Here is a 72,089-nt window from a genome sequence, read left to right as displayed (position 1 = left end):
TTTTAAACCTCTGAAGTCCCTTGCACTAAGTTGCAGGAATATCATCAGCGGACATTTATAAAAAGGATAACACCTAAAACTTAGCATAGGTAACTTAAATCCTGTGAATTTTACACATTCGGATTGGAACAAATTTGCCAGTATTGCAATTTGCTACTACAATTTTTAAATAGTTGGCCATAATTCGGTTCAGTGTGTCTGCAGTAACATCTAAGTGAGTCTCCAGGGCCGGTCACACTACATTTTGACACTCTTTTGACTGCGTGTCGGTCCAATTCTGTGGCCTCACCGCTGGTCGTGTCGAGCTCGGTTCACCACGTCCAGCGAAAGGCTCTATTACTGTGCTCGGGACGTGTATGACGAGCAAACACTCTCAATTGACGTAATAGTCAATTGATACCCCTATAAAAACACCAACGGTTTCCGCCACAGACCAATGAGGCAACTTTCTTGACATCTTAACTGACAGGGCACGTCACAGGGTACTAATTATGCGCCAGAAACAAATATATACTGTGTCGCAAAAACCGAAATAGTTATGGCAATTTTTCCTTCGTAAAATTGGGTGGCGAAGTTAATAGGACGAGTCATCTATTTTGGGAAAGTATGTGTGTGGCGCGCTCAATAAAGCAAGACGAATAAAGATATTATTTTGCGGTTATTGTTTATTTTCCGTTTCTTATTTCCTCTGAAATTGCCTATCTTAAATAGCACTTGGCATATTTTTATACAATAGCGTGAAAGAGTATACCATTTAGCCATTTTCCCGTCAAGCTGTCACTAAAATGAAACGTGGATACTTATTTTGTCTGTGGCCGAGCTGAAATCCGAGCTTTATTCCAGTAATTAATTTCACATAAAAAAGATTATTAAATCGGTCCAATTTTTTTGATGCTGAATTTACTTTAGGTGGGAAGACAAATTAGAGATTAAACTGCTGCGGTACTGTTTCATTGATTGGCCCCAACGTGTACCGAGTTTGGAATGTTGTGGAAGTGTTTGTTGAATAAACATGGCATCGACGTGCAGCAAAACTATCACAACCAGGAGATCACAGCTTCAAAAAAAAAAAAAAGATTGACGCAAATTCAATGAGTTTGGTTTGAAAATAGACGGTGTATCATGGCCGCTGAGGCGGGCACTCTTCACATTTTAACACCGATCCAATACATGTCGGCAGACTATTAAATGACACATATTCGGATATTTGCGTGAAACTTGAACCAGTGCCTATCCATGGCTTCGGGACCTGAGTTCTACCACTGCAGCGATAGTAGAGATCCGAGACGAATCACAGAATAACCGTGTTTGTTTTTCATTTCCTCGCCCTCAAGTGTGAAAAATAAATCAATAAACAGTTGCAGCGAAGGATAGTGAGTGAAAGACAACTGTTATAACCTTAGCAGGCTAATCACCTTACCCGGGGTTACAGCTACAAAATACCGGAATGGGTAAACTCTATCTGCTGGTCGGAAGCAAAACCCTGTGTGGTTTATAAACAGCGCTTTCAAATCACAGAAAATCAGTGCATTGGAAAAGGGGAAGTCCAGCACCGAGCAACCAAGGTGTGCTCTCGGTTGATCCCTGCCAATTTCCCCGATAGTTTCCAAATCAACGACTGGTGTATCCGTTACCTTGTCTTGTGTGGGTATTTTATGCACTTGTTCCGTTGTCCAATGCGTGCCTCGGCAGCAGCAATGGACATGCATTACACGGCAACTGTATCTACATACGTCGCAGAGGGTCCGTGATTTATACCGCAGATGCTTTAAGAAGGCCAGTGATCGTGGAAATATATACTGATTGGAAAAAGAAGAAGAATGACCATATGCCACCGGAGCCAATAAAATTACATCGAACATCGGGGTTCACCTAAAATACAAGATGTGCACTGACTCCATCGCATCCGGTTGGTATCTTTCGAGCCGCTTCGCCGAGCACTGTTAATTGCCTTTCCATGTGTGATTAAATCGAGTCCTCTCCGGCAGTGTTGAATAAATTCATTCTTATGATGCTCATCATATGCTGATACAATGAAACCAAAGATGCACGATTCCCCAGCAAGCTTAATTGTTTTGTCATTCACCATCGGTGGTGCATCACTTCAATAATCTTGATTCCATTTCGATTAGTTTTGTTCAAGAAAATGGTTCAATTTCTCATTCCTCTACTAACTTCCAAAAGTACGCAAAAGTACAGCATATTAGCCTTGCCAGCACAATGCGTTGTGTGCCATACAGTATATGCAATGATCTTGTTCATAAATGAGTTAATAAAAACATGTTTTCAATCATAATATTAGACATAGCACAAAAAGAGGCTTGGTTGACAAGGTCAATGCTAGGTATTTTGACATGGTATTGGGAGGACAAAAATTGTATTTTACTAACATAAAAAAACTAGAAAAAAGAGGATCTCTGTTAACAATACACAAACAGTTCACAGCGCATGGGAACTTGTGAAATATTTTGAAATCATCATACATGATAGCTGTAATCAAAGTGATACCATTTTTTGGGAAATGTCGATGAATACATTATAGTCAAATGTAGCAATCAAATCTGAGAGTTTAAACTCGCGATAGCGGCTGACACACCTACGTCGTGCTTGCAAAGAGAAGAACGTCGTGTATTGGATAGCAGACTGCATTCAAAGCCGTGAGTGGAGTTTTCACCGCAGATGACAAACTAGATAGAGTTCCACTAACTCTGTGGAATGACAAAAGATGAAGCGAAATTCAAGTTTCTCTTGTCGAATAGAAGCAATGATACCACTTCAAAAAGCTCGAGGGGAAAATGTCTTAAGGTAGTATACGCGCCTCGAATTTGAAAGACTTAAACTTTTACTCAGACTTTCCGTTAAAAGAAACTTTTAACACTTCTCTTTTGAAATTAAGAAAAAAAATCAGGGGTCACTGTGCAAATAGCTCTAGACAAACAAATTACCAATATTGGCCGATACTTGGAATTAAAAATGGCCGCTAACCCTGTTGAATTTATTTTCCCCTTACAGAAACCGTTTCTATTTTCACGATTATATTAAAAGCCGGTGAAAACTTAGGTTACACCATGCGCTTCAAACTGATCCCCCACAAGTTGAAAACTAACAGTCTATCATAATTGTGAAAGTCTGAGAGTCTCTCCCCGAGACACATTCTACCTTAAATTTCTTACCTATCGTGTAACCAAGGACTAGTTTGGAAAAAAATATAATAAAAATGACGAATCGATCAGCGAATAGAGTATCTGACTTGAAGGAGCAATCGGACACCAATCTGTTAGGACGTGCATTTTTAAACTGTGGGAAAATCGGAATGTCTTACTTTTCAGATCTGATAAAGCAGGTTAATGGACAACGGTGATTTATAACTTGCCCCTCCCCCTGGACAGGGAAGCTTAATCACCTAGCACAATTTCTTTTATTGTTCAAGGAAACGACATGAAGGTCTTGATCTGAGATTTAAAGACGTATTATCGGTATCGGCGTTGACACTGTGGCACTAACGGTACGCTTGTAAAATCGTTGGCTGACAGTCCTAGTAGATCATATTTTATTTCAACTCAACAACTGCCGTGCGAAAACTTCGAAAGTCGCTGGTCACACATTCTGCAGGAAAGTGGCAAATACACAGCCTTATTCTTTGGAAATGCAAGGGCCTCTCTTTAGGTGCCCCGTCGCCATAGAAACTCATCACTTGAGTCTCTGCGCATGTCTTCGAGTGGAAATTCGAGAGGGTGTAGGTAGCATTCTCGCATCACGTTCGGGCATTTCCAGTTCTAGACACCGGGTCTAATTGATGGGTTAATGAGTACACCTTTCACGGCAGAAAAGACCGGAGGACAATAAATGGGCCGGTGCTTGAGTAACGTCGAAGACAAACACGTGGAAAGGTTCACCCGCGTATTGCTTGTCTGTTAGTCGACTCAGAATAAGCCTGACCTGGGTGCATTTCTTTTTTTTATCGTGAAAGAGTCGTCCGTTTCCATTCTGTTAAATTCGTTAGTGATTTAAAACAGATTTCAGTTGTACGAGGTAAGCATGCTGTTTACATTAGATAGAGCATCCGGTGTTCTGACAAGTCAATCAAGAGAAAGGTGAAATGAACATGATCATTTTTTTTGGAGGGAAACAAATGTGTGTTTCTTCTGTGCCAAACGGTCACACGGCGGCCTGTGCTGCGGCGGAATGTTCCCGGGCGATCTCGTTTGAGCATCAGATGAAAAGGTCATTTTTCAAAGCGTCGCTATCTCTAGACACTAGTCATTTGTAGAGGTTTCTATCAACTGATGCCAAACATTTCAAAAGTTGACGAATTCTTTGAAATGATTGAAGTGCCGGTTTTTTCTCAGCCAATGCGAATCAACCGGATTAAAATATCGTTAAACAGCGATCATACAGACCAAAGCCTTATCATAATCAGATAAACGGTTGACGTATAGCGTGTACAATTGCGTAAGTTCACGGAACCTCGGAAGCTGGCGGACAACACAAATTGCACGTAAGCACAAGCACCTCTCCGCCCTCCCCACTCCAAAATTCACAGCCAGAGATAAGGCTCACGTTTTATATTTAGAATATTCACCTGAGCCGCGGTAGTGGATCGTGTTTCACGACATGATTGACTAATGGGTCAGCATTGACTCAAAACTAAGCTGTTCGTCGGCTTGCAGGCCGAAGAGCCGTCGCGCCCGGCTAAAGACGATCTGCTCAAGCAGGGAAAGTTTTTTTTTCGAGGTTGGAATGTGAACCACCCTGCCTACCTGCCGCTAGAGAGGTTCCGTTTTTGACTGAGCGCTATCTCGTCATCTGAGTGTAGCCTCTGGATCGCTAAATAGGATTTTACACGCAGGGCATGTAACTGTGACAAAATTTGAGCGTGACACAACGATTCGACATGTGCCTGTACAGATGATTAAGTGTCGATAACTGCAAAAACGACTGATAAACTACCGATGATAAAAACAGATAAAGGAATCCTACTTTTATATACCGTTAATCGCCATCAATAGCGGTACTGGCTTGCACATTAGCTTGTTTATTTTAATTATCAATCAGAGACACGTCATCGCTCAAAAATCTTGAAATCTGAAATCTCGGAGTTCAACGGGCGAGCTCACATTGCGATAGCAATCGTGTATGTAACGATTAATTTCCACATTACGTATGGCTTCGTGCCCGATAAAGCGACGCCTCGCTGGAGAAGAAATATTAATTTCAATTCAGGAGGCATCCGTTTTGATTCAGTACTCTTAAAATACTGTCATTTGCTAGAACCTTGGTGGAAAAAACTTATATTTTTGTCTCCCTTGTGTGATTGGTAAAGACAAACAGTGAATACGATTTTGGGAGATCATTATCTCGTATATTCTCGTGCAGCTCTTTGAATTTCAATGTCTCATAGTTTTTTTCAACAATAAGTCATGTACTGTTTCTAGTGTGCGTGTTGCAGGTGATGTTAACTCTCCATGATGTTGCTAAAAATATTCGAACTAATTGTGATCCTAACCGTTTACGTCACGTTGCGGTGAATTTTACTCGAAAAGAAAATAAAAAACTGGTGTTCATCTTAATTGTCTACCTGTGACCTGTCGCGCGATCTTGGGCCACGAAGTTCAACTAGGGGCGAAAGGGAAAATTGTCAGCATCCCCATGTGATATGTCCAGCATATTATAACTCACAAAGAATTCTCTTTACACCATTTTTTGCAAAGACCAATTGTAATTAAATTACTTGAAGAAGAAAAGAGAAGTAAAACATCATGGAGCTGATATTGTTTGACAGATTAAGGTTTCAGTCATAACTTGAATAAACACAAAGGCAGATTAAATTAAACATACGCTTGCATTGGGGGAGCTGCTTGGTAATTTTAAGGGAAGAATACTTCACACTGCGTATTCAGGGTCTCGATAGGAATAGCAGATGAGTTTTACGGGTTTTTTTGCCCTATTTAAAGATTCTGTTTCCATATTTCTGCGAACCACAAAACGACCGAGTGCGAGGATTATGGGCTGAGACGACTCATCCCGCAGGAAATGAAATCACGCGAGAAACGGTCCGTCGTCATGGAGACGGAAGCAATCACTGGCGACGGGGATGAGGATGAAGATGGTCGAATTTGATTATTGGATGAGCTGCTTGATTCGAGTCGACTTGGGAGAGTTAAATTGGGGACGGCAACACAAGCACTCTACATTCGTTCCGTACGGTTGAGCTGGTAGCGAAAAAAAAGGAAAGTTGAGCGTTCAGAGAAGCAAAACGATTAAACGACGAACCATGAGACTCCAAATTACGACGGGAATGCTCAAATGGTTAGCAAGGCAGTTGGAGCATTTAGGAATCAGCCAGGATGTCTCTCGCTTGATTGGATGCAATCGTGGATTTTGTACAAGATCGCCGGGGATCTAATTGCCGGCATGCCGTTATAGGTAGTTTTGCACCCTTCGTAATACCCATTAAGCCGTGATAAATAATATCAGATTGGCATCTAAACCTTGGTTGTACTTTATTGTTTCAGGGGAGAGGGAGTAATCTAGTCGAAAAATATTAGCTTCTGTGTTAACAACTTGAACCCAACAACATATTTTTTTCACTGTTATCAATTGACCAACCTCGTTCAATACACAGAATCAAACCACAGTTAATCCGCCGACAGCAGTACAGATGATAATTTATTCTCAAAACTTCTAACCTGCCCTTGCAAATTTGGCCTTTATTGACAAGTTCCGTTTTTTTTCTCAAATCATAAAACGAATCGAAACTCAAAAGATCGGCGTTAGGTTCGGTCAACACTTAATGTCTATATTATTTCAGCTCAATGTTGAAAAAACAGTGAGCATTTTTTTCTGGTTGATTTTACTCAAGGACTGTTTGACTTATTATTTATTAATGTGCTAAATCATCGTGTGAGGTGACTCCGAGCGCTTGATGTTGACTGCAAAAATTCTGAACGCGCAAGGCTAACTAGGGAGCCTTACAGGAGATTGCACGTTTCTGATATGTAAAGTGGTCTTTCAGTGATTTTTCAGTCAGTCAGTTGCGCCTAAATGCCAACAAGTAACACAATGAACGGTCTTGTCTTGGGTCGGTAAACAGCTTTTTTGTCAAAGGAACTTATACGAGTTCTCCAGCGGCTTTGAAGTGCGTCCACTGCCTGAAGACCGACTCGACTGCCCACGAAGTGCGGCTCAGTTTTCAGTAGAGGAGAGATTGATCTCATAGAAAAACAGCTCAGGTGAAAGAAAAGGGTAATTCATTAAAAAACAGAAGCAATACGGCAATACGCTCTCTTTGCTGGCACAAAGTACTTACTCTCTCTCTCTCTCTCTCTCTCTCTCTCTCTCTCTCTCTCCTCTCCTCTCTCTCTCTCTCTCTCTCTCTCTCTCTCTCTCTCTCTCTCTCTCTCTCTCGCCCGGTTAGTAAGTCAAAGGGCAGACTGGCGTGAAGCCTCCTGTCGTCCGTTGTACTCAACGAATATCATCGTCGGGGCACATCCACTGAAAAACCATGATTGGAATGAATAAAATCGTCCACCTATTGTGAAATAGTATCCACTCTCTCAGTAAAATAGCTCACTTCAGATGTAAATGGCGGGTCTTCCCATTTAAACTCTGCCTTATACAAGTACACGCATAATAGCTCCATATTGGTATTCTGCTGTTTTACTCCGTCAGCCAACTAAAGCATCTCAAGTCTTTTAATGTCATTTTAGAGCTGGGGAGATTGGCCTGTGACGAATCGGGTACCGTGGCGAACTGATTGAACCGCGCTGGATTTTTGGGGGGTTTGTTTTAATATGCTGGCCAAGACTGGGCAATATTTCTGGTGCTAAAGTTATTGGCCGACTCGTAAAATCATCGCATGCAATTACTGTGACACAAAGCGACTCCGTCGTTATAGGTTTTAAACGTCTCTCTCCTATCGTGTAATGGTTTGCCATAAATACTCGAATAAACGAATCTGACATATCATCACGACGGTTCGAGGGACATTAAGATAGCAAACCTTAAACGGATTCAAGGCTCAGATGTTATCACTGGAATAATTTACACTTTAACCTAATAAGCAGCGATAGGTAGTTTCAAGACGAACCACCGCACCGAGCCACGCACAAAGCCCCTTTCGGCATACCGACTCTCGGAGACTGCATTAGGAGCACACGCGTGGCCGTACATCATGTGTGCGTGTGTATGTCCGTGACCGCATGTGTGTGGGAGAAACAGTCAAAATATTTTAAAGTGGCGTGACAGTTAGATAGGCTAGGCAGGGCTGAAGGGCCGACAGAAGTGAGAAAGGCCGCATTGTGTGACAAAGTGTAAAGTGGCTGTATATGACAAGCGAGTAGAGTCAAAATGTTCGACCAAATGTCAGTGAAAATATCACGCCAAGCTCTTGCACAGGTATGGTATTTACAAGCAGATATGGGAGAAAGAAAATTACACTTGTGATTCGCAAAGGAAAAAACTGTTCGGTCACACTTCAATCCAGACATGTACTGGGGAACAAAGGAAAAGACACAAAGCACGGCTATAGGGAACAAAGGATTGAAAAAATGTTGTCGCACGCGGTGAACAGTAAGTTTCGACAAAACTAAAGTTGATTCAACTATTTGCCTGCTCTTCACGGGCAGAGCAAAGTCTGCGAAAGGCAGGGTCATTATTTTTTCTGAAATACTGGAAATTAATTGAAGAGATCGGTTCATCAAATGCCAGCGTAGATCTTCTTGAGTCAATGAAATGAGGAAATCGTCGAATTTACAGCGAGCATTAAATCTTACTCACGAGATGATGACGACCCATTTTTCACGACTAATTTGAAATGGCAGGGTATTGCGTGTGCACCGCAAACCATATATCTGATCTATAAGTTGACGAGTTCTCGTTTTTTTTTTCGAAGCAAAGGGGCGACTTTATTTCTGAGATTAATTCTCGGTGCTAGCTAGTAGCGTTTCCTTTTTTCACATGCGCGCCAAAATTGGGATTCGTCTGCTCCCAATTGAGGTGAAATATACACTTTTTGGGGTCATGATATTATATCTACTGACAGATAGAAGGACAGAACTTGCAAAATTTAATGCGAGACGCCACACAAACTTAGATTTTTACTTCTTAGTATCTTATGGTCCGTCATTCATAAAAGACAAATAAAAGACAAAACAAAAATATAAACTATACTTAATGAAATAGAGGATTGTAACTATATTCCTAGTACATAATAATTTTAACACTAAAAGCCTTAAAGCGTCCACATTTTGTTGGCATGTAAGGTCAATTTCGGAGCGAACTTTTATCGTACCAAGTACTCGCGCCAAAACCTGACGACAATGAGGCTAGTGTTGTTGAGTGTTTACCTGTGCCCTGGTCAATAACGAATATCGCTGAAAACTTGATACAAAAAAATGATAGATTTTTCTTCAGTCGATGTAGCGATAATTGTTCACCGTTGCGCCACCGGCCGTATCTTGAAGTACAGTCGAAGTGACGGCGTCGTATTGACGATGAGTGTATAGGTGTGGTCGCTTTTAGAAGTCCGTAGGTTAGACAATATATTTTTCCCAGCTCCGACAGCGTGGTGCCTCAAAAATCCTACCCTACTTTTGCCCTTTTGTGTTCGCGTCACAGTATTTCATCTCGGAATAAAAAAGACATGAAATTTAAAAGAAAATGTCATGGCTGAATTTAAGTGGTATCTCTAGGCCGCAGCTATACACCCTTGGAATTTGGCATTTATTTATGTCCATGATTGTAATTAGTGCTATAAAATACAACTTTTGGACACTTCGCACGTAGCCGTGTGTCAGGTAAAGTGTGTAGTGGACAAAAATATTAGTCTTCGTGTCCTCTGTGTCAATTGCTCGTTTCAATCTAAAACAGAGACAACTTTGTCCCCAAGGTGGCCGCATACCACCGATTAACTGCCGTTGTTACGGGATTTGACTCGCTCCTGCCCCCTGTACACGTTGGTGACCCACTTACGTGGCATCAATGGTGTGAAATGTTATTAGGAAAACGCCCAGTTTCCATGACAATATCATAATCTGATAAGACAGAAATAATTCGTTCAAAGTACCACTCATATTCTGTGAGTAAAGACCTGTCGTGTCGTTCTGCGAGGTCGGGTTGGTAAGAGCGCGCGACAGACTAGGGCGAACAGACTATCTAAAAACACTGTAGCACCCAAAACGCTTCTTATCTGCCGAGGGCCGGTCTTTGCAAACACGGTGAATCGGAAAGTTAAAAAAATAAATGTGCGGAGACCGCAGAGATAATTGTCGCAGGCAAACGCTGACATGTAGCATGGATATGAACAGAATGCTTAAAGTTTTGCGGACTTTAAAATAAGCAAGATATGTTGTGGTTAGATGCAGTGTTTGATTGATCTGAGGGGCGATGTGTCCCGACTTGTGACGTGTGAACAATTGGCATGCCATACACGATTACTCAGAAGGCCGTAATGTGTGCTATTAAACTAGATCAGAGAGATAAATTGTTCTGCTCGCATTCGAGGGTTAAAAGTTGACATGAAGATTTAATATATATGTGTCCTCTAACTATTAAAACAAAAATGGGCGAGATTTCCAATTTTGCGATTTTATGTGTAGGAAGGTCAATGGACATCAAATCAGGTCCAATAATCATTATCATTCCAGGTAACTATGAAATTTACCAGGTCCAAGGAAATATCGAAAATGACAAAAGCAATGGGGTCATCTTGAACCACGAAATAGTGGTGGTATCAGTTGTCCGGAATGGGTAAGGATGGACACGGAAACTGGACTAAACGCGATGGCAGTCTTGCTTGTACATGTTATCAGGAACAATTAACTTGTTCACGTGATTGCCTGAGTCCTAATCAACATTCTATGTGCAACGAATTAAGTTTTCTTCAATATATATAACTTCATGCATGGTGATTGGCTTTTTTTGTGGAGGGGTGGGGGGAGCTATACTTCATCGGCCTATGGCTCTAGGCAACCGGAATCGTCCACACAGAGACATTTTATGGTGGGAAGCACATTAAAACGATACAAGGGTAAGGGTGAGTTCCAGGGTTTTGATTAATAAGTTAGACGGCATATGGTCACGCCATACCACCCCCACTCCCCCAAAAATAAAACAACATAAATAAAACAGATTTTGTGGGAGCAAACTGTGGGGAAAAGTTTTTCTTTTAAGGTAGAATGCGCCTCGGGGACTGATATCACATATTTATAATCTTTCTATTTATTCTAACACATGTTGAGGTTTATCTTGATGCTCATAGAGGAAATAGGATTTTCACAGTCGCATTCATGTGAAAACAGAAATTTTAAGTTAATTATTTTCCCACAAAGTTAAGACAGGGATTAGGTAATTTGTCTTTCCAGTACAAAACTTTGCACGGCGACCCCTGATTGTTGTTATTAATTTCCATAAGAATGGTTTCAAGTATACTTAAGGAAAGTACAATATGAGCAAATGTATATTTTTAAGTCTTTCAATTTCCAGGCCCGTGCTACCATGATAACACCCAGCATTTGCACTAGGCTCTCTCTCTCTCTCTCTCTCTCTCTCTCTCTCTCTCTCTCTCTCTCTCTCTCTCTCTCTCTCTCTCTCTCTCTCTCTCTCTCTCTCTCTCTCTCTCTCTCTCTCTCTCTCTCTCTCTCTCTCTCTGAGGGAGTAACCAGTTGTTAATCATGTGGGCAGGTTCTTTGGGAGAAGAAAAAGTGTTTGTGATGACCCTGCCATGCCAGCGACCCCTTGCTCTACCTTCAGATTAGTACTTTCGCCAATAACAACAGAGGCATGCGCAGTGAACAGTTTACCATGATACAAAGCAGCACTATAGTTTATTATCGAAAGTAAATAAATAAGAAATTATCAAATAAACATCACTGCTACTCGTTCATTGTTAGTGAGATCAATTTAAAGGTTTCCTTTACATTTTCTTCGTTCATTCGAAAATGGCTAGGGTTATTTTGTTTTTAACCAATGAGGAGGAAGGGGTTTAGACCAAAATGAATATCATTTTGGACATGTAAAATCTCCTGTCTTCGATCCTTGCACGCTGCATTATTTGGCTACTGTAAAACCCTCACCAAGCACCCACAACGGGATGGTCAAGCGTGCTCCGATGTGCAATGAGTGATAATGCGATTTTAGCATTTTACGATTGTCCTCGCTCGGACAGTTCCGCCATGTGCTTGGCGGCCTCACTTGAAGAGTGCTGCCCTAAAAATGACCTCCTCACATTGAGAGATACACCATACACATTAATTTTAAGCTGTCTTTCAGAGTGACATCTCATCAGTGCCGTGCACAATAACTTTGCTCGTGGAACACGGTAACTTGCGCCATGAAATGCCGAAATACCAATGCGCGGTGACCTGCGATTCCAGTGCACACATGGAAAGGTTCCCTACTAAAAGACAGAGTTTTGATTTAAAAATTCCATGGTATGTTAACTTCTGTACCTTTGTGGCCCAACCCACCACTGTTCAAAGTGGTGTCTGTTTGACTCAAGGTTACTGTTATGCGGTTTTGTGATGTATTTTAGCATCAATTCAGAGTGTAATTGTGGGATTCTGTGAAATATCTTTGTAAGAAATGTATCTATTAATAAATACGTACTTTGAATCAATGAAACGAAATTGCTAAGTTGCTAATGTATGTGTGGCTGCAATTCAAAGACAAGATTTTCTAATGGTTGTGGTTAACGTATCAACAAGAGCAATTAGAATTCACGCCATGTGGTCGACGCCCTGTATTGTTGTCAATACATCAACTTGACGGAGCTCGAAATCGAAATCTAAAGGGCCAGTATATGACATGCTAAAGTGTTATGATTTTTTCATTATTTTTATTTTGAATGTCCATTGCAAGTTCTTAGACTACTTCCAAGAGAATGTTGAAATACCTATTGTTTAGCTTATCAACATCATAGCGTCTTTCTGTTTAAAGTGTACTGTTATAGTTTACATTTGAATTCCAGTCCGGACCAGAATTCACTTGTCAACAATAACAGCACGGTTTACACATGTGCAAGCTGAGTTGACAAATTGAATACTGTGTATATCAACATGCTTTGGGGAATAAAAGAAGAAATTGTGATTGACATCAAAAACAAACTATTACAAGATTACCAAAAGTTAGCATTACTGGCCATTCAAAGTGTTAAAAAGAAAATGAAATATCACAGCTAACATTAATTAATGATATAAGCCAGAAGAAAATTTCCCTGTTTCTTCACCAAAAGCTGGACCTGTTCACTCAGGGGTCTTACACCCTGTGCAGAGATTATCATATTAAGCTTATGTATGAAAAAAAAAATTGTTTTTGGTCACAACCGCCATGTCTTTTTTGCCATTTCTGTTTTGTTAAACAAAACCCTAATCATAGCTTTCCCGAAGAGACAGCAGAACACGCAATCTGAATAGTGAACGGTATCGTTATGAGTGAAGTTCAGACTCAAAATAGCCTCTGTGTATGACGATGCCTGCCCTTCGTACCAATGAAATGCTGGTGATGCAGAGAAAGAGCTTTGCAGCCGGTGAAAAACAAACAAAAATGATTGTTGTGGTAATATTGTACCAAAGTGGTTGTAAAAAAAATGAAAATAGCATAATCGCATTAGTTTGGTCAAATGTCGAGGAAAGAAACATACGCCAAGTTTTTTTTTCTCGGCCTATCTTGTCAACCACATTTATGTTTGCCACCCCAACACGCAAGATGACGTAAGCATCGGTGAGACTTTATAATGCATTGAACAAACAATGTCATGAAACGAAATGAAATGTAAATGGTTGTACATACACGTAAATGAGGCTGAAGTTTTCACCTGGTTCGCATCGAAAATTAATTTGACAGTTTGTTCTGAGACAATCATTTCTTAGGTAAGACATCCAGACAATCTACTCTGCGAAATTTGTGAATATGAATTACGTTGCACTGTCATGCGCAGCCTAGCTTTTCATAAATAACACAGACTGACAAGGTCTTTTGATCTTGGTCTTACAAGAGAGGCGGATTTGACTCGTAACAGACACCTTGTTGAAAGCAAACTGCTGGACGATTAAAACTATGAAGGATGACACAAGCAGATCCATGAATCATTTTCTATTTCAAATCACGTGGCACGATACTTTTTATCAGGCATTTTTTTAATCCTGAATTTCTTGATGCAGACATACGTCGACAAAAGCTGTTAAGTTTTTATTTCTTCGCTGAACGAAGGAGGTTTTAATAGAGTTCGAATTCCTTAGCGAGTTAGAGGGTCTGACACAAGCGATACCACTTATTTGCTTGGAACGATTTTTTTCCTAGACATGGAGTAAGTTCGGCAAATATCACGTGGCGGGAATAGTACGTCAGGGGAACCATACCGCATGAAAAAAAAAGAATGTCATTTGGAGGCTCTAATCCTCACGGTTGAAAGAACGAAATTTGTACAGCGGAGAAATTCCTCCCATGCCGTTTCCCCGCGTCGCCTAATCAGTCCCTAGTAACATTAATCGACCAAATCATGCAAAAAAAAAAAATTGCCGACGTCTTCCATTCCTGACGCCTTTAATATAAGTCAGAGAGAACATCTTTGAAAGCGCGAACTCACAAATTTGCTGAATGCCCAGCGTGTGTCAAAGGCCTGACTAATAGGTAAGACACGTCTGAGAAACTATAATACGAGGAGAACGCTTTGTACGGTGATATTAACCAAAGGCCTTCTTTTGAAGCTAGGTGTTTTATTGCGGGGAAACGAATTCAATTTCTACATCTATAACGCACGATTTAATCTGCACAAACTCTTTACATCACTGGCGCTGGTTTTATTAGCGTTTCCCACTGTGAGACAACACAAAGGGACTCCTCGGCTTCCTTTCAATCCCTGTTACTCCAAATGCTTTATAAAAATAAATATAAGATATATTAATCACTATTCAGCCGGCCATGTAACGATGGACATTAACATCCCACGTGATGAACAAGCGAACCCATGCCGGGCCTAAAATCAAATGCAACTCAATACGACAAAAATAACGGAACGAGCCTGAAAGGAAACAAGAAGCAGTTTTCCCCTAAATTGGTTAGATAAATCGACTCAGACGATATTGCTTTTCTATATTCGACGCCGCAATTTTTACAAAGGGGAAGATTGTATCGCTGTAGAGCTGCAGCTTCGATTAAGTTTCCAGTAACCCGTGTTCAGCGCAGACGGGGTGACTTTGTGACGACATGAATGATAATTACGCGAGTTATTAACTCCTTAATTTCAAGAATGAAGGCAGCCAGGTTGACACTGTGCAACACTGCAAATAACAGAGTGTTTTATTATTGTCGTGTTGTTATTATCATCACATTGTTACTTCCAAAGAATAAGATGGAAACAGTCGAATTTCAGGAAAAAAAGTACCTCCATCTGACAAGAAAGCCTTTTAATCATGGAATAGAACCACATTGTTGACACGACCCGAACAGTAACGGAAATGTGCTTGTCGGCCAAATGCACAGAGAATGATGAATCGAGTCAGTCTAGCATGCGCACTTTGTAAAAAAAAAAGTTACATTGCTGCATATTGCTGAACTACGCTGTGTTAATTAATATGGACTTCTATTGAAACTGCGCCCGAACAGGATTTATGAGGTCATGTAGGGGGGCCGTGTCTCCCATGATCAATTTGGCACGAACAGTGATTTTTACACGCTGAATTTATGATGAACGATTTTGAAATCTGACATACTTCAATGGAGTCTGATTATCCATTATGGGTTTTTATAGTCCGCTGTTATACGGCATCAAAGTCAATCTACGCATGCCTGACTGAGCTCTGATATACACCACCAGCCAGCCCATGAATACGTCTATAATAACTTCAGCTAAACTTAATGGACAAAAGCTGTCTGAGATAGTGAAATGTACTCGTATTCCTCCCAAAAGGTATCGATTGACGCATGGAGTGCAGTCGCCTGGAAGTCGTTGCATGTAAAACTCACGAATAAAATGGTTCGATTTGGTGTGAAGTTTATTGCAAGCCCGCGGATTGGGAAAAAATAAGGTCCGTGGCCTTTGTAGAGCTATCATGGCAGTACCTCGACGATCATTGCATGATATGACAGACCCAATGCAACATGACTACATGATAAACGGGGGTTCAAAATTGAACTCACGGTTCCCGTGTATACATGGTTCGGTGCTAGGAGATATTTACACATGCAGGTTCACGGTTTACCATTCTCCTCGTGACCACGGCCCGTGTCCTCTGTTGTCAGCTGCTCGGTGGCTGCTGTACCTTCCTCCGAACTCTCGGCCTCGCTGACACAGCCGCTTGCACCGCTGCCAAAGTCGCTTTGATAGTCATACCCGTCCTCGCCGTTGCATTTAGTGACGCTCTGTTCCTTTTTACACTGTTCTTCGTCGTCCTTCTGCTCGCAAACGCCACCGTCGCCCCGGTTCTGACAGTTCTCAACGCTTTTCCGCTGCTCCGCTTGCCTCTGTCGCACAGTGTCAATGTGTCGCGGCCCGCCGATTTTGTGTTCGGCAGCCTCGGCGTTCGAAATGCCGTCTTGTTTCTTCCACTTCGTCCTTCGGTTCTGAAACCATATTTTTACCTGGAAAATATAGAGCGATGAAATTTTCTAGACTTACTTCCGAGATAACTGAAAATCAAGGCTCTGTACCGACAAACAAAAAATCAACGTGCAATTTACGCGTGCTTGACTTCCGTGCACACTGCATAAAAACCCTATAATACTTACTGTATTAACATGGATTATTGCCTGTATTTTAGCTGAAGAGTGCATATACAGATGAATACAGTCAAGAATCCATTTTTTGTATTCAGCAAGCCTGTATTCATGTTGATTCATGTGAATTCACGTGTATTACACTATAATACAGGCATCTCATTCATGTGAATTTATCTGAATTATTGGGTTTTCATGCAGTGGCAGGGTATGTTAAAACAAGCACACTTAGTCTGCTGGCCGTTGCCTCGCGACACGTGGTTGGAATCAACAAAATCCAGACGTGAAAATATATTTAAAATACACAAAAGAAAGCGGATTGGTGTAATCATATATTGACCAATCGATAAAACAATAACTCTAACATCACATCTAACCGACATTGAATCTGCCACTGAGAAATCGAGAAAGGCAAATAGTGAGAAGTCTAGCTTTCGTATATCAAGTCTTATCGATCCATGCAGGGAATATGCCTAAAGCGATGTCAGTGCTTATTTCTTTTCAACGGTTGGGTTTATTTCGGAAAGAGGAATTCTCGACTGGATAAAATTTGACTGTTCAATAAAGCATGGCAAAATGAAAGCCTAGTTATGAGGAAAGGTTCACTGTATGAACACCTATTAATCAGTTTTACTCCGACTACCCAAACTAGTAGGATCAAGTAACTATCGATCGATCCATCGCTGCATGAAAAAAGTGTCAAACTTGTTTGGCTAATCAATGCGTGTATATCTCACCTGCGTGTCCGTGACGTTCAAAAGAGTCGCCATTTCAGCCCGCTCGCTCGCCGACAGATATTTCTTTATTTCAAACTGTTTTTCTAATTCGAAGATCTGTCGGCCTGTGAAAGTCGTCCGCGCTTTCTTTTTCTTTTGGTCGCCGTCTTTGCCGTCTGTAGAGTCGTTTGTTTTGACACAGTTTTTCCTCTTTAGTCCCTTGTCAGACTTTCCGCTCCTGTCTGGAGTACAGAAAGGAATTTTGTTTTAGATGTTACGTCTTTCTCCGGGAGGGTTGTAAACACCATTTTTTCTCTCTGTGAATTACTGGGCACTCACAAAGCTTTCTAGTCGCTGCCCGTCAACCTTAACTGAACCGCGATGCTAGACGGAGTTTGCGGCCACAAAAAAAAAACAATAGTGGTCAAACGCATTCAGTATTATGAGTTGTTTTGTTTTGTTTTTCGAAAATAAAATTGCAATGACAAATTGTGAGTAATTGCGATACAAAGTAATTTAGTAGAAGCTTTGTAAGTGAAATCTGTCGGCTAAAGAATTGTGTACATAGTATATAGCGAAGGGTTAGGGTAAATCTTTGTGCAAACGTAACGGGGACCCGTTTAACACAAAGGAGATGGTAATGATTCGCCTATAATGGCCTATTATTACACTATTAACTGTTAACCCCTTATGTACCTTGCTCAGCTGTGGCAGTTAAGTCGCCTTCATCTGTGTCTTTCTCGCTGTTTACGGACTCGCTGCCCGTCGACGAATCTGTTTGGACGGCACTTTCCGCCTTCACGACTCTCTGCTGTTCGCACTTGTCCAAATTCGGCAGTTTGTCTTTGCACGGTGTCGAGTCCACGGCCAGCGCGCTGTACCGTAGCCCTGCGCCGGGAGTGACGGTAATAGCCTCGCTGCATGGTCGCGTGGTGCACAGAGGTGTCCTCCTCTCCTCTTGGTTTCGCTCCTCGGGTTTCCTCTTCGTGTGAAAGCCAAGAATATCAGCCACAAAATACGGGGTCGGGTGTTTAGGAGCCCTCTCGTAAATATGCGGATGCCATGTCCCGACGGCCACAAGCGAAGGACAGGCCTTCGGCATGCTATGTTCCATCATGACGAAGCCCCACCGTTTACTAATACTAGTGTGTCTTCACAGATCGCCAAGATTCGCCGTGCTTACAAATCGCCACCGGTCTTCTTCCACCCCCGTTCCTTGTTTCCGCGTGCGTGTGAGCGTTTCCTAGGTGAGCGATATCTTAAAAGCAGTATTCCAGGTGAGATAGAAAGGAAAACTGTCTCGGCCTGCCAGGGCGGTATGAGGTAGAGTCGCCGAATTCTAGCTGTCGTCTGGTTTGGTATTCTCACCGCCTCTATACAATACAAACCCTTTTTGGCTTGAGGGAGACGCTCAATTACGTTGAATCACTTGACGCGCACAAAAAGACCGCTCAAGAAACACTGAACAATCCAACCCGAATTATTTGACACACTAAACAAATCAATATACTGATTGGGTCCGCGATAAGGGTAATTAAAAGCGGTTGTTGACAAGGGGATAGCGGCTATCTCCTCAGTTCTAGGCCCATCATCATATCAGATTCGCCGTTGATTGGGTGGCATCGGTTAGTGTAAGGTCTCTGAAACAGCGTGCGCAGCCACTTAATGCGGCACACAATTGGTCAATTACCAATAACGAGTCTCCTTGTGATTTACCGTGCCTAATTTCTATTATCCATTGTCAATCAATTGACTTAACACACTCTACGGCCGTCCCACCCCCATTAATAGACCCCCTTACACAGTGGAGAGCGGATGATAGATGGCCGCAGACTGCCAATTATAAACTTCGACAAGACCAGGTCAAAACATGTGATGCTAGGAGTAACCTCAGCGTAACCTTTCAGCAAACGCTTCGCCGCTTTTTTTTCGCTGCGCTGGTGAGCGAGCAGAAGGGGCCTTTAATCTATAGTCAGACTTCTGCCGCAGCGTCTTATGGCGGGGCTCCAGTAACTGGAACGTTTCTCCTCTGGGCCAAATTAATGAATTTTACAGCTGTCGTTTTCGCTTTGCCTCTCTCTCCATTCAAACAATGTTTTCTTGAGAGGAGCCGATGGCTCGAGGTAGGGCTCTGCCTTTTTCCCCGTCTATTTGTAATGAAAATAAAGCGTATCATTGGGCAACGTAAGGCTCGCATAATGTGTCTCGGATAAGAAATGCTTAAAACTGGAAGGGGTCTATATGATAGGACAGCCCCCATTAAGTAAACAACAAACAATGGGTTTGGTTAGAATGGCTGAATTCTAGACCGACCGTGTTAGAAAGCCACTTAGGTGGTGTCTTAAACGATATTAGATTACGTTTAAACAAGGAGCACAGAGTCGGCCTTAAACACTTGAATTTCAGCCGGGCCACAAATAGCTTGATCACCACCCTCCGAAAACAGAGCGCCCCGGTCTAGTTCAAGCACACGTTTAACGGTAAAGTGTTAGCAGTACGGCCTGAGGTGTTAAATAGTAATTAAATGTGTACATATAGAATGTTTTGTACACAGGCAAACTCATTAGCTTGTACTTTATCACCGTCCTCTGTCACCGAATATAGATCTTTATCGGTTCTTCCGCTATCAACATAGATATGCAAACTTTGAAGCTAGACCTGAGGCAAACATTATAAAGCAATCTATTGGCAATCCACCGGTGGACTCAAATTTATCATTATGTTCGGACACGACAGCTGACGTTGAATATTGCACGGACTCACCCAGCACTAAATAATATTTCAACTCCCCAGTCAGCAAAAGGGATTATAAAGGTAGGGCTGACTTCTGTGCCTGGTGATTTTTTTTGCGTGGCTGCGGACCCTAACCTGTATAAGTATACAGCGTTTAACGCACGCGGACAACACCATTAAAGTTTAACCGATGGTTGACTTGCTTGTTGAAGTGTGCGCATCGGGCCGAGCATCGGTTATCATGACGTAATGAAACAACCAACCCGTCACGAATCCGTCCTAACTCCCTGATTGCTTCTTTCAAGAAACTTGTTCCGCACAGCGTTCGGAATACACGCATGCTACTTTCTTCCGAACCACCCCTTCGAAGTGAGTAGAGAGTTCCTCCGCCTAATGCCATGAGGTAGACTTTAGCATCTTGTAATTGATTGTTGGGTTGGATAACCAAGTTAGGCGTTAATTGATGACGGTCTGTGACTAACATTTAAGAGGTCGTTTTCGCATTATTCTTAACGTTCAGATGTTTATCAGTCTCGAGCGTCTTACTTCGCCCGGGGGTTGAATCGCAGTAAATACAGGAGAGAAAGCGGCAAAGTGATTTCTCCGACTTTTAATGATTGCCGAAAATGGAGGCCGCTGCACTCAACGAAAGTATGCAGGACTACCTGCATCTTTCAGGGGAGAAACCAAACTTCAACGCTGTGTCATTAACACCCGAAATGGTCTCTCTTAGTCAAACAGAATGCTATCCGAGGTATAGCGTATCTCATTGTTGGCCATTAATGGACCGCGGCACATAAAAACAAGCCCTTTCTGTTTTTCGTGCAAATTTCAGGTACGCTTGCGAACCAAGGCATGTTGTCAGCGCCTGTACATTTAGGTACGGCGTCAAACAATGTCTCACAAACCAATGAATCAGCCCTTAACCCGCGGCGGCATACCAAAAACCGAGAAAGCCTGAAAATAATATAACCGTTAGAGTTAGGCGTGCACTGCACAAGATGAACCGACTTGAGAAAACTGAAAAGCAGTGAAGTGGGTAAAATTTATGCCCCGCCGTCGGTTGCATCCGATTCCAATACACCCGTCAACTATTTGCTGTGTTATGCATGCTCACTGGAGATATGTTCGCTTCTGTTTCGCCGTCGAAACCATCGGCAAGAATTTGTTTAGCCCAGTCTACTGAAACTATAACGGCGAGAGAAAGCTAATCAGGTTTAAAAGCGTCTAGTCGGGGAGCAAGCAAGCGAAATTGCGCATGGTTTGAGTTCACCGAGCATACGTGCTGCGCTACCTTCCTTAAGCACGATTGTTCGCCCCGTTCAACTCCGAAATTATTGCTTAAAACGGACAAATGTCACCGGTCTTCGAATAAATTCATGAGTAATTACAAAATCACGTATTTTACACCAAAATACGTCTTTATTATCCCGAAATGAGATGAAATAGCTTCGCTAGCTGCGGGGCTGAATGGAATGGGCGCCAAAAGAGAGGCAGACGACAACTGCCGAGTGATATGAACGATTGAGGTTTGATCATGCATGATTCGATAATACCTGAAATACAGTAATTTTTCTTGCCAACTCGAATAAGCAAAAGAAATGTTATACTGAATTGAGTCTCACGGGGAATTGGAATGGATAACAGTAAAAATCGCTATTATTGCACCAGAATCGCTCGAAACGGTGTTGAAATATGCCCTTTCAGAGGAGCACGTTCTAAAAGATCCGATATGTGAAGACTAAATCACCATGCGACGTAAGTGCGTTGATGGAAATGGCCTAAGTCGAAATCGGTGGCGCATACACAATGTGCAGTAAATGTTCGCGGAATTAGAAAATTTGTTACCACCTATCATGTAAATCCACGGATGACATTCAAATGAAAGGTGGTAATGTGCTATTGGGATGAGACAGCCTGCGTTTTTTTTTCTTTTTCACCAGGCTTTTAGGGGGAAGAATCTCAGAACCCTTTTTTCTTTGAAGAGACCCCAATACTACTGTTGACATTCCTGAAAAGAATTGGATGGTGAACGATATACAGAGAAGAAAACAGTCGCCCAATTCACTGGTCGTTATCTCAGACCAATAGCGATGACTTGTCAAATTTGTGAAACGCAGAGGCCATGCATCAAATTGAGTGGTTTGACTATTAGTCGAAGAGCGCACCTCAATGGGTGTATTGCGATGTCGCAAATAGATACGCCAGACCCTCTAAGTCTGTAGAACTTTCACGCAAATTTTAGAGCACGATCGTTTCGCGTGATACTATACAAGCAGAACTGGTGAAATTCATTCTTTTTAGGCGCGCTCGAATTTTTAACATGGAATTCAAATACCTTCAGTGATCCATATCTATAAATGCTAGCCTTCAAATCGAGCTAATTACGGCCAGTGAATCCACGACGTCTCCAACTCAACAGTACTCTACCCATGATCGGGATCGTTGCCAAAAAACTGACACTTGCAAACTACAACCTATATACCATTTGACCCTATGTCTTTCTCTGCATTCCCTTCTCACCTCTTTGTTAGTACGTTTTAATAACATAATAACGAAGTACTACAGGCATTTCTGTCACTTGTCAAATATCCCTCTAGTTACAATGTCAGACGGTCTGAGCCCACATAAATCAAGAAGCTATACTAAATCGCCGGCAATTTTTCGATCCCTTCGACTTTTGTGAGTTGTTAGCGTATTTTGACTAGAGATTTCTTGTCCCCCCTTCCAGTTGTGGCCCTGTTGATAGAGAAGCGAGTGACTTGTGTGCTAAAAGTCTGCTGTTGTCGACGTTATTAGCTGACACTAATGGGTTAGTATTGCGACACTATAAATTCCGTGACGGTCAAAGCCGTAAATCAACCAACTGTATAACTGCACCGATTAATGGTTTTTGAAATACTTTCCGAGCTCACAAGTCGACATGCAGGGCAGCCTAGTCCGATGCTTTGTTTCAAGTTTCTGACCCTAGGTTTAATCGAGGCGGATGTCATTTGCCTTCAAGGTCGTTTCCTCATCTTGGCAACGGTAACATTCCAGGTTCCTTCCGATAACGCACGGCGTATCCATGCCGTGCTAAGCACGCCAGGTTTGTCTATAAAACTAAAAAGCAAGGAGAAATATTTATCAAGGTTCACCTAGAAAGAGTAAACTTTTGGCGTTTACTGAGTAATTAGAAGAATATGGCCTCGTTAAAACCGGGTCTACCGCTATTTGGCAGGCGATGTCTGTAGGTTGCTCAAAAACGGACCGTGCTGTAACTCTTCTATATGATTTAATAATTTTTGCTCCTGTGTATCTTATTTTTCTCCCCACTCCTTTGAGTATTTGGAATTACAACGTATCAGGCTTTCAGAGTCAATGATTCGTATACAAGTCAATATGCGATTTTACTCTCGGCAAATGAAATCTCGTCCGGACTATCATTCGGTTGACAACGACAGCATTGTACATTCTTCATATTGGCAGTACGTTGACAACTAAGGCATTTTGACGCGGTTTGGGGAGTCGCACAAGAACACTACATTTCGCTCAAAAAAGAATAAAAAAATAACTAAACTGCATAAGAAGTTATGCGAAATCAAGCTTCTAGTTGCAATAAAAATACAGGTATCAAAAAAAATATTCCACTATTGCGCTGTGATAGCCTCTGACTGAGCACGGTCCTTCCCAAGACTTAATGACCTCACCGCCATTATTCTCCAAAACATCAAAAAAAACCCAACTTAACCGATAAGATGTCATGATGTATCTACAATTGACGGGATTTTGTTCCCCCTACGAATATAGTGTTTGTAAATATTCAAGTCTAAAATACCACCCGTCATGCAAAGCGTCGCCGGTTGATTTTGGCCACGGCCTGATACACACTGAATATTTAGTGGTGAAAATTCTTCAGTGTACCATTATGCAAATATTTCAGACCTATTAACACCCTGCTTAGGGTCTTTTCCAACCAGCTGTCTTGCCACTGAAATAATTCGGCTGACTCGCAGCGTGTTTGCAAGGTTATATCTGATTGGTCGATTGTCACTATTCACAGCAACTTAGGGAGTTTATTTGTATTATTTCATTATAACGGTATGATTCTGCCAACCAATTGGATAACAGCTTCGAAATCGCTGCGAGTCGGCCAAAATAATTCTACACAACGAAATAAATAGCATTGTGATGTTATTTTTTTGCCCCCAGCATAGACCGAATAAAATCTACTCCACCAGCAGTTTTCACGGTGCGTGAATTTATTGTTCATCAAGTAAATCATATAAGGGCAATTGAATCGTTTTAATAGTCATCCTTGGATGATATCAATATAAAGGCTGTTTCCATAGATTTTCGAAAAGATAGAATACCGTGAGGAAACGCGATTTATCTTTCTCATATATATACATATATATATATATATATATATATATATATATATAACATGATTGGAACTAATTTGGAATAATTGAATATCGTAGTAATGTTGGTTTTTAATCGGGAAATTTAAGTTCATCTATTTTTCTTTTGTCCCAATTCGCTTGTTTTTATGAGTAATTTGTAATATTGCAACTTTCAGCCATAGGGCACCTTACTCTTTTGTTAAATTTGAACGACTAAAAGATCCTATTCTCCCAATTTAGTTCCAATCGTGTTTATTTGCTATTGCCAACAATGTTGACAACTTGGTAACTGAGAAGGCGGGGCATACTTTATCTGAATGCTCGTACCCAGACGGAGCAACAGCGAGTAAAAGATAAGTTTTATGGATTCTGTTTTACATCAATCCCAACGTTCCTGTCATTGTCAGACGATACATCCGGTAGACACGTGCGTATCTTAGTGATATGGTCTTATTGGTGGTGCTCACCTCAGAAAACCTGCATTCATTCGTTGCTCATTGAAACTTTAAACTAATCTGTTTCGTGATAAAGAATAAAAAAATCAAGGGGTCACCGACGAGTGCACATGCTGTAATTAGAGCAGTAAATTGTCTCAAACTTACCGATATTGGAAATTCCAAATAACCGCCATTTTCTGTTTTAACTCTTTGGGAAAACTCATCTTTTCTGGTTTGCGTTAAACAGAAGAAAACTGACACTGCCTGAAGGTTTAAAAAGTGAGTCCACACAATCTGTGAACTAGAAAGATTATTTTCAGTTCTAAATCTGCCTTCGTCCCTTAGGAAGTACACTTACGTACTGCTCGTCTTGAGTTACATTTGATTTTCGAACTTCGAGTTTGAACATTACCGGAATGCATGTGTATTTTCTTTGTAAGAAGAAAGAACACAAAACTTTTTTTTTTCACGAACTCTTGAAAATTTAAAGTCTACATTTCAAATTTCTGAAAGCCATGGCGTTCAGAATAAATGAAGTAGTCATCGTTTTCAAAGAAAAAGTTTCAGAAGTTTGTGGGATTTGACCGATTTGACATCGCCATGCGCAATTACATATCAGATGAAGTTGCATTTTCTTGTGTACCTGTGATAGACCAATTCCCGCTTCTCAGTGTTTGGACGTCCTCGTCCCACGTACAACTTCCTGAGACCGGATCGTATCAAGGACAGCGTTCGTCTAATAACGGTATATCATGCTCGCAGGGCAGTGACATGAGCATTATCGGCGATAGATATAGCGCTGGTAGTGCAGCTGAAGCTATTCCGGGCGACAGGAAAATTTACTGATAAAAGTATCTTGTCCTCGTACGGCTTCCAGGCTAACAACACCTTAGATAAAAATACCTGCAACCCGAACTAGCTGCCACTCCATGACAACGCGACCGCAAAGTTGAGTAAATTCTAAGATTGTTATATGTATCTCTGATTATGGGCACGGCAAATATTACGGGTTTAACAACATAAGTATCCTCTTTCGAAGTATTTTTAGCGCCCCTGACTGACAGAGGCAAGACTTCCGTCGGCTGTAAAAATGTCAACAATTAAAGCGCGTACAAATCTGATTGATTCTCTCTTTCTGCGAAACTAATAATTTGACATTAATTTGTTTGCTGTGCAGTCAGCTCTAGTTCTGTGATTTCACCGAGATTTTTAGGAAAGAACGTGTTTAAACCTCGAAGCAAGAGCCTGCCGGGTAATTCTCTCGTGACCGAAAATTTGACACGAGACGTTTGAGAAAAAGCACACAGTCACTGTTAACAAGCAATTTCACAACTTAAATGTAACTGGTACAATGTTCGACTCTTCTGTCGGGCTGGAAAATGTCTCGTCTCGTTAGAGTTGAGAGGTAACATGGGGACCCGTAGCTCATATAGCGTGCAGATTAGCAAGGATTCTGTGACACCGCACGGCATTTAGCTATCTAAATTGACCAGGTGTGTCACTGATTCGAAACCCATGAAGTCATCCCAACTCTTTAATCAAGTTTCGCTATTTCCAGTCCGTCGAGAACACAGACGATAAAACATTTGTGTAGGAGGTGCTTAAGGAAATCACATGACAGGCAAGGTATGCGTTGAGCTGGTCACGCTAAAAAGAAATGTCTTTTCTGCTTCGACACTGCCATAGCAACATGCCGTAAACGTGCTTAATAGCGTCGATTTATTTTGGCTTTGTCAAAAGTCACCATAATGAAATGATTGCCATCGAAATACTTGAACTATAATGCGCACATGACCAGATATGTCGGGACGGAGATCACCTTTAGATCAAGATTTATCGCCTGGTGTCAGCGGTTAGCACCCACGATTAATACCCTCGACTGGAGCTGGCCCTCTCAGGCTACTCTCGCCAATAAAACACATGCAACACACCTGCCAGCGAATCAAGGTAGCCCCCAAATGAAGCAGAGAACGTCAAGGAATAAAATGTTACACCCGTCAAAAATATTGAAAAGACTCCTTATTTGAGGGATTGTTCAAGTGTACTAGTAGCGTGTTCTTTAGAGGGACAGATAAGGCAAAGGACAGCCAATTCATTCTTGAAGAGCAACTAACAACCTGTCAATCAAACGCTGTTATCTTAATGCTGTGATTAACACATGGCTCTCTATGATTTATCGCTAATAAATCCATCGGCCCTATATTTTGGCAGGTCCGCTTCCAAGGCTACAAATCTAACAAAGAGCTCATTATAAACACGTTGCTGGCGAGCTAAAAAAAAATCAAAAGACACTTCAGGTTGATTTGTGTATTTATCGGGAGGTTTCATGGCGTTACTAAGTCCGATTTAACTTTATTGACGGATCGATTAAGGGGCTAGATGGAAACAACGATAACTGTATGCGTTCTTCATTGACACTTCAAATGCAGCAAAAAATTGACTTGTTGGCCATTTCTTCTCTCCGTTGTTCCCCAAAAGACACGATTTCGGGTGTATATGCGCCCTGTCTAGTCTCCGATTCGCTCGGCGGCGTGAGACGTGGCTTCGTTGGAGGACTCTCCTCGCAGGTGCTGATCGTCCGTTGTCATGGCAAAGACCCGCCAATCGTTAAAAGTGCCCCCGAAATAAACCCTTTCCCGAGATTGGTACACACCCAAACAAAGTTTAACCGGATTTTATCACCAGTATGAACTGCAAACAAAGACTCGTTTAGCATGAAAAAAAACCCGTCCATCTCGAATCCTTGGAGTCCCGGCATAGGTGATGTAACTAGGGGGTCCGACAGTGGCAACCGCACTTACACTATACAGTATGTCTTGAGTGTAATAACGAGCGGTCTGTACGTGTCAGTGAAGGCGCTCCGAACACACACTTCTGAGCAATTCTCCTCCAAAGCACACACAATAGTTTACCAGAGATGCAGAATACTCGTTACTTCCTTTAAACGACCTCCGCTAAAGCCCGACTGAATGTTGACGATTTAGCTAAGTACTTTTTCAGGTAGTTTTTACACATTTAAGCCTGGCACCCATCCACCTTACGTGCATAATAGCGTCTGGGGAAAGCGTCGTTGATTGCCTCCTCGCCTAACTGAAATTTAAACTACCTTTGCACGTTTTTCTGCTCCACATCAGGAGAGCTACTTCCTAAGCGTTTTAAAAGGAAGGACTGGGGTAGCTGTTGAACACGTACCGGGCCTCGTTTTTTTCCCCACAATGCTGGCAAAATTTGCCGCGCTGTACACGTCAATGCGCAAGTTTGGGTGTGCGATGAAACTGTTCTGATACAAGCGTTTCAGGGACATGAATTCTTTTTCAACAGAGAAAATCATCCACACTGGAACATCTGCTCAACCATTGTAAAGTTTCAATGTGTCTTACAATTAGATCTTTGAGTCGTTTCCTTCAAAATCAATATTGACATATTGACAAAATTATGGATAAAATGTGACTTCTCTCACAATGAAAACTTTAAAATCCGCAATCAAACGCTTTTTTTGTCCCTTTTGTGTAAAGCATGCAGAAAAGAAATAATGGTTATCAATATTTTCGCTTTTATGTATAACATTACACGAAGAACCCGATCAAATAGTTCTCTACTTCGGTCTATCCGATAATTATTTTTTTAATAATGGATTTTGTAATCAATTTGCGATACAAAACGCGGGCGTCGGGATGTAACAAGCAGTAATGCCTCAGATGACAACTTTTTTGCATTTGCACTTTGCATTTGCACATAAAAGCATTCACTTCGAACCATAAATTTAGATAGGTGGTACAACCAAACCAATTATGTGTGGTATATCTAGCAACACCGATAAATTGAGTGGGTCAGTGTTGAACTTCAACTTGTAATGCTCCAAGATAATCTGATTATTTGGGCATTGAACTCAATCAGTCAACTGAACCGTCGCATTTCACAATCACGCTGACCTCAAAAATTCAGAAATTATTGGTAGACTCTTGGCAAATAAACTTTGGCAGCTGGTAGCCGGCTTTATCGAGATCTGGACCACATGATAGCGGAAGATTAAGAAACGCTGGTGACCTAGCGTTGGCGATCTAGTTCGAGGGGTTGACTTTTTGTCTCGCATGGGTTACAGAAATGGGGTTCAAAATATTGAAGAATATGACGGTTACATTAATGTTACGGAGACGCGAACGGTTTTGTGTGGGGAAGCCTTACATATTTATGTTAGCGGACAAAACACTGACGTTGCTTTGTCACAGTCACTGTAGTGGATTCGAGATAGTTAGCTATTCCACGCTCGTTAGAGACGTTATGATAATGCCATCGTTGAAATGATGCAGTTATAAGCGTTTTATTGACAACGTTCATGACCGCGGGTTTTCCATGTGGTAAGGAAAGACATGAGAGAAAACAGCGACAAAGAGAGGAATCCGAGGTTGGCGCGGATGAGAAGAAACAGAGAAATCTATTGTAGCCACGGAGGACAATTTGAAGACACGGTCGCGGAAGATGACATCATAACGAGCGGGGATTTCTTCTTTTTTTTTGCGGTGGTGAAATTATAATGAACCGTCTCATCAGGCGAAGCGCGTGAGTATATTCACAGAAGCAGCCTCCATGCAATAGTTAATTCTTCACGTTCAGTCTGCAACTTTGACTCTGCTTCTTTATTGAAAATGGTTCCCCTTTGAAGACTCGAATACCGTTTACTTTAAAGAGCTCAGAGCCACTGAAAAAAGAATAAAACAACAAAGAAACCGGTTATCGGAGAAGCAAGAAGGGAACACGGCTCTCCAGTTGATTAGGTCTCTCTCTCTCTCTTTTTCCGATGTCTATCTCCTTGTCGCGCATTAGTGTTTAATAAAATACGCCCGACCAACGCTTGAGCTATGCAATCATGTAAAATTAATACGAGAGCGTGCCAATCAAACCAACACGACTGGAAAATTCTTTTGTCCGTGGCTGGCATTCAGAAATCCGAGAGTACCGTGAAATGGATTCGTATAGCCATAATTAGAATGTATGCACTCATTTTCCCCGATCAAATTCTTTTAAAACAGTTTCTTTATATCCGTGATAAGCTTTATTAGCTGATGGTATCTTTATGGTATAAAGTAGCGGTTGATAACATGAGTACTCGCTATATTTATGTCCACTTGTTTTTGTCTATCTTCGGTTGAAGGCATGAATGGGAGAAAAAAGAGTTGATTTTCAGTATTTTGTCAAAATATATGAGGACTACTGTGTGATTTGTAACGACGGGGCGGAATTTGCAGCAGATTTTAAGGTTGACATCTGACGCTGTATTCCCCATCATCCAAGCCCCCGCCACATGATAGCTATTTACACGTCAGCTGATGAGCATGTTGAACATCACATTTCCATTAACAGGAGTGTACAATCCCCAGATCCCCGGCAAAAAGACAGGAAAGAGTTGAGAGCACGCCGAGTCCGGTTTCCCAGCGTCATTAATTGAGACGTTAATGCCCCTGCCGGACCCTGGAGTAATTCCTCAGCCAACTTGGGCGACTTTCTCCGCCGGGGTAAATTATTTCCCGCTTCCAAGCGAGTGGTTGTTTTCATATGGATTTCGTAATAGTTCAAATATTGGCTGCCGTAATCCGTCATGCGATATTGTCATTTTCCGTCGTCTGGGAAATCGAAAACGTCCACAAATAGGTCTCTGATGTCTTTAATCGTCGGAAGACGATCGCTCCGAGAACAGCAAGAGCAATGCGGAACATTTTTCGCCAAACCGGTACAAGTCACGTCTGCCTCTGTGATTTTAGTATCTGTTTCATTACTTATATTGCAACTTGCAGTAGATTTCCGGATCTTGGTGATTCAATCTTCTACGAATGGGTAAAGACCGTCTCGGCGAGTTTCAAAGTAGCTTGACATGGCAAAGCGAAGTTTTTTTCACGAGAGATGAATAATGAAGAAATTTGAAGGAAAAAAATCGTGCCACCGGGTACCAGCTTAAATAACATATTGCCACTAAAATTTTTGTAGTGTACAAATTACAAAAACAACTTGTGTTAGTTAAAAACAGAAAAAGCACCCTAGGTTATGGCTTTTTGTTAATGTCTTTAAGAGAGCCGAACAATTCCAATAAACGCAACCGGAAACATCAAGACGGGCGTGGGAAACCGAGAAACAATAATTAAGCGCCGCAGAGAGAATAGCCTTTGAATAAATCGAGTGGGAGTTCTTTGCTGCTGTATTAATTTTCATGCCCTGGCGACAAAACCAGGAGATACTGATTGGAGGCGTTTATTTTCCCTTCAAAAGATCAGAGACCTTATAGGCCGTGCCAATTTAACCATCCTTCAGGCTACGAGCCGCCGGTCTTTAGCTCCACTCGAGCCCAATGAACCGAACGTGTTTTGATAAACTTCATCAGCCGCGGTAAATCCTCCCGAGCAATATATGAGACGGATCAGAGAACAACACAATAATATTGTTTTCATTTAATCACGCTTTTCTGGAGTTATCCAAACTGTGTCTGATTGTTGGTGGTAATTTAGAAGTTGTAGGGAACGACGACGAAGTAAGAGTGGGCGATAAATAAGACGGGGAGGGTCGAGGAAATAATACCAGATGATGTAAATGATACGGAATATGACATTGGAATAGCCCCGCTCTGTGCACTGCATATACTTGCTATGTTTGTCACAGATCATGGAGATACACCCATTTGACATGTAATACGACTGTCGAAGCTTTATCTCCTCATCTAGAGCGTGTCTATTTCAAACACAGACTGATAATATTGGCTTGAACCGTGACCTTGGCCTCGTGATTTCATTTGGAAACTCGCTCAACTTATCGTCGTTTATTCTTTTTAAAAAAAGACTCGGAGGAGACTCGTTGACCGGAAGTACATGTATAGCGTGTTCGGAGCCGAACCGGGGATCAAGAATTCACCTATTTAAACGCCAATATCATGACGGATTTGGGGGATCTTGAAAGGGACACATACATTTTTTGAAAGTATATCGACAAGACGAAGCCACATTCCTTGTACATGCGGATAATCTGCCTAAATGCGCCTCTTCGAAAAATGTTTTCTTAGTATTTATCTCGGCTTTGGTTTCCAATTTCTACAGTTATTGATTTAGGCATCACCACTTTGTATCTATCATTTGCCGAAAGATGGCCACTTGGGGCTGCTTTTATTCGATATTTTACGAGTCGATAAAAACAAAAGAATGTTCTCAAATGCTTTCCGGGGATATACTCGACCTGCCTCATGGAAAAAAAAGCAGCGACACGAAACAGCAAAGAAAAACTATGCATGCATGCATTAATTGGGATATTTTTCGCATTCCATGGCACCCTTGTGTAGACGATTAATCCCTCCCATAATTTAAATTAATTTTCTTGGGAGACTTTTAACACGAATATCATCGCCAACGACTGCAACAAGTCTGACTCTATATATATCCTCCCAACTTTTCTTATAGTAAGCTCATTAAAGGTCGACATATTCACGCAACGACAATAAAATATGCAAGTCGCTTGCTCTTCAACACCTATATCCTTCACTTGTGTCTCTGATTTCTCTCAGAAACGAGCCATCAATCCCTGCTATCTGGGGAAAATTATAACTTTCCAAACTATGCGTAATAAAATCTCACGATGGAAAATTAAACCTTCTTATCACACTGTAAACACGCTCTCGTAAACATTCTCTGAAGCGAATTCATACATAAGGTATACAATAATGCTTTACACTTAATTTATTTGATTTACTTGACGACCCATGGTCATTTTTTAAAGTTTTTTTTTCTCGAGAGATTTCAATAAAACAGTACTAGTACAGTAACCCGACTGTGAAGCTTTGCATGTTTTCCTAAGTTCTATTTCGGATCTTGAAAAGCGATCCAATGATAACAGTGCGGATTGATTCACTGTAATTTGTCATGGGATGCTGGAGTGTTACTTGGTTTTTTCCCCGGACACAGTTTAACAAAATAATGACGCCCGCTGGTTCTCGGGCCGATACGTCAGCAGTTGCGCGATCCCGCTGCACTCTCGCTGCAGAGCAATTAGCGCGGCCTCGTTCTGACAATCGCCTATTAACGCCCGATTAGGTCCAGCTATGCTTCCACATCCCCGAAGCTCCACGGACGCCGCGCATTCCTGTAATACTGCAATTTTTCACCCGGCAACTCCAGTGTTTGGACCCCGTGCACGGACGAGTGATTGCCGCAGTCTGGGTTTTTAGAAACCAATTAAAATAGCTTCTCCCGTGGACAGTAAATGCCAAAAATGTCGTTCGAGTCCCATACATCGCGTGTGCGCGAATGACAACAATTTAGACGGAGCACTACTCTGAAACAGACACCCTTTGGGTCTTCAGATGCTGTCAGCGTTTAAATAATTAAATTTAATATTAGGTTAATAAAATTTGTGAAAAATGAATTGGATTACGCCGCCTTCCAAACCAATCAACAAGGCCTGGTAGACGGGAAAATATGAATTTCACCCATGTGCTATCAAAGTACAGTATTATGGTACACAGACTGGCCCCTGCAGATGTAATTTATTTCAGTTTGAAGTCGTTAAAACGAGTAATTACTTGTGTGTGGCACGGATGAGTGAGGAGCAGTGCCTTTAAAAATGAGAAAGGCATAGTTTGAAATGGAACTTTCGCGATAAAATGAAATATTCAAATTAAGTGAGGCGTCAAAGTTAATTAATGGTGATTTTCAGCCATTCTGAAGTGACTCTAAAGTTACAGAGTATTAGTACTCTTATTGACTGCCTAGATCATCAAATACATTGCGTTTTTTTCCTCCTTCAGCAGACAGAACTAAAATGACATAATTTACTGCAAAACGGAAATATAATGTGCTTCAAATTTTTGCTCTGACTTCCACGTATTTATCTGTTTATCTTCGGGTCCACCCTTTTTTGTCAGATAACCTAAACTTTTGGTGATATAAATCAATTTGAAACACACAAGCGTACGGGCAACAGTGACATATATTGACAGGTGTGTGGGACCTACACCCACTGATCTCAGCAATAGGTTATCAGATTCAAGTTGATATCAGCGTGAGAATCCAAAGTGCGGATGTCTCGATCGGGAAGCTGACAGGCCATGGAAGGTCTACCAGGTACCATCATCCGTAAGGCGGTCACGAAAATGACTTCACTGCAAAATTAATATACCAAAATAAACGAACCTAGAAGTAATCGCCGTTATATGTCCCAGATGAGATGTTTAAATACCTATTTTTGCGCAAAAGCATAACATTGTTGCGGGCCCCTTGTCGTGCAGTTGCTGACTGAGAGGGCGTATATACAGATAAAGTCCAACAGACGCACAAAAGCTGTAGGAACTGATTCGTACTCAGTTCAACACTTTAGGACATATTGAAAAGAAACGTTTGACTGAGGGTTTTAAGCATTGTCATATTTGCCGAGTTCATTTTACATTATAGTTTCAAAAATTCACGGAAAACAGAACAAAACGTTATCCTTGTGTGAGCTTATTGTAGCATGAATGTCAATATAGCACTGTGGTAAAGAAGATCTCTAACTTTAAGTAGGTTGAGGATTTCTCGAACGATGATTCTTTAAAGAAAGAATGAAGGCCTTTTAAGAGACGATAAACCTCATTGACTTATCTCCACACGCTGTGTGTTATAAGTCAGCAGACTAGCAAAATTGCGCCCTCACATACTACTACCGATTCGTTGTGGCTCAGTCGCCTACGGGTAAAAGTGATCATCTGTAGACATTGCTTTTGTAACTTTTCTTTGTTTTCTGCCATGGTTTTTTTTTCTGTAATAATATTCTGTTGATTAGTTTGATGAGTGATTGGTATTTGTCACACGTGTGGTCGAACCTTGCTTCAAGTGAAAAACGTGTAAACATTTCAACAACCGATGTAATTTCTGGAATTTATACCAAGACATTTATATAGCCTCAGAAGTATTTGTGTCAGAGCTATGAGTAGAGTGAGGGCAGAAAACTGACGGCTGATGACTAAGTATGATGTATGCTACAAAAATAACCAAAATTATTATTGCGAGAAACACAAAATAACCCAGATATTAAGCTTAGACTTTTGAAAATCCATGGGTTTGGCACAATCACGCGAAATTAATATTATTGTACTGTAAAGTCATTTTAAACCGAGGGTCACCTAACGTGTGAAATGCACTGAATGACTTAAATATTGTGCTGTAAATAACGTTATTTCTGTCTATGTCCAGATACGTACGGTAGATCGCGTTTACATACGCTAGATCGAAGACAATGTTTGGAACATTTCCTCAAGTTTTCACAAAACTTTTCTGATCCTCTGCTTGTTTGGACTCATGACTCTGAAGCTTAAAGAAGTAAATTAAGTATGCACCGTCTTGTTTTTGTGAAAAGAGAACATTTGAGGGTTTTTTCACGCAGCTAACACATGGAACGGTGGTAAGTTAGTGATTCGTCTCTCTGATCAGAAACGTTGAACGATGGCCCCTGTCTCATATTATTCTTGAATATGAAAGAGAATGCTTTACAGACACCTCGGTGAAAGTTTAAACAAAGTTCAAAACTTTCTGTTTTTAGGCACATTACCCTCTACAAGATCCTAAAAAAGGAAAGCAGCAGTAACAGCACGAACAGGTGGTATTGTCTTCTGCTGAGAGTACATAGTGCTCGCCGAAGCTCGCCGAAGCATTTTGACTATTATTGTTTTGCAATATTCTCATGGTTTTTACACATATGCATATATTGATCTTTAGTCAATGCACATGTATTTGTCCACAGTAACGACCTAAATTAAACACATAAATGTTCTTTAAGCGCCAGACACAGTCACTTTAGATATTTTTTACTTTAATTTCATCTTCTTGTCAGACTTTCTACAGCATGCCGAAACATCAAGTTTGAGTCAACATCGAGACAGACGCGATGCATTGTTATCATTATTAAATATTGCTGAAAAAAAATTAGGCTTGGAATAGAATTTTATAATAGAACCAAATTGCCGAATCCAGTGTGGTGAAACTCTTCAAACAACATATGGCGTATGTATTTACCGCTTTTAGAATTTAAACCCGTCTTAAACTATGAATTACTGAAAGGGACTGGCTTCTTTAATGGTTGTACCACTAAAGCTCTCTAACTTGATTAATAATTAGATTACTGGAACGATTTAAAATGTAAGACTCTTAGGAGTCTTAGGAATAAAAATGGAATAAATATATTTATTACTTTATTTATTTTTGTTTTGGATTTTACACACAGAGATTCCTTACATGTGAAAAAGTACAAAACAAAAGAACAACGGACAGATAACACAATAATTATATATATTTATTTATTTATTTTTATCTTCGCCCGAATACGTAAATTGATAAAAATCAATGATGTACATTTAAGTTGGACGGCACCGGCTGATATTTTGGATTCGTTGAGTTATTTTAGGACTACAAACGTTTGATCAATTCTAGTATTCGATCTAACTTAATATCAATATCTTCAAGATGATCACAGTACACCATGTTACTGTCGACGTTTTGATCTTTCCCACTCCTGTCGGTGGCGGCGTTGTTGGTATCTGCAAAATGGAGAAACAATTAACTTTTCTCAAGTGACGACGGAAGGCGAAGCGCAATGATAGTAAATACTCACGGAAATTGCAGATACGCACTCATATTTGGAGTTTCCAACAAAATCATGAAAGTCATTGACAAGATACTTACAAAAAGGGACAAGGATACATTTAAGATGACACAGTGCGTTTAATACATTCATACATACATACATACATACATACATACATACATGCATACATACATACATACATACATACATACATACATACATACATACATACATACATACATACATACATACATACATACATACAAAAAAAATTAACTTGCATATTCTTCTGAAAGGTTCAGATAGTCTCCATTGTTCTCTATAAGGAGGAAGCGGCAATACGATGAAAACAATATTTATTGAAGATTGTTGTCATTGCAATGAGACTTACCTGAATCTAAACCAAGCATAGCTTTAACATAATACCATGTGAATTTATCAAGTGCAAGGTCACTCGTCTTCTCAGACATATATCCTTGTACTTCCGTGAATGAAGTTATTATGACAGACACGAAAACATTGATGGCCAAAGTGTACATGGTGATAAAGAAGGAAACGAAGAACAGCGCCCCCAGCACCGGGTGGTCAGTAAGCACAAAGTCCGGATAGTTCTTGTTATCGAGCCACAGCTTCAGTAATTTGTAAAGGAGTTCCAAAATATTTGGGCAGATAAGTGACGTCAGACCAATGCTGAGGTAGATCAAAGCTGCGTGTGCAAACAGGGTAATGGCGAAGAAGATCGCAAAGTGGACGAGATTGGCAGCGCTGCGGAGAATGGTGGCGGTAAGCATAGACATCCGATGATGGAATTTGAACAATTCAAGGAACTGTATCATGGCTATGAATACTGCAAAGCCGACTACCCTCCGATAGGATTGGTTTATGTCAAGAAGGTGGGATAATTGGACCATGTTTACAGAACCTGAAAGTCAATAGAAAATTGCAACAGCGATCACCGTGGATACTTTTACGTGTAGACGTTTTGAACAAGCGGCAATTAGTGCAGACACCTATGCATTCAAAATCATGTAACCAAGAGTACTTAGCTAGATCTTTATATTCTTACACAAGGCTGTAACCTGACCAGTTGCCAAGGAGGCAGAATCTATAGCTTCGCTAGGATTCGAGTAATTTATATAAATTTACGTCTCGACAGGCTACGGCCTTGATCTAAATAATTGCACTGTTAACAACATATTTTATGTATTGCGATCCTAAATGAGCCTGAATTTTCCGTAGGTTATCCTTTAAAAAAGGGTGCATTGTACATGGACACGGCGTACTTTGCTCAAAATTACTTTTTTGCGAGAATTCATTCAGTTTTCATTAATTTGTTAATCCATAGAATAGAGAAAACCCAAAATCAAAATATTGGTTGGATTCGCTTTTTAGCATGGCATGCCGTCGTGATTTGGGGGAGAAAGAAATGTAAATTTATGCAAATCAGACGATTTCCTGGATCTTTTTCTCTCCCATGTTCAACGTTTCCAAAAATTTAGCTCCACTTTGACTGGGTCAAAGTAGGTGAAAACTTCACATTATGTTTTTGAAATGCCATACATTAAAACAACAATTTTGTTGTTTTTTCATGTATTGCTTTGTAAAAGTGTGGTTTGGTTAAGTGTAACTGTTCCTTAATCAATTACTTAATTAAATGTCTTGAACGAATCTGTACCATTAAAGTCATACCCAATTTCCATTTCATACATCAGCCGCTAAACGCAAGAAGACATTGAATTTCATACCTAGCTTGGTCACCTCGTCACTGACACTTCTCATCTTCAAAAAACGATATGTGTAAATTCCAGCACCTGTCAAACACAGGGAAATTTTGATCGTCTGCGATATAGAACAAGCAAAAACAGATACATATGAGCTTAACTTTTATATGTACATAAATATACACATATGTTTGCAAACATTAACGCACCCAAGCAAAGACACAATTAAATCTATACTTGTACATGTGCATATATATATATATATATATATATATATATATATATATATATATATATATATATATATATATTTGTATATGTATGTATCTATGTATGTATCTATGTATGTATGTTTGTATGTATGTATGTATGGTATATGATCATGTTTAATTGCAATATATTACGTTGTTGTAATTTTAGCATTATCAGCACAAAATGGGAATGGAAGACTTACCTCCATCCAGTTCCAAAATGAAGAGAAATGTTTCAATCTTTCTCGATAAATCATCTTGACCTTTTTAATAATATAATAGACCAGGAAACCGAGGAAAACAAGTTGTAAAGTGGCGAGGAATATCCAGTAGCTTCCAACATAATCATCAAAACGAAATATTTCTACCCTAGGCTTCACCCAAATTCCACCCGTGGTTGGAAATTCAAACGGCACGACAATAAGCCTGGAATTAAAGATGTGAATAGCGAAACGTTACTGATATTTAATGGCTCTTTATTGATGCGTAAAAATTGTCAGTTTCTTAATGTTATTCAGTCTATATGACGTAAAGTAATAATCATTAACTTTTGCAAGCTAGAAATGCTAGTGTTGATTATGTTTCTTCCAAAAGTGATGAAATTCGACTTCATATGGGAATATACAGAGCTACATTTGGGCTGTCTCTCCATAGGGTAATCAAAAGTAAATAATTGTCCGAAAATTGGGATGATACTTTAGTACGGGATTGCAGAATTTGGTGCATTTCTCATTGAAACTATAAAAATCACGAGTGAATATATCAATCACAAGCTGCAGTAATAAAACCAGGTTAACAAGAACAAATCTGTCGGAATTTCTGTCTACAGCAGCGAATATCGAACGCGCCTTGCTGTAGTTTCTTTCAAACATTGAATGGCGATCAGAGTATGACGTTTTCTTGCGAATAATTACATTTCTTCTTACCGTAGCACGAGACTCGATAAAGACAATATCCACATTTAACTATTATCTTTCATAATAAAAGAAACCATAAGGAATCGCCGTGCAAAGTTTTTGATCAGGAAAACTTTAACAAAAACTTACAGATATTAAATTGTGAATAAATGTTATACTCTTTTCGTGTGGTATCTCAGGGTATCTTCTCTATGTATTATATAATGCTACGGCGCACCCAATGCTTCAGAAGTGTTTATCGTTACTATATGTAATCAAACTATCAATTGTTCGTTCAAAACAATTTTAACGCGTATGCAGAAATACAAAATACAAAATAATGTTGTCCATAATTATATGGTCGCATGTTTATTATAATTATGTGAAAAAAGGAAACAAACATAAAATAAAGAGAAAACTTAAAAACAAAAAACAATAAAAAACAGAATATAAAGCAAAACTAACCAATGGAAAATCTTAAAAGAATAGGTAAAAACCACGGGAAAAAAGAGACGAAAAATCTGTAACATGAACAACCATTGACGGAGAAGGTGCTTAAAGCGCAGTGGTCGTCGCGCTGCGCATCCTCCTGAGGGGGTCCCCCTCTGTTGTAAACAAATCCAAGAACGCCGCACATGTTACGGGTTGATTGTAATGTTTGCGATATTGCCGCTTGTTAAAATGGCGGCTGATCTGTCACAAGCATACCAACTAACCAAATGTAACACGCAATAAAAGGTCAATTAATCTAAGTTAAATATCTGCTGAATATTGAACAATAATTGCACGCTGGATTGAGATCACATTTGCTCATGATTTTCTTGAATCAGTTGAATGGGGCTCGGCTACTGTTACCGCTCGAGCCATAGAGCTAGACGTACGCATGTACGCATGTATACGCCAACAGACTATCATCGACCGGGCTCTAGTTTTCGACATCGCTAGCAAGGACGAGAGCTTTCATTTCAAGAGGCCCGACAGGTGTACAACAAGTTGTACAAAGACAACAACTCAAACTACAGAAATCTACAGCTCGCAGAGCAATGCCCGCTGCAGCAAGAAGCATCTCTGCATCTGTTCCGTTCCGTGGTCTGTATGAACGTCCGTGTCAAACCGGGTATATGGCGCGCTACACTCGGCTGTGGAGAATCCAACTCAACTACAACAAATTTTACCCCGTTTTGGGGTGCAAACGAGAATTCTGAGTACAGGTATCAAGTCAAGCGAAGGACCTTTCATAGGTCTTCTTGTTATGTGGGGGTTATCTCACTTGAAAGAGGATTCAGACCTACCCGGCAATCAGGAGGTACAACAACGAAGTTTGCCCAGCACCGGTAGGCCTACACCAGCTAGCGGTTGGATCACTGCCATGACCGTGCACAGGCCCGGGGCACAGGATCTCTCGATACGTCTATGCACAGTGTAGCCGTGCAATTTTCGTGCCAAATGCCGCGAAAACCCGCTCGTTTTGTCTATTGTTTCCTGACATTTACTATTTCTTACCACGTAATACTAGGAGAAGTAAGACATGGTGATCAACAGTTGGTTGTGGGCCAAGTCGTCGCGGGCCGGCCAGTACGTTGTGGGACCGGATTCTCTATATCCGTGTACGTCAACGCGGTGACCGTCTCCCAACAACATCTCCCGTGTCCTGCTCAGGCTAGCCGATCATGGTCTTGAGTGTGATTTTTGTGTTAAGCATTGTGCTTGTTGCTGGTCTACATATATAGGCAATGTTGATCATTTTAGTTATGTATTTTCACTGTACTGTACATAGCATTGTGTATAACCAGCGTGATCGCGCGCGATCAAAGCTTTTTGTTCACTGTGTCTGCGTACAGTGAACTCAGCGACATAATGTGCTGAGTGTAGTGTCCAAATGTTCGTAGCTCTACACGAGTTTATACCACTGAAGTTCGTTTCCGATCTTAATATTTTACTATTGCATGATGTTGAGTCTTACAAAGGCCTTAACAAAGTGGGGGACTGCTCCCATCTCACTCCTATTGAAGTTGAGAAGACTTATGTTTACAAAAATTTATGTTTATCAACAAAAAAACCACGCAAGCGCGGCGCGACGACCACTGCGCTTTAACTGATCGCGACTATCAAACCATGAGTTCACACGAGAGGTCGACTAGAAACGTATGTAAAAAGTCACCGAGTGTTGAAAAGCGCGAAACAGCCTCTGGGGTGCATTCTGCCTTGATACAGCATTCTACCATATCGGAGAGTGATCTACAAGAACCAGAAGGAAAAGCATGGTACGTACCCATAGAGATTCAGATTGGCACAGTAAACAAACCAATCGATGACGACTGCCCTGGTGGACCTATCCAACCACAGGTGCGTCCAGAGAGATTGCATAACACTAACAGCATCGCCGGAATCTTGCCCTATCATGGAAAAGTAGCGGATTTAGAAGGAACAGTTTATGGGTACATAGTCCTGCACTGAATAATATCAATGTGTGACTATGACAGTGATTTTGTCAAGGCTGTTAATCAGGTGTTGTCGAAGTTGCCCAGTCATCTACAGTGGTTCACCAGGATTTCTTATTCTGAGTCTGATGTAATGCTTTACTTTATTGGCTCGAACAAAATACAATAAAATAAAAATTAACAAGAAAATTGTCTAATGAGACATCCAAAGTGTACTTGAAGTACACAAGACATTCACCTATGTTACAAAACCTTGGCAACCCTGCATGCATATTTATGCAGGCGATCATGTATGTATGAATGTGTACATATTATCATATACCTGCAAACTCAATACAAACACGCTGTAAATACGTATATAACATCCTATGTTTACACTCACCCAGGTGTACGGCATAACCACCATCGCCATACTGCGAAAATATCGTATCGTATCCTGTTAGCATTGAAGGAACATCACCTGCATATGTCCATGGCGACAGCTCAGGAATCTGTTCAGTTGTATTGACTCCCAGCCATCCAACATCGTATACCCCACGGTCAGCTGAGCTCCCGCAGTACTCCACGTTACAGGCCACGGAGCCGTTGAAAATGGGAGGTGATGTGCAGAGATCTATTGGTGAGAATGCAAATCTCTGTACGTTTCTCTGCAACGTTCTCGAATATACAACAGTTTGCTTATCATCTAATGAACGTGTGAAGAACCACTTGTTGAGTTCAAACACTGCATACTTAAAGTTCTTCCCGAGTTATATGTAATTCAAGTAAACGAGATAGGACTTGTGGAAAGGAAAATCTTTCATGGCAATACAAAGTTTGTGCATAATATTTGGGCTTGTATGAAACAATAAATGACTATCTCGGGCAAATGTATATAACTTTCACATTATTACCCGCCTTCAGTAATTCATGGGTTATTTATGTTATATCAACAAATTTAAATTTGTTTTTTTTTACAGCTTACCTGGTATTAAAATTATATTTAACAAATTTAAATTACCATCAAACATTGGGTTACTTCACTGTATCTCAGCTTACAAAAGAATTTAGTTAGCTTTCATCGATGCAGATTGTGTTCCTTCATAGAAATTATGGTTTTTACGTTCATGAAATTTACATTGTTGACGGCATCTTTATGATGAAATCGATGTATCTGACCATTGAGACTGACAACCATATAAATACTGTGAAATTTGTAGCTACATCTTGGTCCGGAACATAAAACTAGCGTCTACATGAAACTTGGGAAACGAACAACAATATAATTTACACATAATGAAACTTACCTCGACGCACTCGGTACTGAAGAAGGCGAGGTGGCGAAACCCTAAACGAAGTCAAGTCAGCCGTAAGAGCAGACAGCTCGTTTGGTAGTGGCATTCCGTTGTAGAGATACGCAGGGTATATTGATGGCAAGAGAATGTAAAAAATCCATTCCCAAAATACAGTCGTCCCTCTACTAATCTGCGGCATTTGCAAAATGAGAAGGAACCCATTAAAAATATGCATTTTAACAAAAAAAATCGCCGATCGAGTGTTTTTTCTTAAATGTACTGTAACTTTATTTTTTATTAACGTGGGAGATTGCGATGAAAGTATACGAAGCACTTACCTTTTTGAAAATGTGATTGTTGAAATATAAATTTTGAAGAGACGTCTTCATGTTGTAAGAATTAGAGTCTCTGTCGTTGTAGGCAAAGATGAGCAGGCAGGACACAAACACAAAATACAGCACAATTTCTTTCACAGCGCCTCCTTTCGCTGCTGTCTTCCCGATTTCTTTTCGGTCGTTTTTCAAAGTTGCTTTTGTTTCGTCTCCCGAATCCATGCCCACCGGAGGCAAAGCTTTCATCCGGTATGTTTCTTTGCAATCTGACGGTTTTCGCCGTCTTATGACAGAGATGAGAGCTAAAATTACGGCAAACCCAATGACCTGGTAAAACATAATGCCAAAAGCAGTTTCAGGTTCAGACGCACGAGAGTTAGTATTCCGAAGACGGGTTCAGATTCACAACACTGTATGGTGTATTCCATCGACTTAGTGACACGCATGAACCTTGAATTTATTGAATGGTATGATGATGAATATATTTAATAAATTTTGAGTCAGAACAGAATTCGATGAAGCCAGGCAGGCGAAAAGAGGAGATCATAAATATGTGAAATTTTGGGTTTTCAAAGTGCACCTTATTACTTTGTGATGTACAGAAGATGTCAGACTGGCCCCCAATCGCCAGGCTTTTCTCGACAGCTGAGTTACTGGCTGGCCAAGCGACTGGTCTGTGGGCCAAGGCGTTCACCCCAGGATTAGCGCGACAGTCTGCTGATGTTTAGTCCTTTAATTTATTATGTGTGACTTATGTGCCCACAGACTTGGATCAAGTCTAAGAAGATGTAAGCGTTTGTTGAAAGTCTGCAATCAGAACTATTGTACAATCACACAAATATTAAAATAGATAACTTCTATGTCTTTTTTGCACTTTAGATCGACCACATTAAGATAAAAGAGACAATAAAAGATGTAGATACCTTCACGGGCTGTAAAATGAATATATCTTCTACCAAGGACACTGAAAGCGACTTCAAGAATGCAATGGACTTGTCGTTTCCCCATTGCATACTGTACAAGATGGTGAAGAACGCTGAAACTATCGACACAGAAAACACGAGGAACCAAGCAACGTAAATGGAAGGATAGGGTAAGGTCAATTCCTTGTCGAACACACTCGTTTTCCTCGGCGTCTTCTCCTCCTTCTCCTTGGCAACCATGGTTTGGTGTGGCGCTTGCGTATTTAAGAATCGGTCTTCCCGAACTCTGCCGACTTCGATGACGTGTCTCTCACGCTGTGAGGAGCGGTAATATGTGTCAGTTGCAGTTTCAAGTACGCTGTACTCCGACGACACGGTCGATCTGATGTAGATACCTTCGCGTTTGAAGCTTTGATATTCTTTGTCGGACGATTTCCTGAAAAAGTGGCACAGTTTCTGACATATAGTGATGTTACTTCGACCCGAATTCCGTCGCTTTGTTGATCTTCTGAAAAGTTCCACAACGAAGAAGTTGATAGGTGCAACGAGTAAGCCACTCATAATGCCGACAAATATCTGATGCCAGGTGAAAGTTAACGGACCTGTGGGAAGACATCACAAAAACATTAACTCAACAGTGCAGAGAGAGACAGAGAGACAGAGACAGAGACAGACAGACAGATAGACAGATTTACACGAGTTAAAACTTGAAATTATCTCGGAGCGATTGTCACGAATATAATTCTTTTTTGAAAAATGCAGTAACTTGAAAAGAGGTACATGTATTTACTTTTTTATGGATATTAAGTCAACCATCCCCTTCCTAAATTTAGACAAGTAGAAATGTAATTACTATGAATATATATTCAGTTAGTTACACAGTTAGAAACTTTCGGCCAATCACAAAGTCATTTCATATTGGTTTAACTAAAGTCAGACATTTGTTTTCGGCGTTTTCAAGGATGTTCACGAAACATCTGCCAATCTTTGTACTGGCTACTCTGGTATTACATTTTTCACAATTTGTGTTTTACTTCATCTCGTTATTGTTCTACTCCAAAAGCATGTTAAACATCCACCATTTAGCTTGTCAACACAACGCCTCTTATAAAATGCTCTTTGTTTTCGTTTGAATTCTAGTCCTGACAAGAAACACTTGTAATGCAGTCTACACAGGTACAGACTGAGTAGGCAACCTCAATATTGTGTATCTCAACATTCTGTGGGAAGTAACAAGAAACTGTTATTGTCATTCAAAACAAGAACAAACACAATGATAAAATCACCAAACTTTACAGCTACTGCCCTTTAAAATCGGCGCAAGAATTGTTTAGATACACAGTATTTAGCTTACCAACTCATTCCGTACTTGTATAGATTTATTAATTATCTTAAGACAAGTGTTTGGATGAGCGTTTATACCGAGTCGTATGGTCTTTATTTTGGTGTCGTCATAGTCAGACCTGTACCACATACAGCTTACAACCATCGATGCAAGTAACAAGGTCAGACAACACGATACACGCTGCACTCGGGTAAAGTGTGCCCCATAAGGTTTTGCGATCACTGATACCCATAGGTGTTCGTCGGTCAAATCGCCCTTGGCCTTCCCGATCAAGGTCTCGCCTGGCTTCGGCCCCTGGCCATCCCATGGTGTCAGCACACGTTGAGTTTTACCGTCACCATGGTCTCTTGAAAGCCACTGGAAACACGGGAACTCGTACCTACCGAGGAGACACATGATCATACTTACGTGTTAGCTTCCTTTGAAATGACTCTCAATTCCTTAAGGTAGAGTGTGGCGCGGGGATAAATATTTGGACACTCAAACTTTTGCATTTCTGATCTACCACTTGTTGGGGCTCATTTTGAAACCCTTTGAGTAAGAAAAACTTTCACCGTCTCAGTTTTTTTTTTGAAATTCGAAAATCGTATTTTTTTCTCATAGCGTTAACACAAGAATGGCGGCAATTTTGAATTTCAAATATTTGTAAATCTTGGGTAATTTGTTCCTCTAGTGCCAAAATTTGCGCAGTGCCCCGAATTATTTTCTTGATTTTGAAAGAAAATGGTTGAAAGATTCCTTGAAGAAAGTTGAAGTCTTTCATTTTCGAGGCGCATACTACCTTGAAGTCGATAATTTTTAAGGTTGTTTGGATAACAGCTGTTGGAAAAGCAAGACAGGCGATTATAAGTACAGAGAAAACAATAAATAATACAGAAATGCGTTTTTTATTTCTCGGCCAGAGCCATAATAAAACAAAGAAAACAATAACGTAAAACAAACAAAATAATATGGAAAAACCTGGAATTATCATTCAATTTCTGGCTTTTTACCTCTGTGACCTCTATCGATACCTTTTTTGTGTGTTTAAATCTTTGACAATAATTTCCGACAGAAACCAGGAAGCGTTTTTGCCTTGTCCGGAGTTGTCGTGTCGCACATGGAGGTACTTGATGTCTCCAAGAAACGACAGTGAAGTGAGTAAGAACGTGTGCTTGCTTCCCCGTTGAAACAACTGAAAAGTATTAGAGAAGAATTAGAATTACTCATGAAACCAAAACATTGACAACCTAACAACCAACCCTGTGCTATTGGTATGATTACAGACAAAAAGTGTCTGTGGTATGACCAACTTTCAAAGAGATTCGAAGAGAGGTTGCCATTAATTTTACAAGTCTAATTGATGCAGACAGAGCACGGTCATGATCAAAATGAACACAATTGTACACTTCATTGATGTCAAAGAATGTTTTTATAATTACATGTATAGGTTGTTTTAAATGCTAGTGCTATTCGGAAAAATATAGCAATAAGATTAACCACCTACATCACAAACATTACTGTTATACCTTTAGAAGCAGGGGGAAGCCTCAGTTACAGGCAAGGCTTTCAGTTATGCGACATTATATCAGTATGCTTGAGCATGAAGAGTAGCAGACTGTGTTAGTTTCATTCGAGAGCTCGATTAGTAACGTTAACAGGACAGTGTTTTCGAAACTTACTATAGCGTATTTTGTTTGGACTGTCTTAGATTACCTGAAATAAGATTTTATAGATTAATGATATGCCGTAAATCATTCCATCTTAACCCACCTGACAGTCGCTACAAGTACTGTGTATGCGAGTCGCCCTGGTTCTGCTGGCGGTACCGTACAACTTGATGTATACATTTGACGTCGTTCCCGATCCTCTCTCCCGCCCCGTCATAATGCTTACTTCGTACGTGTACCTGTCATTCGGGTTGTTGCTAGGCAGTGGCAGGTTGTCAAACTGGATGGAAAGTTTACAGGATTGGATGATGATTTACTGAGTTACTGAGTTACTGAGGTGATGAACTGTGGCTCGTAAATCGTGTCCTTTGATCCAATACCATAAAATAGTATTTCAATTTATAATCCTGTCCCAGTTAGGTTAAATATGATAATATAAATTGAATTTGCAACGTCAATTTTGGGGCTTATTCTACACATATTAGTAAAGCGACAAACCATAAAATCGAGTGTAAGGCTAACAAAGCTACATACTGAGTACGTAATCATCAGTGATATTGTCATGACAACGCCATCGACAACCGTGCCCTCAATATGGTACGCACTGTTACACGGCAAGCTCTATAAATTTGAACTGTACAATAAAATATATAATACACTGAATTGAAAACGTGCGTGAAGGATTTAGAAATTTTAAGTTAATAAATTACTAAACACTTCTATGTACTCCTTTTGCTACCCGAACTGATTAAAACCCCTGTAGCTGTAACTCTTGAAATTTGTCGACCTGAAAAAACTTTCTTTTTTCTCTGGTTTTTCATTAAATTTTACATATTTAAAGGTTATAGTCTTTTACCACAGAAAAATTGAACAGGTGAATTTAAACTTTAACCGTTTTTTGATTTCCCGCCATTTTTAAAATTGGTAATATTACAATGAAAACATAGCATATGGTGTCCCAGTGGAAAACAATCAGCAGTATGCATTATATTGGACTACTCTGTTGTTTCTGTGAAGATTCCAATGATATATGCACTGCGTACTGCATGTTTGCTTTATTTGCATGAGGGCGCCATTTTATGTTTGGGCAAACATTTATTATTTATCTTGCTCAAAATTGCACATGTAGTCCCAGTGGACAGTTTATGCTACCTGTATAAACACTTTTCAATGAGTACATTCCAATGAACCTGTTTTAGTTTGGAAGTAATATCACAAAAATAATGTGAAAAAGATACAGCTATCGGGCCTTTAAATTCAGGTGTAGACTGAGATGATGACGTTTACACCTATGCTTGTTCTCTGCTGTTCTCGTTAGCTGGTAGTCTTCTCACTGTCGGCTAAACGAAAAATAGCAAAGGACAAGTACAAGTTGAAATCGCCATAGCTACATCTGATTTTAATCAGATTGTTTTGCAACCATGCATGTTGACAATCAATGACTGTATGTCTTACCACGACCCTTTCCCGTCTGTCTTTGCGTCTAGCCCAGATAACGATCAGCAAATACAATGCAAATATCACGATGACTGTTGAAAACACGGAAGGATTGCTGTCCAGGTGAGCGAACTTATCAAACACAGTGTCAAAGTCGATTGGATTGGGTGGAACAACGTAGAAAGCTGCTCCAAATGACGTCAAGTGATTGCACAAACACAAGGTGGTGTCCATGTTTGACTCGGAAGAAACCTTAAAAGGAAAATTGAAGCAATCGTCATTACTGCTATCATATTCTTCATCAGTCCTGCTTTTCGAGTGGTAAAGCGCTGATTTCAAGTTCCTGTCATATGAGTCGATGCGTTTCTGTGTGGTATCTCAATGAATACAGCTTTTATATCCATGTACAATCATGAATGATATCGAAAATCATGGCATCCATCGGTCTTTGTACGTTGCAAGTCAGGTAACATATTGCATACTATACCAATAGCCAAAAACAAAAGTTAATACTATCGTTTGTACATACAATATTTAGCAGATTGGAGTTGAAACTTCTTCCATCAAGGGCGGAAGACGTCCGATCCAAAGAAAGGTGGTGTACACGGAAAGTACTTGCTTAAAAACAAACAAATGATATTGATATCATTGATATCATCTGAGGTGTATTTCAGTTCTTATTGTTACCGGAGCACTTTCTACGCCCCACGCATCTGCCCAAGAGGGATGGTTTATCATCATACAAAAGAGCAAGACGTTACAATGTGATACTTACCATGCATCCATCTCTTTTCCACATTTCGTTATCTTCATCCCAGTATCTGCATCCATGTTGAGTTACTGACATGGTTAAATTAAACATTTCGACTGACAGAGAGAAACAAGGATGATTGTTAATACGAATTATGGTTAAAGTTAACGTTATACAAATAGAATGAAGAATTAAACTTAAAATACTATGTATCTCGCCCTCATAATAGTGGCATTTCGTCGGATTTTACAGTAATAAAGTTCCTCACCAATGTTGAGTTTGATGTTAACATTCTTACATAAAAGTCAATAAAATTAAACTGTGATACCATATATTAAATGAACTTTACATAAATGTATTCATAGTTTTCTATTTCGTCTCTACGTAAAAAGTTGAATGTGTACAAGGCTTGCGTGAGAAGATTACTCTAGCTAAAATATTTTAATTGTGGTGTAGACGTATTTCATGATGTAACTTTAGATCACGTTTTGCTTCTGTCGTATAAAATAGAACATATTCTATTTTACAAGGTTATTTCAGCGCTAGTATTGCAGAGAAAGGTAACATTTTTAAAGCTGTTATACCTGTTGGTAAGTAAAGAGAAAACCCGTAACTTCCGGCCTTTTCGACTTTGGTGTCCGGGATGAAGACTTTCAACACGCCATCACTTACGGAGATGTTAGTCTGGAAGTCAAAGCTGTCTGAATCGGGGGTGTTATTGTAAGACATGTAGACCCGAACAGAGTCATTCAGGCCGATATCGCTAATGTTGACCTTCATTTGGAATGCCATGAAAGTGTCGACAGCCTGGGTAAGAAAGCAAATGATGTGTCTGAACGATGCTAGCGTAGTATTACCAACTATTATGCGATCGATAATGAAGGGAATGCTATTTATTCTATAAATTGAAATTTTGATCCTACAACTTCCCAAATTCAAAACAAATGTGGTGGATCATGATTATTAATATGTTTACGCGGGACACTTTTTTGTTTGCTTTAAACCAATCAAAATGTACAACCCTCTTATAAAACAAATTAATGAAAGCGGGAACCGAATATAACAACAGTCATGTCAGCAGATTGCTTAAGACGATTTGGATTTTTTCTTTCAATTTGTAGATCCACTTTAAATTCCGAAGAATTAGATAAGACTCTTCTCAAAATATAAGCGTAACTTATAATTTTGATTTCTTATTTTAGTACCTCAACTGTCCAGGAATATCTGCATTGCCCCGTTTCTTCATAGACTGTCGGCGGTAACGCCACTTCATCCAAACGTTCAACATGGGAGTTACTCAGGGAAAGGACAATGCAAGTTTCCAAACCATTCACTGAAGAAGATAAGATAACACAGTGAGGTAGAAGATGTCCTAGAGACGGATTTTCTTCTTTTAATTTTGTACCTTATTTTTTAGTCTATTGCAAATGTGAACTCATATTGAAATAGTAAGGCCTGTGTCTAATGTATAGCGTCATGGTTTCATAGCGGCCGTTTTGAAGAATTTCATATTTCTTCAATAGTCAGGCACTTTTGTTCTTAGTACATTAATTTACACTAAGACTCGATTGTTCACTTTTGGTTTCGAAAAGAATTGTTTGAAATTCATTTAGGAAAGTTTGAGCAAAAGTTTATGTCTTTTGGTTTAGTGCTTACTAGCTTAAAATTAATTCAATAATGTTATGATGATTATTTGACGGTATGCATCACAATGCATGATTTTATATCAAATGTATTTGCTCAATGCTGTATTTACTTACGATATTTAAACCAATTTTGACATACTTTTATAACATTAAACCTTTTAAAGTCACGCTGCAGCATCATTCATTTGCTAATTTCGAGTGAAATATCGAATATCACAGGGAAGCTTTACTGTAAAAACACTCCTCCAATGGGTGGAGCAGTTAAGATTTACTTACCACCTAACTTATCACCTCCGGAGTTCTCAAAGTAGATCGTCATAATATCTGACTCTATCGTGTGTGAATTTTCTCCCCACGAAAACAAGTTTCCTCTTGTGACAAAGGACTATCAAATAAGAGAGAAATTTTATTTTTCTTAATTGAGAATCCGAGTAATTTTGGTATAGCAAAAATGTTTTTCTTAAATGAACGTAAGTCTTCCGAAGAAAAACGCATGCAACTCCAATCCAAGAATATCATAAACACATCATTGCAATAGTGTAGGTTCATACTTCTTCCGAACGTTTTGCAATGTGCGTCCACCATATTTTAACCTTCAATGACGATCGTTTTGTTCTGTGCTAATGAAAAAAGAAGTAGCATTACATGTATAATGTTCGAGAATTTCTGTTTTGAACAACAGGAACAGCAAATAATAGTTAAAATAATAGTTCTTCAGTAAAATCAATACAGTTTATCAGATATACTAATAATAATATCAAACCTACCGTGAGGAAAACCGAATCATTTACATTGTGTCCTGGCATTAAATCTGCCATCGGCGGTAGTTTGACCCCAAATGAACTCTCGAATACAGCAGACGTCTTTTCGAAATTGTCAGCAGACGTCGCTTCAAAGTAAACGGAGACAGTTGGTAGGTAATGAATGACAGCCTCGTCCCCGGGTTCCAGAACATTAGACATCATGTCTGATAGAGTGTCCATTGTACTCAGTAGGGTATTTGTGACTTGTCTTTCTTCTTCGTCGGACGAGGCTGTCACGTTCGGCAACATTGACTCATTCTTCACGGCGTCGTATATCACCATAGACATGATCTGGTCAACGAAAACCGTGATTTCTGTCGAAAAAAATGGAAAAGCATTGAGTTAAACTCATGACGTAGCCACTCTGGACGTCCTAACTTAAGATACTTATGACTATTTTTAAAGTTCAATTTTTCCCTATGATTCTTGTGATATTTCGAACAAAGTGTTTTATCACATCACCCTTGTAGATACACTTATTCGTATTTTATGATCACCAATGTACAGTTTCATCAAAACTATACAAAGCTTCTTTGTGTACACACTAAAAACTCGACTGACAAGTTTATTGATTTACAATTAGCACGCAAAGACTCGAGATAGTTTTTAAAGAATGGTTTTCAGAAAATGTGTCTTAGATTTTGACACTGCCAGAAACATTGAATGCAAGACTTTTATGCTTTTCCTGTTGTCTACATACTTGTCAGAAGAAGAGTTGACGTCATTCAGTCATCTTTAATATATGACTACTCCTCGGAATGTTCATCGAAAATGTAGTTAGTGCAGTTTTCAGGTATAATCTCTGCACTACACGTCTATTAGCTACTACTATTCTACATTCTTGAAAAATCATCATTAAAACTATCGATTGTTACAAAATCGCGGTAACTCTTAAGAGTAGGCCTTTGAAGCTCACCTCCGACCATCGCTATAGTTTCATTGACATCCATATCAAGCTCAGCAAGTCTCTCTGTGATGTTTTGCAGGTCTTGGGCGATGTCTACCAACTGGAAATAGAATAACTTAATCACTAATTTTGTACGTTACTATTTATGAAGAGCCGTCGCTCGAGGGCGCTGTTCCCCCAAGAAAGAAACAACTATTCTTCTGCGCACAAAACAATATATCAACACAGACACTAGTAAAGAAAAAACCCGTTTATATATTCATACGGTAAATGGTTTCGCCGCCTTACCATGATGCTTTGTAAACCATTGTCATAGATGGTACACTTTCAAGATCGAAAATTTCAAAAACAAGTTTAGAGATAAGAGAATTAGATCGGCGAAGCTTACCAATATCTCTGAGGCAGATGAGTTTGACGTGATATTGCTGGCAGATGGTACAAGATTAGCTAAATCTCCAGCAGCAGCGAAAAGCACAGATTCGGTGGGCATGGGAAGAGTACCTGGAATAATATCATCAAAATGGTCAAAAGATGGTCAAAGGAATTTCAAAGCAGATGTTTATGTAACCTTTAGTCCTCGTCGCTTGTTTTACATTTTTTTAAAGATGGGGTGATCTTATATTGTTTTCTTTTGTGTTATTATCAATGTTATGATCAATTCTTATATATATTTTGGTAGTGTGCAGGCTGTATATTGAACGCTTTGAGACTGACTTAGGATTTTAGAAACGAGTACAATGAATAATCCTGATAAAAATAAAGGCTAGATTTATCATATCTTCGTTCCTCATCGTTGTATAGAGGTTAAATCCCATTTCCCGGGAACACATTTGACGCCGATATTGTACTTACAGTAAACGTGTATGAACGAGTTATACTTTAGTGTGGTTTGCAGTTCACCAACTCATTAACGAAGAAAATGAACGTGTGAAAATGTGCGATCATTCACAAATCACATACAAAAAGCAATCTTTCCCATAAAGAAAGTATCATTTCCTCACCGTTCATCTCGCAAGTGTACCTCGCGAGATTTTCACAATTCTCGGTGTACCATTTCCCATCGGCAGCTGAGATCGAGACGCACTCCGGCGGGGTCAAAGGTTGTCCTTGTGCCCAGTCCGTGTATTCCGCTTCGTTTCCACTTACCCATCGGTATCCCTTGTTTGCATACTACAAATATCACAATGAAAAATGTAACCAACGTTAACAACTGTTCTCGAAAATGCATTCCACGGATTAAGAAATATTACATGTACATAATTCATTTCACTGATGGACAGATAATAATGCCACGTGACCCAAACAGTTGAAAAGGTGCACGTGGATACTTGAAAGAAGTTTAACTCTGTGAACACATCTTATGAATCAATTATACATACACACCATGATCTATAGCTGTGATGTAACGAGTCTTTCCAAGGAGTTTGTCTACAGATGGTTAAGTACGTATGTCATGAAATTAACCAGGCGTTTAATATTCCCCTTTGGACTTATACAACCCGAATTATATGAAGGACATTTAAATACCTGTCGCTAGGATATATAATTAGGAAATTTCGATCAGACGTCATATGGATTACCTGGAGTCCTATCCACGCATTACAGTTTGAGGGAGGTAAACATGATCCAGCCCTTAACATAGTCTGTTCTTCTAGAAAATTTTGCTCGCTGACAGTTTCGATGGTGACCAGATAACCTCCTATGGACTGGCAGGCGTCCTTGGCATCTTGCCAAGTTTTCAAATCGGAGCTGAAGTGGTAACAAGAGCCACCATCGGAACGCCAACCAGGGGAACAGCTGCCTGTGAGTCCAAATATTACCATATGTTGAGTGCATTTCACGTATCCTCAAAAACCAAGATTACGATAAGAGATAATCAAATGTATAAACAACGCAGAACTATCCACTGAAGGCAATATTTTCCACTGAGTATCATCGTCGAGAATGTAGGTTTGGCAGTAGAATGTTTCACTAAGAGCTTGGACAAAAAATACAGAGAAACGTGCAAAAGAGAATTCTGAAATTCCACGAAGAGCCAGAGTAACGTTGAAAATGCGCACATCATAATTCCGCTCCATAATTTTTTAAGCTCTCTGTGAAGGTAATATAAGAAAATACGCACAATACACATATGATGTGATGTGATGTGATGTGACGTGTACGACATGACGTGACGTGACGTGATGTGATGTGATGTGATGTGAAGTGATGTGATGTGAAGTGATGTGATGTGATGTGAAGTTACGTGATATGACTGGTGTGATATGATATGAGATATGATATGATATGATATGATATGATATGATATGATATGATATGATACGATACTCACCGTGACCAGTTTACTCCTTAACTACTCCTTCACTAATTCACTCACACAACTATACTGTCGCTCTTTATCCCCAGCCGCTGGCCGCTCCTGTGACTTTACGAGTCACTAATTCTGCTCACTTGCACACCAAATCAAATTTCCGCTCATATTCTCTCTCATTCACCGACAAAGCTTCGCATCTTCATCTCCTACCCTAAAACCCTCACTCACTTACCATACAGCGACTTGTAATCTGTGCAAGAGGAACATAAGCAATGCTCGGCACTGGAACCGCACCAATTATACTGTGAGCAGCAGTGGTACCCATTGTCTGGATTGCAGATGCTGGGTTTGCCACTTGGCATCGGAAATGCGTAACCGCACCTGCCTCCATCACGCCAAAGTTTAGGACCAAAATAAGAACCTGTTGTGAGGAAGAAATAGAGTTCGGTAACAATGTACCCACTGTCGCTGTTGATTAGGGTACCAGAATGGTTTGTAGGTCGGTTGTACAGATTGTGAGCTGTTCAGTGAATTCTTGCATTAGAACTTGAATCCACACACAAAATGCTTGGCTGCATCAGACTTTTTGACTCTGAATGTTAACTTGCTTCGGGAGTTTTATACTCTGTCGTGACATATGCTTGTAAGTGATAACCGTTGTAATAGTCACTTGATGTTCAAGATGCCCTGACACCTCCAGGTCGACTTCGATGGATAAGATGTAGACTGAAGTATTATTAATCGATATCAATTTGTTGTTTTGATCGATGAAAACAATATTTCAATTATTTACACAGTTCTATCATTTTGTAAAATTTATGCTGAAACATTACGATTTCACGACTCTTTCGTTATATTTAATCCATTCTAACTATCCAAATTTAGTCCAAATCGTGTGAAAATTGGAAACCTGTTTTGCTATTATGTAATTCAGACATGTCCTTTTTTCTGAAGCAAATGTGATCGACACTTTCCGTTATACAAATAATCAAAAATCTATTATAAAGAACATCAGTAGGAGTAGGTACATGTAGCGTGACACTGTCGGTCTCTTCAAGGTGACGAGATGCTAACGTACGTTAAAAGTATACTGTCACCTGTTCCAATTTTGCCACAGTTACCATGGAAAAAGAAAATCTAACCAATCACAGATTTTAAAGGTATACTGTCACCTGGTTCAATTTTGCCACAGTTACCATGGAAAGAGAAAATCTAACCAATCACAGATTTTAAGCGGGTGGCCGCTTTTTAAAAAGAGCGCCCTCAAATGGGCATTTTGAATACCAAGGAACGCCCCTTTGACCATATATGGGGATATTTACATTACTGGTGACTGTATACCTTTAAGCAGGTGGCCACTTAAATTTAAAAATAGCGCCCGCATATGGGCATTTTGAATACCAAGGAGCACCCCTTTGACCATATATGGGCATATTTAGATTACAGGTGACTGTATACCTTTAACTGCATCTTGGCTAGCAGGCTTAGTCAAATCAACAAACTGACAGAGCGGATACTAAGTTGCCGACTTCTTAACTTCTACTAGGAGAGGATGCCAACTATTTACAAGTAGCCATTTGCTTAGTCATTCAATGAAAGCAGAACTTAGGATCATTGAGTACATTAAGGTATCAAAATATGCATGTCCCGAGAAACGTAACTCTTGGCGGTCGATCTGAAACCCCACCTCCCTTTTTAGGAGCGAAAATCTGGCAGGAGTTATAATTTGAACTTCTTTCGAACATGATAAATCGCCAAAACAGAACGATTGAAGTTTGGGCTGGTGACAAACATTTAAACGCTAAGTCTGGCCGGTGATTGAGCATCAATACACCATGACGGTTTCCATGGTGTATAGTAACGTTGGTGTACAGTATTTGCAACTTTTAGTCGGGCGATCAAAATAAAAAGATTATCTAAACATCCTCTTGGAAAGCAAGAAGCTCGTATTTCATGCATGTGTTTTAATCAAGACCGAATAGCTATTCCGATACAATCATTGAAGGCAGTGGAATTTACATTTTCTTTTTACAGGCAAGTCACCTTCATTGGTAATATTTTCAAGTTCAAGGATTACGCTGTCCGTACTTACGATTTGTATACTCGGCGTATTTGGAAGAAATTGTCTTTCCTCTCAGCTTCGATAAATAGATCTTGAGGTCACTGAAAGAACCCGATATGTAACGGTTGTCGTCTGTTAAATCGTCATTCTTAGCTCCGAGAACCAGGAGAGAACTGCTGTCACCTTCAACTATCGATGTACGCTTGCGCCTACTATGGGCAAGCTGGTCACCGTTGGCGTATATCTTAACACCATTTTCCTCTATGAAGGTGAATGCGCTGAAGAACCAGTGATCATCGTATGGAAGTTTTATATTTGTCTTCCATCTTTTGGCGCCATTACGTACCCCGAAGAACAGTCGGCACGATCCCCTTCTGCGGCCTAACCAGATTGTCACACCGCGCGTCTGGTCAGTATTCCCTCCCGACGAAAGAATATACCCTTTACAGTCACTTTCGGTGACGCTTACTCGCATCCACATTGAAACGGTTATCCCGAGGGGACAGAGTCCTATATCGGACACACAGGTGCCGGAATAGTTGCCAAAGTTGATGAAGTTTTTCTGAAGATTGATGGCGCAGCTGGGATACGGTGCGATGGGAGAGTCTGTTAGGTTAGCTGCTGAATAGAGTACACCATCATTGCCGTTCAGGTTAGAAAGAATCTTGTCATCAGTACATGAGTCAATCTGTACACATTCATCGGAGGGCGTTGTGGAGTCACAGCTTCCACTCAGATCCCAGTGGTCCACTGGTTCTGAAGGAAACATTATGAAATGGAGAATATGATTTGAAATATGAGGACTGGTCGAGTAATACATAAAAATGCACTGAAAATCAGAGACACACACATCTTCAAGAACAGTGTCTCGATGATACAATAAATTAAACTGATCAGACTCCCTCGGGACTCCGATTTGGTCACTGTTATGCTGTTTTTCATTTTCTTGTATTTTTCCATAAACGGTTTCTGTACCAGAAATTTTGCAAACGCCACCCCATTATTCCAACACTGAAGTAAACAAACATTAATACTATAGGCTAAGAGCGATACTTTAAATCTGCAGATTTATGGCAAATATTGCGTTTGGATTGCTTGATACGTGAGTCAGTAGATATTATTGGGAGTCATTAGATGTCTTAAGAGATTTGTCGTAATCCTTATCCTAATATGATCAGCGTTCATTCAACTGACAAGATAGACAATATAACCGTTTCAGTTTTCAAAATAAGGCCAAAAAAAAAAAGAAATGTTTCTGGTCAGGCCTTTCTTTAAAAAATGGTGCGGCGACGCGGCTTTTTTTTTTTTTTTTTTTTTTTCCTCCTCAAGGGAGGGAGCAGGGTCAGTTAAAGCACCAAAGCTTAGCGGCTAATTTGCATAATCATTTGCATATAATTAATTTATATTTGCATATGGATGTAAGCTTGCACATGCATCCACACATACATGTACACTCACAACAAAATGCAATGGTAACACACAAGTGTGCAGTTTGAACATCATGGAAACTCTTTATTACACTTAAATAAATCATCACAGTATTGTAATTACAATTGCAATTAAAACAGAAGATTCAGATTGAAACTTTGAGAGCAAGAAATGGTTCGTCTGATTGGAGTTTCATTAATACATATATTGCTAATAAATTGTCAAAACTTGCCAACAAAGAGGAAAATTCACAAATTTAAGCTTTACACAATTCAAATGCAATTGAGTTTTATATCATTTTTGAACGACAAACACCGCGAATAATTTTTCAACACGGGGATAGATTTCAACCAGCGGCCCCCCCCCCCCCCCCCCGCATAACTTCTACTTCCACTGAACATCGTCGTTCGATTCTTGATTTAAAAATACCACCAAGATGATCACAAGACATGAACTAAGTACAACTAGAAACCCTCGAAAATCAGGTGTAAAATCTTTCAGAGAACGTGTCAGAGTGGAACCACACGCGACGCCAGGATCAATGTCAACACGTTATAAACCTGTCGACCAACATGGCCGCCGCCATATTGAAATTTATGCAATGTGATCGTGATCGTACTCAGACAAAACTCATCGTTGTACAATGATAATCAACCTCACCAGTCAACTCTTGTTTCTTTTGCGGTCCATTTCGTTGATCAAAGCATGGGAATGTGATCAAGGCCCTGCTAGTGCTACACCGCCTACCTCTGTGAACACTTGTCCGCGATGTATACTGTCTTTGTTGGTCGTAATAGTCGTTCTCTGAATGAAAATTTGTGAACAACCCAGCCGATTCTTCTATTGTTTTAACGTTCCTCTCAACACTTCCGGACAACTTATCTGATGCATATCATACTTCACACCTTCCACTCTTTCACCAGGTTAAAAGTTGCAGTGAGCGCTTATGTGTAGACAACGCATGCATCAGCTGGTAGCTACGCAGAGCGTATGAACTAAAGGATGGCGGGAATATTTTAAAGCGCAGCGGGGAGAATCAAAGCGTAGCGGGGGGGGGGGGAGGCGAAAGCGTAGCGGGACCGCTATGGCCTGGGGATAACACTGAGTTTTGTAGTTTTATCAATATAGTAACATTTAAACTGTTCATGCAGTCACTGATCATGTGCCCCAAAGAATTTTCTTTCTCTTCAGCCGTTTTGGTTTGGTGTTATAGTAATCAGTATGTAGTTTGCCACAGCCGCCGGCCTCAAACCAGAAAAAAAAAGGGTGACGCGCTGTTGTTCAAGTGACGCGCGCGCTGACCAGAAACATTTCATTTTTTTTTTTTGGCCTAACCGAAGGAAATTATTTTTTAAAGATTTTCGTTCTTACCTGAGGGCACGGGACAACGGCTGTGAGCTCTTTGTATTTCACTTTGCGACAGAGCCTGATCATACACCTGGAGACATGTCACATAGCCCTGGAAAGCAGCGCCCTCAGCGGTGGCACTGTAACCTATGTACAGTGCGTCAGTCGTGTTCAGTTCGGTCTGCCCTATGTTCAGACAGTCGACCAATTCGCCGTCGTGCAATAGTTTGAGCTCGCCGCTGTCGTAATCATAGGATATCGCCAGTGAATTCCAGTCATTGCTGGTGAGCGAGGTCATTGACATGGAATATCTGGTCCCCGAATAGCTGACGACACTGGCGGTAACTGTGTTCGAGCTTTCCCGAAAGATGCTACAGCCGTGATTATTCCCGCCATCGAGAATTGACCCACTGTTGGATGTTGGGTACACCTCCAGCATAACCGTCAAAGATAAACTCAGTAAATATTCATCGCTGATAGGAAATTTGAGATAAGAATCAAACTGGCCGGGAAGAAAATAGGATTCGCCGGCATCTGCTTGTGCTGCAATCACGGAACCCTGAACTATGACGTCATTTCCGTTACCAGAAGCATCGGCCAAGTTGTACTCCGCATTCAGAGGCCACAATGCAGCAGGTTGTCGCGGAACTGGATTGGAATACATAATGTAAAATGAAATTAATCATTATTATTAACCCGCTAGAGCAAAATGTCGAAATATAACATGAAATTGCTGCATTGACGAACAATTCTAGTTTCCCGTAACCCAAGGCACTCTCCAACCATAAAGCTATTTTCGCATTTAATAGCTCAGAAATGTATATAATATTATGTCTTTCTTTTGGGTGACAACAGGTAAAGAAGTGACTGCCTTGCTTAATGTAGTTCCAATTCCGACGGTAACATCGAAATCACAGAGGAATGTTTGGAATTTCAACAGTTAAGTAGACAAGCGCAGGAGAGTTTACAGCACCTAATATGAGATGTAGGTTAAAAACCAATAATGTTGTACTTTGCGATTATTTATCAATCCATTGCCAAGAAGCAAGCTTATAAGCTTCATATAGACTTCGAATTCTACCAATCTAAAAGTTTATTATATAGTATAATCAAGCAAGCAATTTCCTAATCCTCGAATTAATACGTCGATGGTGATACGACTGACAAATTGGATATGACGATGGCCGGGGTCTCAAATTGGCGCTTGTGATCTACATCATTTTGCAAGCCGTCACTCGGTTGGAGGTATGCTTTGTATTTTGACAGCTAATTAAGATTCATGATAATTGATTTTATTGATCGCAGCGGTAGCGATTTGAAAAGCACTCGCAAAACAAGCTACGCGATAATTGTTTTATCGGTTGTTCTCTTAATAATATGATCTATTAATTAAGAATTCCTGTCGAAAAAATCGTCAAGGAAACTAAGAATTTTATCACGCCAATGATCAACGACAAAAAATTAAAATGAAATCAGGATTCAATGTTCCACTTCTCATTTCAACAAAGTCATGTGGTCATAGAAATGATATTTGATGAGCGAAACCAAAGAATCAAAATACAATAATAGCAGTTGCTGAGTTGAAATTTCCTATTTGAGTTAACTCTCCATGGAAATTTCGAGACAAACATAATCTGCCACATACAGTACTTTAATTTATATCAATTATTGTTGGTTTCGACAAAATTACGTGCTGTATATGTGAAGGTGGAAAGCTGTTTGTCTGCGTAACATTTTATTTTACAACTTGAAGGAGTAGTTGGGGGAATTCCTTGTTTCGTATGAGGAGAGTTGAAATGGAAGCATGATTGCCAACAAAGACGTTCAACAGACTTCATTATTACCGACCTACCCTTTTTATGGACGCTAGTCACAGAGTAAATATATTTTGTCATTAGCTTAGAATGTGCCCCGGGATTACATTTTCAGAAATAAAAGAATTTTTCTTTTATAACAAATAATGCATTATATTCTTCGTTACAATGCTTATTCGGTCTAATTTTAAAATTCAATAAAAGTGAATAGTTTTTTACAAGAAGAGAATTGTAAGTGACCCACAGAAGCTTAGCATCAACACAAGTAGGACAAATTTGAGAAATAGGATATTGTGGTCTCTGATCAGCAAATTTAAGCTCCTCTACTTGTCTTTTTGTTTCTTTTGTTTGCAATTCACTTGTTTTCATGGTTTATTTGTAATATTGCATCTTTCAGCTATAGTGCACCTAACACTGTTCATAAATTTGAACAATTTAAATATCTTATTCTGAGACTCCCAAATTAGTTTCAATCGGCGTGTTGATCATATATGGGCCTGTTTTAGGTAATTTGTTTCTGCAGGTTAATTGCGAAGTGACTTGATATCTTTCTCCCAGACCCAAGACGCCACTATAAATATTGCCAAAGTTCAATATTTTACTTTTCGAGTCACGTAATGTCTCTAACAACCAGCTCAACTCTATATCAAAAAAATATCCACCAACATCATACACACATGTATCAATTAAGTGTTTGTGTTGTTTCTTCTCGTCTCAAATTATTCCTGTTATAATATCAAGAGTGTGAATGAAGATGGTAACGATTGTCATTAAACAACTGCAATTGTTACTATACTATGGGTATGTCGTCATATTATACTCACACAACTTACACAACTTAATAACTATTTACAAGTATACAAAAATTTACAGGGAAAATGCATTTTTTAAAATAAATGCACGATCTTACATGATCTTATATGCATCTATAGTGCCACAAAGGTATCGTCACAATGACGAACACTATTTAATTACCACCTCACCTATTCAGACGAACAACTTGCAATTTCCTTGTCTAGTCACCCCTAATTCCAAGAAAACAGGTCAACAATTGCAATTTATAACAATGGTTTGGACCAAACTATAATGATTGAAGGGTTAAAGAGCGAGGGTTGTCAGATGCTCACGCCTTTTATCTATTATTCTTTAATTTACTCATAAGCTATATCTGTGACTTCTACTGGGAAACGGACGGTTAGAATGGGCCTCGGGGACAAAATTAGTAACTTTAATTTTCATTGAATGTACAACACTCTTCTTGCGTGCAGCTTACATCATCAGCCGTTGTTTCATTTTAAATTGCGTTTTTCGGAGGTTTTGCCAACCCGACCTTCAAGTTCACTCTGTAACCGATGATGTCAAAATATGCTGAATGTATATACCAGGCCCTTTTCCTTATGGGCTTTGCACTCTCGAATAGTAAATACCATAATATTGTAATCATTTGATAGAAATTAACATATCAGAATTCACTACTTGAAATTCATTGAGAAACCCCCATCTTGTTTGGTCGATGTCAAATGCATTTGTAGATTCAAAACTTACCGATCGGTATGACGTCGTACTGACATATGTAATACAATTCAATCAAGCACCGCCGGTCGTTCCAGGCGAAACCTCTACTGTAAGAAGCAAAGAATGCAGATATAAGAGAGCTGGCGAGTATCTTGAAAAGAAAGGCTCTAAACACAGGTGGCGTTCGATATATTGCGTCCAACCCAACTTGCCAAAATGGGATGACTACCATGTTTTCATGGAACGAGAAAGACTTGGAAAGTTTTAGAAATTAAACGGACAAGATACCGGTCTGGGATCAAAAATCAGAGCGTAATACACTTTAGTCTGGTATACTATGTCTTTTCAGTAAAAAATTGTGGACCTACTTTTTTTCTGGAGTGAAAATGAGGCAGAGAAATTGAGATAACAAAACGCGTCTATCACAAAAGTTTCTATTTCCTTTACTCGTGATTGGTCCAAAGCAAATGTGAACACGCAATGTGGGGCTTTTAGATAGCCGAAAAGAGAGAGAAATGCCATGGTTTCAGACTTTTGTATTGTGTTTAGCTAGTATTTGTGAGGTTGGCCATAACATGGCATATTATCAAGTGTGGTGCTCAGAAACAACCGTATGAAGTCGAACCCGGCGACCCGCGACAACATTATCAAAACACTTTGCAGATGGCTGGGATGCAGAATGTACAAATGTGCTATTGAAAGATGCATACATACATGTATGTGCATATTGTCAGTAATGCCGTGTTCAGCTATCGAGATCATACAGCCAACAGATCCGGACTGTGACAAAACATGCAATCTTATTGCGTTAGTAAACGACATTACAAAATACCTTTGATGGTACATATGCACACACTGCTCAATACTGCTATTTGGTTCTTCGGAGTACCAGTTTGCATAAGATGATTGGGGACAATTGTCAGGATAAAACTGGGTGCCTTCGTCGGCGAGTCCAAACCAAAAGTTTCTGTCTGAAAGAGAAAGGTGTACCCGGGAAGGTAACATCTCAAAACAGATATTCCGAATTCATCAAGATGAAATTCAGTTGAAAAGAATATCCTCTATTTGAGAGAAGGTGCGTTGTTTTATTGTAAATATGAGAATTGTATGGCATCGCCAAGGAAATCAGTTCAGTACGTGTTTGCGTGTAAATTTTAGCATTGCGTGTTCGAAGCAAATATGATTAATATCCAAGAGCACATTATTTGTCTTCTTCTTTCTGTAAAGAAAAGTGTGAGCTGATTTGTACCTGACAGGCCGGCAGCTGTGATAAGATATTCCAACGTGTCCTGTGTGTTTTTGTTCAGGATCTTGGCCAACATCCCACCCTGTGCCTGGCAGTCAGAGGAAGCATCTGCCCAGTTCCTTTGCACGTTGCTGAATTCATATTTATAACTCACCGCTGAAGATATAAACGGGAAAAAAGAAATGATCAGAACAACAATTTTCATATAGATTTAGTTTGAAATCTCGCATTTTACCCGACTAGGCGCACTGTATCACACATTGCAATTACATGCGTTCCATACATGTAGTATGAGTAACACTTACAACGCTAAGCTGGAAACCAAATCCGGGAACTGTCAAACATGGGTAACCAACGAACGAATAAATCAATCTCTATGCTGTTAATTATTAATTTTCTTAACTTACATGTATGTCTGCAGAACCAGAATCATTCAATCTAATATGCTGTCACCGTGGTCACGTGTATGTGTGTGGTCGCTGTCACATGATAGAATTACCAAACTATCAAGAGCATTGTTTTTTTCCCACAAAACCATGTCTCTGATTACAATAAAGTCTTTCCAGTATTATATCAACCTCTGAGCTACTTTATTATTTTAACGCATTGTATCTTTTACAAAACATCGAAGATGTGAAAACGTGAAACTGTGAATACGATAGTACGATAATAGTAAGGGATAGAACTCGATTTATTGTTGTATGTTCTTGTTTTAATTTTTATTTAAAACTAAATATAAATAAGCTTATGTGTTATTCATTCACTTGTTTATCCAATTCGTCAAACAAAACTTCGCGCAGTTTTCACTCTAAATATATAGGTTTATTTGCAAATTACGATCATATGCTTTATTTCCATATTAAATTTTCATCGTCAAATGTTGCATTGAGATATTTCAATCACTGGTACGCGGTTTATAGATTTTTCAAGCGGAATTTAACAAAAGCTGATTTCTTATGTAAAACATGTAACTTTAACATTTTTAAATCTCAAAGTTGTCAATTTGAAAATAGTTCCGGTTTTCTTTGAGTAATGTTATGACTATATATGCGACCCCGAGACTTCATCGACGAGTTACATGAATCCCATGGACCGCCCGACGTTCGATATGCGAGACAAGTAATAAAGGGCATTGGGTATCTCTTTCATTTTAGATATCGCTTTAATCTTGAAGCGTTTATTTCAGCATTTTAAATTGTTTACATAAATCATTCACATATTACCACTAAGCAAAGTGCTTGATCTACGACAATATACACACATAATTCTGTAAATTTGTCAAATACGTTAGGTATTCACGTATATATGTATACAAATAAAATGCACATGCAGATTTTTCACTCAGTCCGCAAAGATCTGCGTTGCATATACTCTTGTTCTGCATAAATATTCAGAGGTTAATACCCAATTGGCAATGTCTCATGTTCCTGTATCGTATTTTGTATCCGGCGTTCTATGTTCCCGGCCATGTTATAACCTTCAACTGATCTAACCAATACAATCGCTTGTTAATTGATTTTGGATAGTGAAATTTACTGCTTGGCATTCTCATTCAAGTTGATTGACAGCCCTTCAACCTGAGTGCGTGTCAAAACAATGCATTGTGATTAGCATTCTAAAGCAATGAACAATGGGGAATAATAAGATCAAGGCCAATACCTCACGCTGCGCTCGCTCTCAGGTTAGACCTGTTACATATCATCTCAACGAATACCGACAGAAAAGATACCAGAATTCAAAAATAGTCACAGAGGAAGAACTTTCTATGGTGCAATATGTTATTACAATCATTACCGATCAAAATCTTTCCTCTACTTTAAATCTCTTCCGATTTCGATCGCGATCGATCGTCGAATGGAGCGCAGCGAGGTGACCATTTTTGTGTGTTTTAGGCTGAGAGCTGCCATGTCAACAGGTATCGAGCGCGACATAGCTGTCAAGCCACGCGCTCACTGCTAGTTAGGAGGTAGCCAGGGCAGAACTTTAACGGATAAAACAACGGGATAGCATTACAATATTCAACATATTATTCCCGTATTACGCCCGGCTAACCTACATGTAAATATCGTTGTCTCCCCAAAATCCTTCAAATTTTTTATCGGCAACATTGAATATACAACGTAAGTTTGTTTAAAAAGGGACAAAGTCTGCCATTTTTCATGAATTTTGTTTGATACGAGATACTAATTATTTTGTTTGACATGTTGAAAGATACTGAATGAATGGGTGACCATGCACATATTCGACCCCGGTTTTAGACAAATTAAATGAAACCATCGCGAAAATGAATTAAAGGTCATGACCATTAATTCATTTTCGCCATGGTTTCATTGATCGTGTCTACACCGTGTCAAAAACCGTAACCTCGATCGTGTCTAAAATCGTAACATTTTATTGTAAAATTCAGATCGATAAATAGGAATATTCCGCCAGTTTTTGTTGGTCTGGTGCTTTTGCTACTTTGTTTTATTTTGTGCTTTCCTCTTTTCAGTAGATTTCTTACTTCACTTTTTGAAGTAGTTAAGCAACTTTAATATCAGTCACTCTGTGATCTAGTCAGAACTGCAACACTTTAACGACCAAAGAGCAACAACAGGCGTGGAAGATTTGTTATTTTAATAGCAAAATATTCATTTTGAAGAAAAGACATTTATTGGTTTTAACTGTGTAGCCAATTTAAGAGAATTTCCTTTTCTGTTTCAATAATTAATCTGAATCAACCAAGATCAGTCTTGTTTCAACTTTTAACAGTGCTTGCATTCTCACTTAGATAGTGACATCGGCTCAGAGACGTCTTCTTATTCTTCAGATATTTGGGAAATGCTGCACTTTGAATAGTAAAGAAAAATATACTACCAGCAAGCTAACTTGAATATGGTGAAAAACGGTTACACGCGCAAAAAATATATTCAGGATGTTTTCAGGTTTTTGTTTACAAATATTGTTATTTACAAGTATAAGCCTACTTACCGTGTACTTGAACGAGCATCATGGCGATAGTGAAAGTCACAAGATGCATTGCCATCATGATGTCGACGGTACTGTTGACGGTCTCAAGCAAATACTAATACCTTATTCGTTGAGAGAGGTGCGCCGAAGAGAACAAAGCCACGCTGAAGCGGTACGTCCTGACGATGACGTTTACAGGACTGGAGGAATTATGTATCAGTACTGAGAGGAAGTTCACAAGCCAGGAGTCGAGATGCCGCAGTCATTACTGTTCACCCAGTTTTACAAGGAAAAATTAATTAAATTAATCCACATTCCTGTATTGGTTAATTAAAGTCAGTAATCGAAAGTTAAGCGTGCATTTAAAAATCGATTGAAAACACACTGTCCATCTTACGTGTTAGCAGAGAACCCGAATTGGGCATCCGGGAGTATTTAGATCAGGATAACTAACAGCAATACTGCTAAACAATATGAACCTTCAAACCATAACATAATTTTGGCAGTCTATTAATGTTGGAAATATAAGTAATAGGACTCAATAGTTACCTATGTTTTTAATACTTTCTTAATTAATGCTAACTAAATCGATAACTAACTAGTGTTAGCTTGTAATATAATTCAAACATCGGGTTATTGTTTATTATGATTTGCTTCCTTTTTGTAATTTCCTTTTCAAAAAAAAAAGACAGAATTTGCATATTTCATTAACAGTGATTGCAAACTCCTGTTAATATGTTGCATTGCAGTGACAAGGGAAATCGTAGGCAACGGAAATTGCGAAATAGGTTAATATTGGAAGCAGCATGAGCAGTCATGTTTGTTTGTAATTATCACATTTAGATTACTCTTTGCTAATCAAAATCAATAATTTTCGTACTCAATTTCGCCGAAGGCGACGATATTCGTTCTCAAGTTGGATGAGATAAACGTGCCGAAAGTTGTTTCCTAACCGAACTTTTCTCGAATAAAAATGTGAGGCCTAAGTACAGATCATTATTTTTTGTATGTCTATTGATCGTTGGTATCATGTTTTTCATCCACTCACAACGTAATCCCGATTGATGTGACAATGAGCCATTGCGCGATTATTTCATTTTCACTTTTGACGTTCCTCTGGATATACGGATAAAATTATCGCATTTCATTTTTGAAAATTGGCCACAAACATTGTGATGCAGAACCGCGTGGCAAGCTATATTGATCACTTGGTAGAATTCTAAAACGTCTTAGAATACTACATGATATTTTGGCGCCAAAAACACTGTGATGCAACAAATGGTTCTTTACCATTGATCTTGGAGTTCACAGCAACTTCGTTTCATGAGTCACATGAGTCAATTAGTTTAAAATTCGTTTCTTTGTGTGCAAGCCCCTTCGGAAATTTGGCTATCAATATTTAACCTTACTTAAAGGCACCACGATTGTGATTGAAATCTGCGTCAGAAGCATAACAAAAACTTGGAAAACCTCCAGGGTGACTTGATGCTCACTACAGGTGATTCATATTTCTTTTTGTTTTTCTATGGCTTTAGTCATAACGGTTCATTGCCTCGCAGCACTAAAATAAAAACATTAAAATTCACGCGAAATTAAACAGACACTCTTACACAAACAAAAAAAACGGCCAAAACAACTCCACTAGCTCGCTCTTCGGCTGTTAATAGAGCTAATACGCTGTAAAATAACAAACAGAAAATCTTGCACACATGATGAACTGCTATAGAAAGACTTTTTTTTAATTTGCCATTACACAACAGATATGTAATTAGACATCAAAGTAGGTTCAATAATCAGCACCATCCAAGGTAGATAAATGATTGACCAGGTCCAAGGAACAATGAAACAATGTTAACAATGAGATGGTTGCCTAGCAGTTCGCACGCACTGTGGTACCGTATATTGTTTTCTTTTACTCTCGTGTTAACGTTATTTTGACTGTCAATATGTATTTCCCGGAATTCATTTATAACAGGTTTTCAGTTCATCAAGCTGAAAAAAATGTATGTATGTATGTATGTATGTATGTATGTATGTATGTATGTATGTATGTATGTATGTATGTATGTATGTATGTATGTATGTATGTATGTATGAATGTATATATGTATGTATGTATGTCATATACCTCTAACATGCTTTTACTTTTTCGCATACCCACGTTGTGTGCAATCTTGTGATTAAACAGTTCCGTTGGCTGCAACCTTTTAATCACCCAAATGTTCTGCCTTGTGAGTTTATCGATATAGGATAGGCCGCACAATTTTCTTAAGACATTTGTTGGTCCATGGCCATGCACTGCCTTAACACCAGGACTAGCTAACCGCTTGGAACATACGATAAACCTCGCTTTAGGCCAACAGACGAAGCAAAATTGCGCCCTCACATTCTATACATGCGTAATGGGTGGCCCACGGGTAAAGTGACCCTCTGCAGACATTGCTTTAGTTACTTCTCTTTGTTTTCTGTCGTAGATGTTTCTGTGCTATCATTCTGCTTAGTGATCGGAGGGGAGACACCCCTTCCCGCACCCTACCCGACGACCGCTTGGCGGGCGTGGCACGCAGCTGCAGGCCGCATACATTTTTATTTTAGCCCCTACTTAAAAACTAAGTGAAACCCCTGCAGGATTCCAGTTTTTTCAGAAAATTCCATTGTTTAAGTTTTGATAAACCCCGGGAATAAACCTCGATCTTTTATTCAAATGTTACAAAACAGTACGAAGCTGGAAAGATGTCGGGTTTTTAGTTCATTTATAAGATGTCGTCTGCATGGCTTCCCGGGCATGACTTCCAGCCACACACAGCAGGGAAGATAACATGTGTTGTGCCGAGCGAGCTCAGAGGATGTACACAATGAAAATCCATTTCTGTTTTTTGACTGGTGGAAATATGCCCCCCCCCCAAAAAAAAAAAAATAAATAAATAAATTGTGCTGTCCCTATAACATGGTTTTCAAAAATAGGGTAGGTTGATCGGCAGGGATTTTTTTTCCAAGATATTTTTATTTTTAAATATGCACTTTTCAGGTGTTCAGGGCGATCAAACACTGGCCACAACCTTTCCAGAAAAACGTATCATACATATAAAATGAATAAAAACATAAAAGACGTCCTCGTTCAAGCAAAAATCAAATGCCAGGTAGCGATTTTACGGGTTTTTTCTTTCTTTTTTATTACTTCCATGTTTACGTAGCTCTAAAAAGTTAAGGGTCGGCATACGGCGCGCCAAATGTTTCAAAAATATTTATCGATTCATGCAAAAATAAACTGTCAATTCGGTCTCATTAGGAAGGAAATAAGTAAGAAAAGTATAATTAAAAAACAAAAGACAAAAATGTCATCTAATACTTCATTTTAACTTGAGAAAAAATCTTTTAAGCGTAATTAGGAAATAAACAATTTTCAACGATTTGAAAAAGTCAAACATCCATACTTATCGACATATATACACGTATAATAGTTCGCGTAAAAGGTGCAATGAGTGCTGATTTTACAAAAAAAATAGTTTTACAGTGGTACGTCCACAAAATTCACAAAAAAATCACTAAAAATCACTACTACCACTCGGAAAAAATAGTACAAAAAATAAAAATGTGAACTACATACAGAAAATCATTATAAAAGAATCAGACAAAAAAAGTCATGCATACATAACATTATTTATGTACTTAAGAAAATTAAAAAGCACTACGTCTCATAATAACGTATTATAGATAATCAAAAATATAATATGAATCACCAGCCGCTTTGACAGTAAAGAGAGAAAATCGGAGAAAAAATTCGGCAGTGATGGCTGTAGACAAAAGTGGATCTCATCTACAAAAAAATAAAATAAAATAAAATAAAAACGAAAAAAAAAAAAAAAACGCCATGAACAAAATACAAAAAAAAACGCGTGGGCCTGTGGAAAGAAAAAACAAATGAGGACTCGCCACAGCAAAAAGAAAAAAAGAAAAAAGAAAAAAAAGAAAAAAAAAAAACAAAAAAAAAACGAGCACTCGCCACAGAAAAAAAAACGACAAACCCGAAATTACAATTATTTTATTCAAAAAACTCATGGTTCACGTTTCCTTCTATCGATGAATTCCCAACAGCGGGGAATCCGATCACCACATACTCCAATGTTTGACGAATTATTAATTGAGCATTTCAGTGATAACGTGACATCCTGAAACCTAGCTCTGTTTGGCTGGGCCCTGCTCTACTTGAAACCATACTTGATGAAATGAAGTGGGCAATATCATCTAAAGAACGTCCAAGTTAACAGTGAATAGTTCCAGAGAGTCAAGTTAACTGAGCCAATTTCAGGCAGTCCACAGGTCAGATCACCAGCGAGACGTACAACCAATGACCCTTCATAGCAACACTGCGAACATATGGATGCCTTAGGCGCGGTATTGCATGGGAGCCCACTGCAGGCCTTCCACCGAGCCGCACTGTCATCACCGTTTGGCCTACATTTCTACA

The 72,089-nt window shown here is 39.6% G+C and overlaps 2 protein-coding genes across 2 annotated transcripts; both read right to left on the bottom strand.

The window, feature by feature from the left end:
- Nucleotides 1-15,262: 15,262 nt before the first annotated feature.
- Nucleotides 15,263-19,123, bottom strand: LOC139120174 (barH-like 1 homeobox protein). The gene is made up of 3 exons (XM_070684334.1): nucleotides 18,126-19,123; nucleotides 17,451-17,671; nucleotides 15,263-16,578 (listed from the first exon to the last, which is right to left on the bottom strand). The coding sequence occupies exons 1-3, from the start codon at nucleotides 18,544-18,546 to the stop codon at nucleotides 16,189-16,191; spliced, it is 1,032 nt and encodes a 343-aa protein (XP_070540435.1). The 5' UTR covers nucleotides 18,547-19,123; the 3' UTR covers nucleotides 15,263-16,188.
- Nucleotides 19,124-36,222: 17,099 nt separating this feature from the next.
- LOC139120173 (polycystin-1-like protein 2) lies at nucleotides 36,223-67,848 on the bottom strand. Its single transcript, XM_070684333.1, has 29 exons — nucleotides 67,643-67,848; nucleotides 64,676-64,828; nucleotides 64,259-64,397; nucleotides 63,457-63,533; nucleotides 60,122-60,745; nucleotides 57,353-58,078; nucleotides 55,493-55,681; nucleotides 54,527-54,747; nucleotides 53,948-54,116; nucleotides 53,335-53,447; nucleotides 52,956-53,046; nucleotides 52,004-52,353; nucleotides 51,513-51,621; nucleotides 50,796-50,923; nucleotides 50,175-50,397; nucleotides 49,615-49,706; nucleotides 48,858-49,091; nucleotides 47,506-47,682; nucleotides 46,767-46,927; nucleotides 45,831-46,132; nucleotides 44,409-45,010; nucleotides 43,492-43,812; nucleotides 43,166-43,343; nucleotides 42,262-42,492; nucleotides 41,711-41,834; nucleotides 38,746-38,968; nucleotides 38,316-38,409; nucleotides 36,962-37,492; nucleotides 36,223-36,523 (listed from the first exon to the last, which is right to left on the bottom strand). Exons 1-29 carry the CDS (start codon nucleotides 67,698-67,700, stop codon nucleotides 36,393-36,395), a joined length of 6,771 nt encoding a protein of 2,256 aa, XP_070540434.1. The 5' UTR covers nucleotides 67,701-67,848; the 3' UTR covers nucleotides 36,223-36,392.
- Between the last annotated feature and the right edge of the window lie 4,241 nt (nucleotides 67,849-72,089).

The sequence above is a fragment of the Ptychodera flava genome, chromosome 20 (assembly GCF_041260155.1).
Source record: "Ptychodera flava strain L36383 chromosome 20, AS_Pfla_20210202, whole genome shotgun sequence".
In the NCBI taxonomy this organism is placed as follows: Eukaryota; Metazoa; Hemichordata; class Enteropneusta; family Ptychoderidae; genus Ptychodera; species Ptychodera flava.
This window is presented reverse-complemented; position numbering and strand designations above follow the sequence as displayed.

Bases quoted from the DNA above. Each gene is read 5' to 3' on its own strand.
- LOC139120173 (XM_070684333.1), bottom strand. From the start codon at position 67,700: ATGATGGCAATGCATCTTGTGACTTTCACTATCGCCATGATGCTCGTT. The intron at 63,534-64,258 runs GTATTTTGTAAT...TGCTTCTTACAG, and splicing joins GTGCATATGTACCATCAAAG to TAGAGGTTTCGCCTGGAACG. The intron at 60,746-63,456 runs GTAAGTTTTGAA...ATTCCAATCCAG, and splicing joins GTACGACGTCATACCGATCG to TTCCGCGACAACCTGCTGCA.
- LOC139120174 (XM_070684334.1), bottom strand. From the start codon at position 18,546: ATGATGGAACATAGCATGCCGAAGGCCTGTCCTTCGCTTGTGGCCGTC. The intron at 17,672-18,125 runs GTACATAAGGGG...TCTGTACTCCAG, and splicing joins AACTGCCACAGCTGAGCAAG to ACAGGAGCGGAAAGTCTGAC. The intron at 16,579-17,450 runs GTGAGATATACA...TATATTTTCCAG, and splicing joins TGAACGTCACGGACACGCAG to GTAAAAATATGGTTTCAGAA.